Below are 64,056 nucleotides of genomic sequence, written 5' to 3'. Positions count from 1 at the left end.
TAAAAGCGCTTTTTAAAGCGCCCTTTTTTCTCCGCAGTCGTATTTGTCGCGCTGCTGATGATGTCAGGTACGCGCTTTAATCGGGCGCGCTTTAGTGGACCACGGTTTTGTCGTGCCACGGTAGTTTAAGGCATCAGACTAGAAACTGAGAGTCGTGAATTCTGGTCTTGCCTTAGGCAGGTAGCTAGCTGGGTAATCTTGGGCTAGTCAGTCTCGCTCAGTCCTAGGAAGCATGCAATGGTAAAAATTTCTGAAAGCTTGCATAAAACTGCAAAGACTAGTCTAAGCAGTTGCCAGAAGTCAACACTGAATACACATTTTTTTAAAAAAATATCTGTCTCTTTTGCTAAACTGTCTTTGGTTTTATATTTGGCGTCAATTCATCATTTTGGCACCAATTCACCATTTTCTACATAAAAATATAGTGTATTCAATAGAGGTCCATAGTACACAGTCAGCAACCCCAGGCATTCTAAGTCCTTGGAAGGTCCCTAAACCCTTCTCAAGTAATTTTCAGTAGAAAAGAGAAGGAAATTATTATCTACGTGGAAGTAATAATATAAACCGCACTTCATTTAAAATGTAATTTAAAATTGATATCAAACATTGTTTTGTCCTGGTCCTGTTTCATTTTAGGAGGGAAGGCCCTGGTTGAAAGATTGAAGGGTGTCTTCCTCCTGAAGATGATTGTGCAGTCATGATGTATGGTCATTTTCAACAGAGTAAGAGCACACTAAATGCTTCCTCCCCACGTCAGGGTTCCTGATGTGGCCTGAGGGAGTGGTCGAAGGCAAAGGGTGGCCCATGTCCAAGAGTTGGACCCCTCCTTCAAATAAAGTGAACTTTGACAGAGTTCAGAAAGATTAAGAAAGGGTAGTGCTGCATTGTTTTGCATCATGGGACTCCATGTGACTGTGTGTCTAAAATGGGATTTGGAGGGTCAACTTGAAGACAGCTCCTGCTTCTCCAGTTTCCAAGAGGACATTTGATATCAACAAGCAGCAAGTACTAAGTAAAACAACACCTCTTTCATTTCTTGAAGGCCAAGTAGTTAGGTTATAATCAGGACTGCAAGGAGGGAAGGAAAGAGGAAACAAGTACGGAAATAGGCATCTGGAAAGCCTTTCTATATCTTTATATTGAAAGATCTGTGGTGGCGCAGTGGTTAGAATGCAGTACTATTTCTGCTGACCGCCGGCTACCTGCAATTTGACAGTTCAAAATCTCACCAGGCTCAAGGTTGATTTCCAACCTTCCAAGGTCGGTAAAATGAGGACCCAGATTGTTGGGGGTCAATGTGTTGACTCTGTAAACCACTTAGAAAGCACTGTGAAGCAGCATATAAGTCTAAAGAGCCGAGGTGGCGCAGTGGTTAAATGCAGCACTGCAGGCTACTTCAGCTTACTGCAGTTCTGCAGTTTGGCTGTTCAAATCTCACCGGCTCAGGGTTGACTCAGCCTTCCATCCTTCCAAGGTCCGAGGACCCAGATTGTTGTTGGGGGCAATATGCTGACTCTGTAAACCGCTTAGAGAGGTCTGAAAGCCCTATGAAGCGGTATATAAGTCCAACTGCTATTGCTATAAGTCTAACTGCTAAATGCTATTGCTAGTGCTATTTACAGGGAAAGCAAATACTCATACTGTTCCACTAAGAGAAGGGAAAGGAAAACAGTTCTATGAAGTCTATTGACTCTTGTTATCTGCAGATAACATTTTCTGGATGTAAAAGAGAATCAAAACTTCAAATATTTTATAAATGTACATACATCTTTTATCTATAGGGTGCTTATTCAGAATTAAGTCCTCTTATTTCAGGGTAGTAAACTTCTTGGATTATTTTAAGATGCAGTGTTGATTTTAGTGTAGGGATCAGGAGAGTGAAGATGACTCATTTTTGTAGCCCACCCCTACAAAACCCTCAGTGTGCCTTGACCACATCATCAAAATGAAGCAGAAATCTGTCAATTTTTAGTAGCAAACCTCATCATTACCCCAAAAGGCCAGGAAATAAGTGAATAAATCACAGCTTCCGGATTGGAAAAAAAAAAGTGGCCTTCACATTTTCGTCAGACTACCTAAATTAAAAAGGAACTGCACACAGATATTACTGTGTATGAGTCAGCTTCTAGATGGTATGGTTGATGGTTAAATCGAGCACCTGAAAGCCTGCAGATTGTTCTCTGTCTTAAATGTGCATTTGTAAAGCTCTCAGCATTATGCCTCTGGTTTTAGGAACCAGTGTTTTTCCCCCCCAAAAGATAGCAAATTATTTTGTTGTTGGGAAATGATCATTTAGCTGTTTGATCTACTGTTTACATGAGAAAACACAACTTCTTTAGGTAACCTGCTGCTTAAATATCCTTCACATATTAAGAATTCTTTTTCTAATACCACGTCTACACACTTCAATCAACATTTTAATAGTTATACTCCTCCTCAACAGCATGGAAAATCTGGGTAGCGGAGACATGGCCAAAGCCCCCTTTTCGGTTTCCACAGTCATCCTGCAATAGAGACCTCATCCTCTTAAGAGTTCTGCAAAATGGAGCAGCAAGATAGTCCATCATAAGATAAATGCTGGCAGAACATTCCAGATAAGTAGCAGCACAATTGAAGTGCTTTTCATTAGCGGCTTGGGATGGACATAATGATGAGACTGGTTGGGATAACAGAAGCAAAAAGTTTGGTCTGTACAATGGCAGCAGAGGAAATATGCCTATATAGCCAAACCCTCATTGATACCTTTTAGTGCTGACATAAATAACTCCCCCACCCTGATTTTTCCTGAAAATCACCTATTGGGTCAGTACCGTTCCATTGAAAATAGCAACTCTGGGCTGTAGCCCATCATCCCAATAAGGACTCCCATGAATTGTGAAATTGACCAAAACAACTAAGTCCATTTGGAAATCTATTAGCAAAATGTGCTTCTTGTGGCACATCTGGTCATAACCATCGACATCATTTTGAGAGTATTCTTTCAGGAATATCTGCCTGTAACAATCTGGACATCCTTGAACAGCAGGCATTTCTGTCATTTTTAGTATAAATTTTTTTGTTACAGCAAGGAATTATCTACAATGGTCCCTGTCCTTTAATTACCTGAAAATGCCAGGTTCTGCTATATTGTTTCTCTATCAGTAGCTGGTTCAGGATGCTATCAAAGTAGAAGTCCAGGATCTCATTCAGCAGAATGAATAGAAAGTCCAGAAATATGGCCGACCTGACTGATCACAAATAGACGACCATTTAACATCATGAAGTTCAGAGTCTACAGCTTCCTATGTGCACTATAGCACTTATCTGATTGGTATCTTACAAATATAGTAACTGTGATGTGAATGGTATGCATAGGTGCAACTCTGGCATTTACCTGGACAATTTGTGAAGCTTTTCTGAGCTGCTAGGTTTGCCTAACTCTTTTCTCACGTTTAGACATCTAATTGAAATAAATATACTTCTCTCTTTACTTGTTTGTCCCTCAACACCAACAACCAGAAACATTTTTTTTTTTAATTATCAGTTTTGGCTTCTTTATAACCTAACAGTCAAAATATACTAAAAGTAGAAAATTAAATCGGGGGAAACACTTTTAAAGCTAAAAACACTATACTGAACTTCAAAAAGAAATTATGATGTGCCAAGATTTTAATATACAAGATTCCCAATTTAGGGCCACTGAAAAGAAAGATAAGTTTATCTGCATTTTCTAAAAAATTGCTGTCATATTAATTACAGAAACTGACAGATGCTAATATTAACTGTACAGCTTATCTAGTTCAGTGCTATATACCGCTTGAGTTTTATGGGCTTGGTGTAAGAATATCCATGTTCAGTTGGATATGTACAGGTGGCATCTACTCGGCAAATGTTCACATTCTTTTTAAAGTCTAAATTAATACAGACAAACTTCAGTTAGGAGTTACTTCCTTGCTTTTTTTTCTGCTAGGAACTACAAATTCTTGTTGAGAAGCCTCTTGACTGCTTCTCCTTGTACTCTTTCTCCACATTTGATTAGAAATTGTACTATACTGCAAGCCAAATTTGACAGAAAGCACATATTTGTAGTGAAGTCATTTCTTTAATATGGCATATACAAAGCAAGTCTCCCAATTACATGACATAATTCAATATTGCCTTCCCCCAAAACCATTCTTTAACCATAAATCTGATGAATGTCATTTGCAGTTCTTTGAATGATAGTGGAACACAATCTAAGGGAAAATTATGGTGAAAACAGAAAAGTCATGATAGTGAGTTCCATCAGATTCAACTTTTTTTTCACAAAAGTCTTTGCCTCCTGGACATTCTAGCTTTGCAAACTGAAAAAAGCCAGCCTTGGAAGAAATTGATACTGCTCAGAATTGTGCACTATGCAGCTGGTATCTGGACTGGAGAGAGAATGTGCTTGGCTTGAGAGCAGAATTCTTCATGCAGAAATATTGGTATGTAACTGAGTGTTTACGTGTGTTTGTGTGTGTGTGTGTGTGTGTGTGTGTGTGTGTGAAAAGACCACAAACAGTACTCTGTTTTTTTGTCACAGCAAACTGGATGTGTAGTTTCTTTAATGCTAGAGGAGAAGAAAAGTACAGAAAAGCTAGCTGATTGAAAGAAGCTGCTCAATTTGACCATTTTGTGCAACTTCCTGTGGTATTGGGAAAAACTGACAAATCCTATTACCCATTTTTAGCACGACCTTTAAGAGTCATCATCATTGGAGAAAGATATGCACAACAAAACAATGAAGAATACACCCAAGACTGCCTAGATCTCCCTGGAGAAATCCCCATCCATCTGGCAAATATATCTGACAGCTCTGCAACCTCTTCCTACTGCTTGCTTTGCTTTAGTGTCCCCTATTGCAGCAATGATTAACCTAACCCGAAGCAGTCTGGAAAGAAGGCAGGAAGAGGGAAAGGGGAAGATTCTTTTCTCCGATCTTGTCTCCTTTGGATTCCCCTCTCTTCCCCCAAGAAGTGCAGTGCAGAACACACAGGTCCTCTTGTCACCACGGCACACCAAGCGGCAGAACGGCTCATAAAGCGAACATTGCATCTTCCTCTTTGTCCTTCTTTCGCTGAGGACCAGAGTTAGTGGATGTTGATGTGGAAAGAGCCCCTGTGGGGGTGCTGGGAAGGGTAGGAAGTCGATCTGCCACCTTTGCACGCTCCTCAAGGAATCTGTCAAACTCTGGGGAAAAAGAATTAGGGATAATTTTAAAAGAGGAAGAATTAAGCCAGGGCTGGAAGAGCACTGGGAGGAATTACAATTGAAATATCTATGGGGGTTCTTGATGCTCTCTGAGCTTGGTTGATTTCTTGCAGCCTTTCATTACCCAAACGGGTAATGAAATACTTGCAAGAAAACAATCAAGTCCAGAGAGCACCAAGGATCCCCCATTTCAAGTCTGAGTTATAAATATTTTCTTTGTTGTGGAGTGCCAGTGACAAGCAGAGCTGGCAGCAGATTTGGATAGTGAGGAGATTGGAGAAGAACATGGGCCAGTCCTGGAGTCTGGGGAAAGGCTCCAATGAGTGCTCTGCGGAGGAGGCAGAGATGGGGGCCAGGGCCATCTGATAGTTATCAGCTGCCTTTGAAATCAGAGCTGGAGCCTCTTCCCAGTGTATGCATGCACAGAGTTGCCAGATGAAGGGAACAGCTAAGGAACAAGGGTCGACTTGGGAGTAAGGTCATGGGTGGATGGTGAATGGTCCCTCCCATAGGGAACCAAAGAGGAGTGAAAGGGGAGGGGTGTTTGCAGGAGACAATTACTTCATTCCTGCATTCTTGCCAAGTGTTACGGTGTCTGAAAGATCTCGGCCGGTCACTCTCCAAACCTGATAAGGTCAGTAATTGTGAACTATCTTGAAAGACTGTGGGCCAGGACTTTGCTGGGGAGGAATTCACTGTAAATTAAATAAAAGGAGTTTTATCAGGATGAGGACTCGGCTTTGTGCTGCTGGGGAAGTCTAGGTCAGAACACTCTTCTACTGGTGAAACACATATCTGGAGTTGCATAGATCATATGGCTGTGGTAATAATATGACAAACAGTTGTTTTCATCAGGGCATTTCTGAATGCATAGGTACAAGAGCTAACAGGTCTAACAAATTCTGGTAACCCTATTAGGGGGTTACAAAAATTACAGGTATGCTAAGAAATCATGTTTGTGTGTTGTTAATATAGGATGGTTTGATTTTAGACTTCGTACACAAGGGGTCAATAGATGAAGAACATTTCAGGCCGAATAGCTGGAGAATATCAGTCATAAAGGATAGAATATATGATTGGTATAACTTGCCTTCACTGGTGACACCCTTTGGATCCACTGTCTCGTTTCCCTGAGGAGAAAAAAAGGCAATATGGAAACCAAATAAGAGTAAATGGAAGCTCACAGGGCTCACGTGGAACAGAATTTTCCACACATACTAAGATCTGGTATATGTTCACCCATCATATCTACAGAGTAATGTGTTTCAAGGAGCAGTTGAATTTGGGACACTGATATCAAATTTCTGTTTTTAATGCTGATATGTCAGTGACAGACAGACCTGGCCACAAGAAAGGAAAAGTAAACATCTCCTTTTCATTGTCAGAAGAGGCTCAAGGAGAGTAATGCAAGAGAGGAAGTCAGGCTCAGGAGTTAATACTGATCACCTCTAAACTAGAGACAGAATCTAAGATTCCTCTCCCCGCCCTCCCAGGATATACCATCTTTTTATATATGTCCCTCCCCACAAGGGTGAGCAAGTAATTAACTCCTTCTTATACACGAGCATTTCATCTTTATTACATACCCCTTCAGCAGAGATCCACTGTTCAATATTCTCCATGAAAGCAGCCTGGGATACAGGAATCTGAGAAGGAAAGTGAGAAAAAAGAAAAAGACCAAATAGTCTTTGCATATCCATGTTTGTAAAAAAAAACCAAAAAACCCCTTCAACCCTCAGGGTTAAAAAGTCATGGTTTAAATCAGTGCAATTCTTGGTTCAATATTTCTTAGCGTCACTGAAAAATGGTTCAAAATCTTTCTCACACAGCTTAAGACTTAGGTTACGGGTACAGACTATGGATAACATCATAATGTATATGGAGAGACATCATTAATTAGAAGGCTTTGACAGATGTTTTAATTTTATTAAGCAAAGCACAGAAATCTTCTGTGTTTTTGTTTATTTTAGGTATTATCATTGTTTTTAACAAGCCTAAGGAATAACATTTTGCAAAACAAAAATTGGGTAATTTATGTCTAGCAAAAGTGCTTCCGTGCCTTCTGCTTTGCTCCCATCTTCTAATAGAAAGGCCATTTTAAGCTCTCATTACAGACACTCTGGCACAAAAATATACACTTAAGATATGACAAATAAGATCTCTCCAAGTTTCACTTCTTTCCTCTACACTTTCATCTCTTTTGACTAATTATGATGTCTTACACTAATCTTCTTCCTACTGTTATTTTTTGGGAGTGGGGTGGGTGGGAGGGACAAGTGGAGGAAAGAGTGATGTGTTAGTTGCCTGGAGTTCCTGAGTGAAAGGTGGTGAAAGGGATGTAAATCCAAGAAAAATATTTAAATAAGGATGTCATATTTTGCCTATTTCCTGTGGTTAGCAAAATACCTTTAAAGTATACTTAAAATTTAAAGGAAATAGGGTTTCTTATATAAACAATGTATTAGGTAGCCATTTTTACTTATTGCTAATAAGCATATAACCATGACCACTGTTCCCTCTAAGCTGCGTGGCCGCGCACGTGGCAACAAAACACCGCGCAGCAGTTTCCAACTGCCGCGCAGTGGTTTTTGTGAGACACCTTCCACCATAATAGGATAGGAGAGCCAGCCTGGAGACAGAAATCAGTTCTAGATCCACAAGGCAGAAAGTAAGTAGCTCAGAGAAGGGGTGTGGGGGTTGGGAGAAGGCATGGGGTGGGCTCCCAGCAGCGGCTGCTCAGATTTGCCAGAGAGGGAGGGAGGGAGGGAGGGAGGGAGGGAGGGAGGGAGAGAGAGAGAGAGAGAGAGAGAGAGAGAGAGAGAGAGAGAGAGTGAGAGTGTGAGTATCCCTCCTTCCTTCAGCCCAACACTCTCACTGGCATCCTGGCCAGATGAGAGGGACTGCAGAGGGTCTCCTTGAGTCTAGGGCAGCCTCTTGGAAGGAATGACCCGGATTGGCTCCCGCTTCATCTCTCCTGCTTCGTCTCTCCTGCCTCTTTGCTTCTCCGTTCGGTCTTTGGGTGGCAGATTGAAAGCGGAAGCCAATCCGGGTCATTCTTTCCAAGAGGCAACTTTCCCATCGAATGACTCACTGCCCTAGACTCTAGGAGACCCTCTGCAGTCCCTCTCATCTGGCCGGGATGCCAGCGAGAGTGTTGGGTTGAAGGAAGGAGGGATTCTCTCTCTCTCTCTCTCTCTCTCTCTCTCTCTCTCGTGAGTTAGTTGGTGGGCAGACTTAGCACTTTGTTAAGTTTGTTTCTCTGTGTGTTGTGCATAATATATACATGTCTCCATGGATGCAATTGTGCAAGCATTTTTTTTCCTCTTTAAAAGAATTTTTGGATTTCTCCTCACCAAACCTTTAACACTGAAAGAGTTAGAGTTGAAATATAAAGAGATTGTCAATTGCTATACTGTAAGATTGGTAGGCAATTATGGACTATCTTGATTATATTGTCCTTAGAAAGAATATGCTACTGTATGGTTGAGAAAAAGACAACTTCATTCCATGGAAACCAAACAAAGTTCATATGGAGCGTTTCTTTCTACAATGGGCTTCTTGGGTCAACAGTGAATATCAGTTATCAAAAATGTAGGTAAAAAGTTAAGCAGGCAATAGGCAATTACAAAAAGGGAAGCCAACTTTCTGAATTCTGTTTCTTTGACTTAGTGACTTATAAATAGTAGACTAATGTTCTGAAAATGTGACCTAAATTTCTATATATTTTAAATAGCTGTAAAGCTATGCTGAAAAAGTTGTTCTCAAGGTATTGTGATAAATTCAATAAAAAGAAGGAAATTCTTGATGAACTTAAGGAGGAATGAGAGTATTGGATAGTAAATGGACAAATAAAATTACCAATCAAAGAGAATATTTGCACCTCAGGGTTGAAATGAGATGTTCTCTCTTCCTCTTTCCTCTTCCTCTCTTCTCTCTCTCATCCTCTTTCTCTTTGTCTCTCTTCTCTTTCTTTCTTTTCCATTCTTCTGTCACTTTTTCTCTCCTTCTCCCTTCTTTCTCCTTTGTCTCTTCCTGTCTCATCCTTTCTCTTTGTCTCTTTCTCTCTCCTTCTTTCCCACTCTTCTGTCACTTTCTCGCTCCTTCTCTGTCTCTTTCTGTCTCTCTTCCCTCTTTTTTCTTCCTCTCTTCCTCTCTCCTACTCTTTTATCACTTTCTCTCTACCACTCAACCTGTCCCCATACTTATCTTCGACTGATCATGTTTGCAATAATTTACCTTCTTTTCTAAATAGGCACAGTTCCCTTACTGGATCCCTCGCTCACTCAAACACACACACACACACACACACACACAAAACCATTTTTCTCCATTCCAATTCAGACTTTATAAATCAATTGCTCTGTGAAACATCTGTGAAAAAAATTCAGGTGCTCAGACATGAAAATGTGCCGCTCAAACACTATACTTTTCCGCATACACTGAAAAAAAATTAGAGGAAACATTGCCCGTGACGGTGATACAAAGGGTTTTGTTTCCATTATAAACCAAAAATGAAAACTTGCCTGGGGAATTATATCGTAATTTCACAATGTAATGATAAAACTCCACTTCTTACTTCCTCACTTCTTCATTTTTAAGTTCATGTTCCTATCTTAAACCAAGTAAGCTTATCTTGATAAGCCAGAATGTGCAAAAGAAAGAATATATGTTTATTTTGGCTTTCACTATTCAAAAGCAAGCAGGTGTGATCTCAATAGACAGATTCATAAGTTAAGAAAGATTAAGTTAAAGTCAAAGTTAAAGCATAAATACTATTCAGGCAGAAAAAGTACTCAGCTTTTGTTTACAAAACCATTGGGAAACAAAGAGTAAAGAACCAAATGAATAGAAGCCAACTAGCCCAAGGGAAGAAATCATACAACCAGTTCCTTTAAAGCCACTACCAGAATCTGATCTATTTTTATCTCATTCTCTTCCCTCTGCCAAGATAAAGCTCTTTTTTCTTCTTCTGTTCAAATCAAACTGGGTAGAAAATTTGGGGAAGAGAAGCATTCTTAAGAAAAATGTGGTCAAAATTTATTTTATCCCCAGAAAAGCTTTCTGGAACAGATGGAAATGAGAGCTATTAAAGTAATCCAGAACAGTGTATGGGTTCAGCTTGGAAAAGCAGTACAATTCGAATTCTAGGTTGATGTTATTGATTAATTCAATGGCATCAATGGTATATTAACCATTAAGCAGACTAAGCATGTGCTTAGGGCACCAGGTCCAAGGGGGCATCAAGAAGGTGAGGAAAAAAAAACAATGAAGATTTGTACAGTGTGTGCAAAGGAGGGGGGAATCAAGATTTGTCCGTGCTTAGGACGCCAGTGAGCCTTAATCCGCCACTGAATGGCATGTATAATCTTGGAATCCCAGGATCAAAATGATAGGCAGCTGGATATTCCTAATGCTAGTGCGTATATTTCTCCTGAAAGTGAGTGCTACAGAAAAAAGTCAAAAGAAGAGGCAAAGCAGAACTTGTCACTAGATGACTGAATGAGCACTATGTGAAAAGTACAAATCCTTGCTTGATAGGGAACCTTTTAGGTTATGGTCACTTCATAATCCTTTCAGCCTTTCTCCTCATTCCCTCCTGAAATAAGGAGAACATTTCTAGTCTTTCATGAAAGAAATACTGGATTTTTTGTACATAACCTCAGGACTGCAATGCAATGCAAGTGCATTCAGAGTTATACACATCATGTTACAAAGATGGTGGGAATAAATTCAAAAGCTGTAGAAGATTCTATTTTGGCTATTGTAAAAAACTGTTCCTCTACCGGGTAGAATCTCGAATGTGGCATTTTGAAGAAGAGGTTTCTTGGCTTCAAACCTAATCCTATCACTTAGTCTGCTGTTGTCCCTACACAGTGTTCAATCTGTGCCACAATATGCTTAATATTCTTTAAGTGCTTTTTAAAATCTTCCCCAGCAGTGAAGATACATTCTCACCATTCCTTGGCGCATCATCCAGTTTGAAATCGGGGCCTCATCAGTAGTACCACCTGGCTCCAGCTAGTTAAGAGAAAATTTGTTTTCAAAGAAGATAGAAAATGTGGGTGATGAGGAAAGCAGGGAGCAATGTTCTTAGTAGGGGAAGTATCCCCTCTATCCAAAAGATCATGGGGGACTTCTCTCATGTCATTCTTTTTAACAAAATTGAAGGAACTTATGAACCAAGTCCATAAGAGAAGGTTGAATTATCTACAGAACAGAAAGAAACTGAATGGACAAACAGTGTCATTTGCTCTTAAGGACTGAAAAGGAGGATAGCTATTTAAGGGGTGTAACTCAGACTTCAAAAGAAGCTTGATTCAGATGGACTATATTTGAAAACTACGTTAGCATAAAGTGGATTCAACACAGGAAGGCAATATATTTAGAGAACTGCTCATCTTTTTGACTGTATTTACCCCAGCATGAATGCATAGGACTCATTCTCTTTTGCAGAAGGTTTTTTTTTTAGTATTGTATTTTTGGAGCTTGATGATTGTTAATTGAAGAATTTCAATGATACATATTGCATTTTTAATTAGCATCTTTTCTTATGGCTGAGGTATAATAATTCCAAGATACTGTATTGTGAAACCGAAGTATTGGGTTGATTAAAATGTTATATATTTCAGAATTTTGTGGAAATATCTTTTAAATATTTGGATTATGTTTTTCCAATTCAATTGAATTTTAATGAACTATTGAACATAATGCAGTGCATTACTATGGATCTTTAGTTTGCATTATTGCTGAACGTATATAAGTAGTCTATTGTGATTTATTATGAACTATTGTGGGAATTATACAGTATTGTGAAAAAATTGCTTGAAAATGAATTGAAATCTGAAATCATTTTGCCTCCTCCTTACAGTATTTATCCTCACTATGAGTAGATGCATGTTCTCTTACTTTGGAGTGGTATTATATTCATATACAAATTATACATGAAAACATAGAAATTATATGTTTATCTCATATTATCAAGAGAGATAATTACTATCATTTCTCCAAATTTAGCATCTTTCAGTTATTTTGAATTTCACTTCACATTGTCTCAGCAAAATAACTGATTGTGCTGGTTGGAGGTCAGTAGTACATATGGGGAGGCCTTGAATAGGCAGGATATGATGCCTTGAATAGGCATGATATGCCTCTTCAATTATATAGTTATGTAGTTATATATACACAGTTTGATAGATAGCTACTCACTGCTCCTGTATTCTGTTGTCTGGCATCCAAGGCTCCAGCTAGACCTTTTGTTGCTAAAGGATCTTCATACTTCACCCTGAAAGAGGAAATCAGGTTAGCCAATAGACATGGGTTTGGGCATTTTATCTAAAGCACAAATTATGTTTCATATTTCTGGGGTGAGGTTGGGAGTCCTTTACACACACACACACACACACACACACACACACACACACACACACACACACCACATAGACATACCAATAATCAGGCCCAATAGAAATATATTATATAAATTACATTACATGTCTAATTTGTCATTTTCTTTTAAACTTTCTTATTTATTTGATGCATAACAGATGAATATTCTTATATGTAAACTACATTTTCTTTGAAGAAAAAAAAATACTGTGATTGACATGATTCTACCTATCATCCATCCATCCATCCATCCCATAATTTGGTAAATACTGGCATATAGATGTACTTAGGTTGATCATAAAACAAAAGTTTAATAAAGAGATGTGAGAGAGAAAGAATTTGGAGAAAATTTTAATGTCAAAATTAAAAAACTCTCCTTCAATTGTCTTTTTTATCTGGCTCATACAATATTAAAGAATTTTCAAGGAATAGATGGTGAAATCAGATATTAGATTTAATTTATTATACTGATTAGCTGTGGTCAGGTGGCGCAGTGGTTAAATGCAGCACTGCAGGCTACTGCTAGATCAGCAGTTCAGCGGTTCAAATCTCACCGGCTCAGGGTTGACTCAGCCTTCCATCCTTCCGAGGTGGGTAAAATGAGGACCCAGATTGTTGGGGGCAATATGCTGACTCTCTGTAAACCGCTTAGAGAGGCCTGAAAGGCCTATGAAGCGGTATATAAGTCTACTGCTATTGCTATTGCTATTTGAGGATGAAATAAAACAGTAAATGCAACTGCATTGTAGATTGGAAAATAGATAGTTCAGATAGTTGCATACAAAGTTAGGATTCACATTTAGAAGTAAAATAACAATCAGGAAAACCCCTATTTCATTATTGGTAATCAGTAGATCTCTCAGATGAATTATTTACAATGAATGTTCAATGAAACTGCTGAGCATTCTCAGAATGGCTTCTAGCAAATGTGTGAACCTGCAGTCTCTTCTGTGTATTTCTGAGGGATTGAAAGATTATACCCAATCTCTATCCAAATTCCATGACAAAACTGCTTACTCCTAGAGGTTGTAAATAATTCCTTAAATGTAATTATCAGTAGTTGTTGAAATACATTTGGATAGCATTAATAAGATTGGTAAGACATTGGCAGCACAGAAATTCCTGCACATTCTTTATTCTATGGGTATATCCTTTAACCACCCATCAATCCAGGTTTGTAGAATCCTTCACACTTTAAAAAATGGCTTACTTTGTGTGTTGAGAAGGCCATGTGAAAACTGTAGAAAAGTCCTTGCTCCATATTTCATCTCTGTACTATTTCCACTGTAACTGTAGTACTGCAGATATGAAATCTCCTTCTCAGCTACTTAATCTCTTTTAAGGAGGCATGTGAAAATGTTTTGCCAGACTGTAGTTATAATTGGACGATGCTACTGGTGTGAATTATTTATTATATTTAGCGGACTTAGAATATTTTGTTTTTGTAGTTGATTAGAATAGCTGTAAATAATCTTAAGCACTGATGTACAAGAGTAAAGTGACCAAAGAGTTAAGATGCAACAAAGATTTTAAGTCCAAGTCTTTGATAGCTAGATATTTCTCTATTGCATATTGATTTGCATGTATATATATTAGAGGAAGCAATTGCAACTATTTCATTCTAAAATTTAATATTCAAATGTAGTTTCACTGAATATTTTCCAAATGTGATAAAGCACAGAAAGTCAGATTTCATACATACAGAATATGTTTTGTTTTTGACTAGAATTAAGGATTTCTGAGTTTGCACATCTGTCAAATACCAGAATTAAATGGGGTGCCTAGGCATTTTGCATAAAAATCCATTCCTAGTCAGCTTGAACTTCATTCTGGTATAGTAGTTTACAGATGATGGAGAACCAATTTGTTTGCTGCTAAACGGAGATTTAGAATAAGATTAATTATTTAAGAATAATTTTAGAAAAATTATTTAAGAATAATTTTAGAAAAAGTAATTTTATTGCAAGAGTATTGAAATGAGTTGGTTGAGAACAGATGAAAGGCTGTAAGTCATCCAATGATTCTGAATCTTCTCAGCCCGACATCTTAGGAACTAAACCTTAAAAACCCAGTTTGTTTGGAAATCTAACCTGATCCTCTAATCAAATCTACATCCCATTTTGAGAAAAATGTAGTTTTGCAGCCTGCATATACCGTATTTTCACGACTATAAGCCGCACTGAAAATCCTAAAATTTGATCCAAAACCGGCAGTGCGGCTTATAACCCAGTGCGCTTTATATGTGGAAAAAGATCTCCCAGCTGCTTTCGCGGTTTCCTGGAGCGCCAAGAACCTTCGCGCTCTTCTCCGCTCCTCGCGAGTGCAATAGATGTCCAGAAGCGGCTTTTGGGGCTAATGGGGATTGGATTTCCAGCTCGATAGCCCCTGCCGCTTCTGGACGTCTATTGCAGTTATGAGGAGCCGAGGAGAGTGCGGAGAAGAGCACGGAGGTTCTTGGCGCTCCAGGAAGCCGGGAAAGCAGCTGGGGGAGGCGCACGGCTTGGTTTCTCCTCCCTGGACGTCGCAGCAGCAGCCCCAAACTCACCGATCTCAGTGTTTTTCGCATCGGGGTGTGCTGCAAGAGCATGCCCCGATGCGAAAAACACAGAGTTCGGTGCGCTTGGGGCTGCTGCTGCGACGTCCAGGGAGGAGAAACCAAGCCGTGCGCCTCCCCCAGCTGCTTTCCCGGCTTCCTGGAGCGCCAAGAACCTCCGCGCTCTTCTCCGCACTCTCCTCGGCTCCTCACAACTGCAATAGACGTCCAGAAGCGGCAGGGGCTATCGAGCTGGAAATCCAATCCCCATTAGCCCCCAAAGCCGCTTCTGGACATCTATTGCAGTCGTGAGGAGCGGAGAAGAGCGCGGAGGTTCTTGCCGCTCCAGGAAGCCGGGAAAGCAGCTGGGGGAGGCGCACGGCTTGGTTTCTCCTCCCTGGACGTCGCAGCAGCAGCCCCAAGCGCACCGAACTCTGTGTTTTTCGCATCGGGGCATGCTCTTGCAGCACACCCCGATGCGAAAAACACTGAGATCGGTGAGTTTGGGGCTGCTGCTGCGACGTCCAGGGAGGAGAAACCAAGCCGTGCGCCTCTCCCAACTGCTTTCCCGGCTTCCTGGAGCGCCAAGAACCTCCGCGCTCTTCTCTGCTCCTCCTCGCGACTGCAACAGATGTCCAGAAGCGTCGGGAAATGTGCGGCTTATAACCCGGTGCGCTTTATATGTGGAAAAAGTTTGAAAAATTAACGTTAATTGATACTGCGGCTTATAATCCGGTGCGGCTTTTGGTCGTGAAAATACGGTACTAAGCAAATAAAACACTCTTCTATGCTATCTTTTAGTCTGAGATTTTACAGAAGGCATTCTGAAGTTGGTAGCTATGTAAAAGATGATAATAGGTACTAATCTGCTGTGCCCTGCCGCTAGCAATCTGTCTGTCTGCTTGCTTATTGAGATTTTTGCAAACATTATTTTAATTATAGCTCTACAGGAAGAGGCAATAAGGTACTTTCATTTAAATATGGTGTTATAGCCACTCAGTATAGAACTGTACATGCATATAGTTCTAAATCTCTATTTCACCTTAATGCATGAACTTAACACACATTACATGCTCTGTTTTGCAGGTAAAATTAGACAGGCATAACTTTTCCAGATTAATTAATGTACTCAGCTATTGCGCTGCTGAACATCATCTCATATAAACTGTTTCATACAGTTACACCCTTTTGAAAAAATAACTCAAGTTTTGTTATTTACTCTAAAGTATATCCAAATCTGCCTTCTGTCTACACTCTACCTAAATAAATTCTTTCTTACACAGGGCCAATGCAGCCTTGGATGGTGTTGCGCCAGAAATGAGCTCCCTCCAAACCATATTTCTGCCCTACCCATAATCACTGGGACGTGTTCCTTCTTGTAGCCAGGGGGTTGGGCCACCTCTTCTCGAACTTTTCAAAGAAATGCTTGTCAGTGAAGGGCCCACTGTGCACAATAGCATCGAGGATGAAGCAGAGTGCCACCACCATACCAGTGACAAGGCAGAAAGGCAGGAAAGGTTTAAGATGTTGCCAGAACTTGTTCATGATGTTTTGGAAAGATATCCAGACCAACTCCAGTAAAGTTATCTTGATCTGACCGTCAAAGCATAGAAAAAGAAAAGCACAAACATATGCGGAAGTAGAGGCATGCTGCAGAATAAATAATCCTGATCTGGTTTCTGCGTGAAAAAAATTAAAATAGGAGGCAACCAGTCCAACTTGAGATAGGTATCCCTTTATCGGAAAGATTATATTTGTCTTAATCATAAGAGGATCAAGTAGTGATGGAGAAAATATGCTGCCAATTCCTATGCAATTATCCAGAGTGGGAAAAGATCAGGCAGAGTGCATGTCAAGAGATTAAGTTTCAGCTGCTTCTAGTTCTCTGCTTTCTTTCCATATAGTTCCCAATTCTACTTCGTATTCCATTAAAAGCAAGCAGGCCAGGAGTAGTCTTCGTGCAGCCTGGTATATATGCGGGGCGTCCGTATTCTTCTTCTGCTATAATTTTCCTTCATCTTTGAACCAGGCAGAATCTCTGAAAAGGCGCGCTCTGCGGCAAGCATTATAAGCTCTTCAGTGGCTACAAGAGCTGAATCAGTGGTGCCGAGAAGCATACTGGCACGTAGCCTATTTTGCTAAGTGTTGGAGGGGGCATAAGTGCACATGGCCGTAAAAACATCTGTTTCTATTAGCACCGATGTCACTCAAAGACTTGCTTTAATCTTATGCCATCAAGTCTGAAAAATATATCAGGACACAGCTGTGTTTTTTTGGAACTACCGAATTGGGCAAGACCCTCAGAATTAGCCATATATCATTGCAAGACTAAAGTCAGATAAATTCATATCATACTTTTTTGCTATACAAAATGCCTCATGTAATTTTCATAGCCATTCTTCAGAGTGGATTAGCACTACCATTATTCCTATTAAACAAATCTTGGGAGAAAGTGAGGGAAATTATGATTATTTTAAAGCTATTTGGTGAATACATAGTTTTGTACCACCAGGAACGTGTCAGTAGGGTGTGTCAAAATAGCCAGTCCAGTTGTAGGAAATGTCTATTGCTTTATAGAGTGAAGAGCTGTGTCAATTTTTAAGATGTTTATCTCTCAAACCACTAGGTAATTAAGAATAGGTGAGAAAATTAAAATCAAAGAAGTTTCTGACAAACAGGCAGAACAGTTTCCTCAAAAAATGCTAACTCAGTCATTTGCTGTGCCAACAGCTCATGCTTTTAGTTTGCATAACAGCTTGCAGAAAGTCTGCATACCACCTCTAGATAAATAAATGAGCAGCTAGTCCTCAACTGCTGACTATCTGTTAAGCAACTGTTTTAAATCACAATGATGCTGAACGAAGGGACTTAAACATTGTACTTGACATTCTGACTGCTATAATGACCCTGTGCCCACATGATCACAATTCTGGAACTTGACAATCTGCTCACCCTTACAACCAATCTTGGGGATGCTACAATTCTCCTCCACCCAATCCTGTCCTACCTGGGCCCTACCTTCCACTTGGCACGGTCCCTACAGACCTTGGCCTGTTCCCTTTCCCACTGAGTCCCACGCCCTTGAGGCAGCCCCAATGGGCCTTGCTCCGCTTACCTCTTCCAAAGACTGCCTTTCTGAAAGAAAACCGGCCTGTGTGCTCTGCAGCTTTCTTATACAGAAACTACATGGTGCTATGCTGGAAGCATGTACTATTTTGGAAGCAGTCACAATTCTCACAATTCAAGAATAGCAGTCATTTCCAAAATGATGCCCGCTTCCAAGATGACACTAAGCAGCTTCTATATAGGAAGGCTGCTGCGTGGCACCCATCAGCTGACTTTCTTTTGGAAAGGAGATCTCCAAAGATCACTTTTCCAACAGAGTGTCCAGCTGATGTGCCACATAAGCTTTTACAGAAGCCGTCTCGCGCCATTCTGGAAGTGGCTGCCATTCTTGCAATCTCTCAGAAGGACATGATTTTCCAAATGGCATGATTTGGAAAATCACTCCACTCTGAGAGATTGTACAAATAGTGCCCACTCCGGAACATACAAGGCTGTTTCTGCAGGAAGACTGCAACATCGTATTGGCTGGGCACCCTTTTGGAGGTCAGAAAAAGTCAGTGGAGCAAAGGCATGACAGGGACAGAAGGCCCAGGAGTGTGGAACCCAATGCGGCAGGAAGCTGTGGAAAGAGTGCCTGTACGTTGGGAGAGGCAATGAAAACCCATTACAGCCAGAGTGAACAGGGAAGGTGCATAACAGTAACTAAAGCATTAGTCTTAATTGACAGTTACATTGCTAGACTGCTCTAATTCATAAATCTGTTCTTCATTTTGTCCATGCTATTAACAATAAACCTTCTAATGTATTGCAGCTGCAATTCACAGAAACTACTAGAGGTTTAGGAAATGCCAAGGGGGACAGGGAGTGGAGAAGAGGAATGCGCTAATTACAGCTCAGGTTTGTCCTAGTTCTTTGGAGTAGAACAACAGTCTTTTGAAAATCTCAACAATCTAATTCCCAAATTAACACTATTATTATTGTTGGGGCTTAATAAGACACAAAATATGTTTTGTTAGTATCACTGTATTAAAAATTTAAGGAATCAATACCTAAAATTCAGTAGTCTATTGTCAAAAAGGAAATCTAATTCTAATGGTAATACTCTGCTAAGGGAACCCATCATTCCCAAACTGACACCAAAACTAAGATTTTCAATTTCACATACAACATGGCAAGACTGATGCTACGTGAGTCACGTGACATCAGTTTCAAAACTTATTCTTCATAACATTGGCAGCCTTGATTTCAGTCACTTGTTTTTTTCCAACTTGAAGGACTTAAGAATTTTGGATTAACAACTTTCTTCTCTACATGAAAAATATGGAAGGGAAGCTAGTTGACAGCTTTTGAAATTATGTCTACATTTAAAAAATACAATCAACATTTTGTACAGTTTTAAATCAAAATGACACCAGTAAAATCTGAATATAAACATACATTAATTATCAATTCATCTCTTAGTTTCAAAAGTTTGCTTTATAGTATTCGTTATTTTTGCCCATATTAATATAGTGGGTATATTCACTTACTCTTTGCGTTGTTCAGCTAAGGAACTGCCACGGGTCAGTGCAAACATATCAAACTCTTCTTCCAGTTTGCTGGAATTATTGAGGGATTGTAAACCTGAACTGACACTGTTAGAACCGAGATCTATAAGGCAAAGGACAGCAAGGTATTATCTAGAATTTTGAAAATATATGAAGATGTAATGAATCTATCGATTTGAAAAAGAAGAATCAAGCTTTCTTGCATGGAGGGTGCAAATTTTCCAGATAAAGAAAATATTAATTTGGGCAAAGATGGCTATCAGTAATTTTATACAATTTTCAATAATTTCTCAATAAATCTGGCTATGACTGCGTGTGTTGGCCTACATTCAAACAATGTTTGGTTTTTTAAAAAAATATGAGGGAAATTGTATAAAAACTAGAGAGAGCTCACAAAATGACCAGATTTCTGAGTATGAATGGGGAAAAGAGCTACTTACCAATTCCTGCAAGTTGAGATGAAAGTGTATTGACAGTTTCTGGAACTTTTTGTGCTGGTGTGATACTAGGTCCCATGTCAAGCATACTGTTTTCATTCTCTGTGTCATTTTGTTGCTTGGAAGAAAAAAAAAAGAATATGCATTTTGTTAATCTTGGATTACTGTGAAGGATTACAGCATTTCTTCCAAAACATGCCTCCCAATTCACTGATCATGTGTTCTGATTTTTCGGGGAAATCCAACCAAGGATATGGAAGCCTCAGAAAAGGGTGATATGAATGAAAAGTTGCTACATAAGGTCCCCTCCAACTCTGTTATTGTTACATGAAACAGTCAGTTAAAAAGGGTGTTTACTGTTCTAACAAGGAAAAATAAATAAAGAAAAGGCCACCCAATGTTCAAAGGAACTCTCACACAAGCATTTCTTGGGGCATTTTAAGACTTCAATACATGACAGACTTCATGCTTCCAATATAGGTTCTACCATGGAATCAGTAAAAGTCTGTGGGGTCCCTAAAACAGAAGTTTATGCCATGCTATTAAAGGATGGTTATGAAAGCATATGACAAAAATGACAAGTCTAACGGACTTCAGTTCCAGGGAAGGAAAGTGTTTCTAGGATGAGATAAAAAATATTATTCATCATCTCAAACTATTCCTTACATTGACTGGCTGTTCTTGTACATTTCTATTCTGGAAAAGCCAGAACTGAATCTAGGATCTTTGGCACAGAGTACACAAACTCTTCCCCTGAACCACAGCTACTGCCCTAGTTTAGGATTAGTCCAAACAACCAGGAATACTAACGAACAATCCTCATAGAATCTTTCTCTAAAGCTAGTCAATGCAAAACTGACATGCTTCCTGAATCATAAACTGATATACATTCTGTATTGGAAACATTTTGGCCAACCAAATGGAGATAAATCCACCAGCAAAATGCAACTAGAGCTTTTAACATCTTTATCACTTTTAGATGGAAAAAAGCCCACCTACAAACATTTGAAGCCAGGAAGGACTATACAAAATAAATTCAAGTATGCTGCTGCATGCACTAGCTATTTTATCTCATTCTCTAGCAATATCAATAGTATGACCACATGAGCATGCTTTGAAGGAGCGACAGAGTGATTCAGTAAAAGAATTGCACTAGGACTCAGGATCCCAGGATCAAGTCCAACCTCAGCCAAGGAAATTTATAAATAATTTTAGGCCACACACTGTTTAAGCCCAAGCTACCTCTCTGGATGGCTTTGAGGGTACAGATTGGTTAAGGGAGCGTCATGTATCCTCCACTGAGTTTTTGGAGAAAAGGTGGGCTATAATTCAAACAATCTAAGTAAATGCTGAAATACCTTTGCAGGCTGGCCAGATCGGAGCCGTTCAAACCTATGAGAATCAAAGAGATAGTTTCAATGGAAAACAGCAAGGCTTTTATGTTTACATATAAAAGAGAAGGGAAAGAATAAGGGAAAAGGAAAGATGATCTCAGAAATACCGTTCGTGGCGCAGGAAAATATTGTTGAGGTTGTCATTGACGATGAGCAACTCTTCAGTTAACTGTTCATTAAGGATGCGGGGAATCAGCTCCAATATACGCTGCTGCATTGCTTTACACGTCCGATTCAGTTCCTACCCACAGTAGGAAGGTACAAGTTACGAGAACAGAATCAAACAAGCTAGGTTAAGAAGCAGCTGCTAATAACTAATCAATTAAAAATCTATGTTTCCTCATCCAGGTCATGAATCCCAAAAATAGTTTTTTGGGGGTGGATTAAGGCTCATCTCAGTGATTGCTAGGTTGAACTAAATGAAATCCTTATATACACAACAACAGTAGTAGATGTCACATTTCAGCACTTCCTACCTGGAGTAGTTCAAGGTCAGAAGGTTCAGTTTGTCCTGGCACTAATTCTGTTAACATCTCAGACATTACTTTTACATTTCCATTCACCACTTCCAGTTCACTGCGTAATTTTCCAATCTGAAAACAACAACAGAGGCATTTTCTAAGCATTCCATTACTGATGAACATGTTGCCTTAATTTGTCAAACCAACATTTTATCCAACGAGTATAGTCTGGTTGCTCTTGCCTATAAAATTTTCTCTGTTTTGTTAGATGTGGTAATTTAAGTATAAACAAACTGCTCCCTTCCTGGCTATTTTCAGGAAATTCCTTGAATTTATTTTAGATTTTGAGTTAACACCACTTACTCCTCTTTTGCCTTTAATTCTTCAACTCTATGGTTAGATGGTTGCAAATAGCCACAGCATCAGAGTTTGTCCTACCTGCTAGAATAAATAACTAGAATTTTGTCCCCAGTGTTATGTTCTTATAGTCGGTATAACCTAAAGACTAACAGCTAAAAGTGGAAGTTAAGAAGCATCACTTCAAATGTTGCAGATAAGTTATGAATAGATGACAAAGGGTGTGACATATGTACTAATGGATGTGGTCTTATTTGTGAATAATGCATGGGAGTCTGGCTATTCCTCTTCTCCCCTGGCTTTTGCTCAGACGTAATGTTTTTATAATGAACATCTGGAATGCAAAAAAAGACAAACTATCCTTTCTGTATGACAAATGGTAATAGGCTTGCAGAGAATTTACCATCAGCCCAGGAAAGAGAGGAATCCTTATATCCTGTCTAAATCACCTCCATAATATTGTTACATGCACTGCTTGCTCTTTCAGGCAAACATGCCCTTTGACACTGGTCCATAAGTGTGTGGATTCCTTTTTTCAGAAACTTGTCATAATGGAATAGAAAGGGGTGGCCTTCAACCAGAAAATCTCTTATATAGAGGGAAGGGAGTAGTTCATGTTGCTCTTACCTGGTCTGTCGTAGGTGTGATAGAGGCCTCAGCTGCAATTTCTGGAACTTGTGGTAAAGATACAGGGTGCAGGATTGAATCTATCGCTTGAGGAGAATCTGCTGATGAAATAACTCCTGACTGGCACTCTGGTGGCGTGTATACAGTCTAAAGAGAAATCCATAAAGAAGATAAGTTCAGTTATTTCTACGGTATTAAAAATCTGGCCAGTCTATTATATGGTGTTTTTCTTACCCACAATTATGGTGTTTTCTTTTTATCTAAATAATGAGCCAGTCCTGCAGCTCAAAGTGTTTCCCATTCCCCTTAATATTTCTCTGTGGCTTCCAAAGCAGTCATTGCAGCTTGGCTCTTTCCATTTCTCTGCATGAGCAGAGAGCAGAAGATAGGATGAAATATGTTGCTTTTCAAAGCAAAGCAGATTTTCAATTAGATTGTGTGATTTAGGAGAAATGTGCAAAACTGCATAGGCAGTTTGTGTTCAGAAATCTCAGCTATGTCTGATAGAGGTTACGAAGCCTGTTTCTTAAATTCTGTATAGTTCTTAGACTGATTATGATAGCAATAAATTCCCCGTTGAATCCAAGGGATCTGCTTACTTTCCCTACACTTGATGTATCTTGCCATAAAGCTCTTTCATTTTTTTTAATAACATGTATCAGGAAAAACATGGGAACAAATCAACATCACTGTTTCTAAATATCTCCAAGATATATTTCATATAATATTAATGTAATATTTTGCTCTAGTATTTGTAATTCAAATAAAGAATTATTTTGCATTAAACATTTACCCTCTGGGGTGTATGGATGGGTGATAACATATCTAGATCTGTCATGGGAAACTCCAGGCCTTTTCTCCTCAGGTCCTCATAAACAGTCACAACCCCAGTCAGGTCCGGTGTACTACGAAAAGCATCAGCCCAGGACTATAAAGACAGAAAAATCATTACAATTTTTCATTTTTAAATTCCTGTGTGATTTATTTTTTAAAAAGCATGAACTTTATGATTCTGTTAAACATGGAAGAAAAACAGACTATGCATCAAAAGCAGAGAACAGTTACCAGATTTGAATATTCTGTTGTACCCTGGACATTTCAGCTATTAAAAGGTTTTTGGATTCATGAGTCTAAATACTGGAATGATCTAATAAATACTAGATATACGATAACGCTAGCAGCATCTATGGCTGTTAGAAAGCCTGATTCTAACTTTTTAAAAATGTTTAATTTATTAAACTTGTTCGCCACCCATCTTACCACACTGTTATGTTTCTAGCCTGTGACTATAGGCTTGTAAGCTATTCTAGCTGAGCTCTAAAAGAAACAGCAGGTTTCATGAGTTAAAAAGGTAGCTTCAGACTGCTGCCTGTGTTTTGCCTCTTATCATGAACAGTAACATAATTATTTATACAAAATAAGTTCTGATATTATTTATAATAATTATTTTATACAAGATAAGGTCTGATACTATGCAAGTTGAATACATTTACAAGGTACATACATGTTTCAGATTTCACTTATCTTTAGGAAACCAAGCATGGATAGAAAGTTTACTTCTATTTAATAAGCATAGATTACATACTGGCATGAAAATAATCTGCGCTCGTGGTTTAGGCAAAGTAACGGTTCACGTACATGGAGGGCCTTCTGAAAGACAGAGAGATTGACAGTGATGCACTTACTTGGATGAGGGTCAGCACCTTATCATGTACAATGGCTGGAGGATTGTTTTTGGGAAGGATGGTTCGTACTAATACACCTTCTACAAAATCCTGGCTAGCAACCAGTATGTGAAAGCGATGGCCACAGTTTTTGACACATGTCTCAAGGACCTGCAAAGTCAAATAAGATGCATTAGAAATTACTTGCTTTTTCATTTCCTGATCACATTACAGTTGGTGTTTTAGAAATACTTATGCAACACCAATCCCAAATGATTCAGTTCGTTGGTTGCAAAAACTGCCCTTGGTGTTCACAGGCAAGTAGAAAGGTATGGTCGTTTCACATTTGGCCAATAAAATTATTCTTTTATTGCCAAATGTATTTGCATTGCCTTTCAATTAATTCAGACAATCTTCACAATATTTTTTTTTTAAAAACCCATGCTTATGAAAATTTAGTATTCTAGGTTAGAGATCACTCCTCTTTTCCAGGTATATCCTTGAGGTAAGGCACTTACCACAACAGCTTTCTCCCTTGCTAACACCCTCCTAATGGAACAGAACTTCCTGCCACTCAGTTTGTCAATAAAACTTAATTGGAAAGCTATCTCCACTGACAGATGGTAAAAAGCAAAGGTGAGAGAGAAAGTGAAGGCATAACTTTATGTATAGTGGAAGTAAAAATACCAAGTTTTTTTAATAAATATTTTTTTTTATTTTTCCATGCATCCCTTCCACAGTCATCACCTACAATTCATATCAAATCATATATTTTAAATCAACTATATTTATATATATTACTATCATCATACCTCAACCTTCATTTGACTACAATTGTTTTTACGTCCTTTTATATAAAATATTTCAGAAATAAAGCAAAACCACATAATGGCATTCCATTAGCTCTTCCCAATATCCTCCAGTAACATTACATCTTTATAACATGTTCTAAATAAAAATTGGTTATATTTAATAACAGAGTTTCTAAACCTCCTTTTGTAGTCACCATTTGCAATTTATATCAAATTTCCTCTTATCAAACCAATACATATATATGCATTATTATCATTATCAATCATTTAACATACATAATGCTCTAAATTTAACTAAATTTGACTTAATTTTTTATTATAAGCTTTCATTACATCAACGTGTGTCTTTCCAGTAATAGTGCAGTCTTATGTCTCTTGCCATTTGTGGCATTAATATTCTGGTTATTTCCTTAGTAAGTTTTGTATGGACTTCTCTTCGCAACTTATTGCTTATTGCATATCTTGTATAAGCTCGAAACCCTCCATCTGCTTCTTCGATCAGCTTATCTTTGGTTATCACTAGTGCTTCTGACAAAATTTCTCTCCTTGGTTCCATCAATTCTTTTCTCTTTTCTTCTTCTATACTTTGAAATCTGGGGTACAGTTTCAGTCCATCTATCTCCCCCTTTCCATATTCCATTCTTTCCATTTCCAACCACGCTCAGTTCACTGTCAGTATCAACAATTTTCTTGTCTCTTTGTTTATTTTTTCCTTCAGTTTTTAGAACTCTTGACTTCCATTTTCTTCATTTGATGAGCATCCTCAATTTTTCCATCAAATTTTACTGTTCTACGATCTATGTTCTCCAATCTCTTCTCAATTTTCTCTGTTACTTCTAATAATTTTTGAATTTCAAACATAATCTTTTGCAATGTTAAGGTTTCTTTTTCACGTTGCGTCATTCTTCCAACTTGTAAACACTGCCACTCTGGCATTCAAAACTTTTTTTTATTAAATTTAAAGCAAGTTCATTTATAATCTTTCAAGACAAGGCTTTGTTTTCACTCCACTCCAGCTGCCAATAAAGCTCCCGAAGAGCACCTGTATAAACAACCCATGCTCTTCTCACTATCACTCTCTGTAAACAAGCTGAGGAACCTTGAAATGCAAAGTCAAATGATCAAAGAGAAAGAAGAAAAGACAATATTTCCAAGTCTTCCAAACCTCCAGCCTCCAAGTGGCAGTGTTACTTCCTTTCCCTCTGTTATTAAAGCCCTCTTTGTATTGTTTTTATATCTTCTTTATATTCCAGGCTTAAAGAAAACAAAATTCTTAAATGGAGCCAAAAAAAAAAAAAACCCCATACAATCCAGCATTATAAAAATAAGGAAAAAGATTTTAATCCATAGGTATAAAAAAAGAATATAAAAAGTAGAAGAAAAACTAATCCGTTCAATTTAGAGAATAGGAAACATTTGCAAAAGTTCCATTCGTAAAAGAAAATTTTAAAAAAAGTATAACACACTGTCTAATGTAGCTTAATTTTGCCACTTGTTCTCTTCTGTTTTCAAATTAATTTAGCTTTAATTTTTTTGGGGGTAGTCTCTTTTATAATAATATTTCCTCACCAGATGGACACACTTTCTCTTTCCGTTTTCCTCCCATTCTGGAGCTGTCCCAACTTCAGCAGCTTCAATGGCTGCGCTTCTGTTTCCAGCAAAAAGAGATTCTCCTGGATCAATCAGGGACTTTGCAGTGTCCCTGAGATCAGCAGAACGTACTCTTTCCTGTCACCGTCTCTTCGGGACGGTTTAGGTCCAAAAGGACCGTCCAGCGGCAAAAGTATCAACTGCGATCTTGGCGCTCCAAGATTGCATGTCGTGTCGTTGCAATGTCAGCGCCTCCTTCCCAAAATACCAAGTTTTTGAAGTGTAAAAAAATCAGACCAAGATAGAACATAGAATACAGCTGGAAGGTCTTTTAGTTAATCCTTGCTCAAGCAAGAGACCTATACCATTTCAGATAGTGATGGAGTATCCAAAACTTCTGAAGGTAAGCTGTTCCATTGACTGATTATTCTCACTGTTAGGAATTTTCTCCTTAGTTCTAGGTTGCTCCTCTCCTTGGTTAGTTTCCATCCATTGTCTTGTCATTTGGTGTTTTGGAAAATAGTTTAACCTCTTCGTGTTTGTAGGAACCCCTCAAATATTGGAAAATCACTTCAGAATTTCCCCCCCTTTTAATTATTCTGGTTTCTTATTGCTATTTTCTCACTTTAAAAAGTCAGTTTGTTTTTCAATTGAATTGTATAGCTTATATGTTATATTAAAGTTGGGAAAAATTCTGAAATGATTTATCTTGATCTGATTTCTTTTACATTTCAAAAACTTGGCATTTTAACAGGGTGTGTAGGTTTTTTATATTCATTGAAACTAAGAAAACTGCACCATACTCACTGTCAAAGCCAGCATCACTTCATGGAAATTCTTATTTCCCACAATCCTTTTCTTTATGGCTCGAAAAGCATCTTTGGGCCTAACAATAGCAAAGGTCAGATAATAAAATACTAACATTACTTAAAAATAAAATAAAAGTACTAACATTGAAAAACGAACAAAATATATGCTTGCAATTTGCCAGACAATAAGAATCAGGTTTGTTCATCTTCAATTAGACCCTGGAATCTTCCAACCAAAGCACAAAAAGAGCAGCCTCTTCTTCACAATACATTAAACGACTCTCCTCCCTCCACAAGACACATATTTAAGACTAAACTTAACGAAGATATCTGAAAATGAGGCACTAAAAAGCAAAAGCAGATAATTTGAATTATTAAAAAAAAATTAACAATTAACATTAACAGATCTAAAGAAAAATACATTAACGAGATAGTTAAGAATATTTTTATTTTTTCAGATTTCAGGAAGATTGATTTTACCCTTGTGCAAAGAATTACAACTTAGTAATGGAATTTTGGGCACTGATAACAAAAACAGTGTTTGAGCATCACAAGACTCAGCGTTGAGCTATTATGTTTTATATCAATGCTCCCTGTTACACATATCACTTTTCCTGAGCTGGGTGTGTCTTTAAGGATCTCAGAAAATGTGCAGCCTAATGCAAAATCATCAGTGAACCTATCCAGAAAATGACTATTGACTTCAGCACTTGTTTCCTTACCCTTCTTCTGTCTCATTAATGATGTCACATATTTCCATGTTACGAGCCCAATCTTCATTCTGTAAGGAGCCATCAGTAGCTTTCTCTGCGGAAATGGAAAAAATAGCAATCTCTAGTACTCAATTTTCTAGGCTTATAGTAGCCATTGCTGACTCTGAGGTTTATATATCAAATACACATAAACTTGTTTGGAAAAAAAAATAGTATAACAAGTTCATTACAACTGGTAAGAATATTAACAGTGCACCAGGGAATAAATACAATTCAATTAAATGAATGCATTCTCAAAACAAATCTACTCCTGAGGTCTGCTGATAGAGCCAGATTTTGATAGGTTTCCTGAATCTTAGCAGTCAGAGTTTAAGAAAAATGTTTCAGAGAAGGGGAGGAGCAGTTGAGAAAGTACACTTTCTCAGTCCTTTCTGATGGTATTCCCTGAGAGAGAGAAACCACATGGACCCTACTTTTTCTGATGGCATTGTATGGACAAATACAAGTGGGAGACAGTCCTCATGACATTTATCTGTTATACAGAATCATACAGAGCTTTAAGGGTGACAACCATCATCTCAAATTGCACTCAAAAGTCAACTGGTCACCAGTGCAATTTTCAATGTACAGATACACCCATAACTATTTAAACTGCTCCATTCTGGACCAATTCCAACATTCTAATGGTCTTCAACAACAGCACCATGCACATGCAACAGAGCAAATGAACCAAAGTTTGAATGGCTATAAGACCTTCTGTTCCAGGAGAGTTTGCAGTTGGTGCATTAATTGGAGCTGCCCACCTAGACCAGAATGGGCCAACACACCCCAGCCAATTCAAAAATTCAATTTAATTATTTAAAATAATTAAAAATTATTTTAATTTTTGTCATTCACATTACATTTTGTTCCCCCTTTTGCATTTTTTTCTTTAATGATTCTATTCTACCATTTCTTTGATATTAGTGTAACTCTTGTCCTGCAGGAGTTGGCTGTGGCGAGTTTTCCTAGATGTCATAGACACAGCTTCACTTGCTCCTCAAATTGGAGCTTTGAGTCATAAAGGAGCTGTTCAGAATAATCATGATCTTGTCCAAAATTAAAGATGGAATATCTCTTGGAAAAAAATCTCTAAATATAGGGCCCATTTTCCTTAGGACGTACACCAGGGACAAAGCCAGTCAGTTACGGTGCCTAGTAATCACTTTGTTTACTCCCATCATACAGACACTATGTATTTTGCTACTAGTCTTTAGTCAAGTGGTATCTCTTTAAAAATGCTTTTTAATTATAACAAAAGAAAAATCCCAAATACTATAATAAAGTGATACTACAAAAATCAAAACAAAATAAGAAAATGAACAGAAAAGGTTTATGTATTAGAACAATTATATAAACAACAGAACATAAACACTTAAACAATAATTAAACCTTGACCACACACTAATAAGGCAACTGTGATCCTCCACCCCAGTCATTAGTCATGTGGCCTGATGCTGAAAGCCCTTTGATAGGTTTCTCCTTGTTCGCTTATCCAGCTTTTGGTTATAATAGTCTATTCAATAGCTGCCACCTCCAGAGATGTGCAGGCTCAGGAAAAAAATTGATTTCAGAGGTGTTGTAGAGGCAGTAAGGTAAGGGTGTCAAACTCAAGGCCCTCAGGCCAGATCCGGCCCTCAGGGTGCTTAGATCTGACCTGCGGGACAGCTCTGGAAACAGTTTCGGATTGGCCTCCAGTGCCAGTGAAAACGGAGCATGTGGCCCTCTTGAGCTCCGTTTTTGCTGGCAGAGGTTTTCAGGAATCTGTCCCAGCCGAAAATGGAGCTTGGGAGCCTGTTTTTGCTGGCAGAGTGCCCGGGCCAGCACAGGCACCCGCGGCACAAGTCACATCAAGCTGGCCACGCCCATCCTGGCCCGTCCACCCCAGAACCCCAAGCTCAAACACAACCCTGATATGGCCCTCAATGAAATAGAGTTTGACACCCCTGCCGTAAGGAGTTGACAACATGTAGCTGCACTCTGCCACTACTTCTGTAGTACGTCCTGAACTCAATATTTCCTGAGCCTGAATGACTAGATTCACACTGTAGAAAAAGACATGGTGCCTACTGAATCTAAATCATCTTTGCCTATTTTAATAAAATACTGCACAATTCTAATCTATGAATGATTCTTCAGAGAAATAATGTACAAAATAGTGTCTTGTACTGTAGGCAGTTCTTGTTCTCTCCACAATGTTGCTAATGCCAGGATGATGACCAACAAAGCTATTAGTGCTGTTTAACCCTGCAATCAGTGCCGTCTCAATTGCTTTTGGCAAACAGATAAATTTAAGTTCAGGGGAGAGTACTGTCGGTATTAAAAAAACAAAAACACTACCACCATCACCATCAAAAAGTGGATGTCTAGACTTAAACCAGTACTAGCTGGTAATTATAAGTAATTAGCTAATGGAAGAGGGTTAAAGTTATCCACAGTAATACAAGAAAGCAACAAACAGGACAAATGAAAGACAAAGAAATTTCACTCAGAAGAGCAGATTAAAAATGCCACCTATTTTTCCTGGGTGAATTTCTGTAATAAGGTGATAATAACAATCTAGCACCAGTTATTTAACAAACTGAAACAATTAGAAGGTGCCAGAGCTTCTTGGGATTTCCAAGGTATGGTTCAGTTTTTAAAACAATGAATACTCTTAACTGAAAGTTGTGAAACCAATGTTTAAAATATAATATCTATATAAGAGTGATACAGTGAAGATCTTTCTCCTGTCTGCTTCTGGGCAAATTACTAACATTCTGGTCCCAGGCCTTTTGAAGTCTAGAGGCCCTGAAGTCTACTTTTTAACTGATTGGCTAAGGTAATAAAACAATACTTGTAAGAAGCCACTGGTAGAAATTATTAAATTATTAGGGTGTTGAAACTGAGTGTCACAAATATGCTGTTACCAAGCAGCTCTGTCCCTCCATCATCACTCAGAAGGTTTAATTTATCAGATTTAGGTACCACTTGATTTCACAATACACATAATAGTGGGGTTAGTACCTGGATACATAGTGCTGTATAAAAATTATAAATTGAAACTGAATTTCAACACTCTGAAAATTCATGGTTAAGGAAATGAGTAGGTCTCTGATTCTAGATCATCTTTTCTCACTGGGATTCTTCCATGAAACCCCAGGGTTCTGGGACAGGTTGTTTGAAAAAACAAAAAGGTTTGTTTTTTTTAACTTCATGTTTTAAACAATACTAATTTTAGGTATACTTTTCACGTAGGCGTTCCCTGACATCTGCAAATCCTGAAGGATAAATAAGCTGAGGAAGACTGTTCTAGATGTGCTTTCTTTGAAAAAATAAGAATACAACATACTTGTGCTTCTGTTGCTCGCTGTCAGCAGTATAAGGTAGTCCAGACTAAGAAACAGATAACATGTGTATCTAAAGCTATTTTTTTAATTAAGACTGGTATCTTAAGATGGGTATTGAGACAGAATATTACAAATCTGAATGTGCTTCTCCATTTTTTCTATTAATGTGAATTAGGGAGACATCTGTGTGAGAAATTCTCTTAACACTTCCACATCATCAGGGCTTAAGTAATGTTTCTGGACTGGAATGGCCTGTCTCTAATGGTCTCTTCATTGCTAAACTCCAATCTAGATTACAGCATAGTGTTGTGAATCTGCCCTTGAAACAAAACAAGTAAATTGCAGTTAGTGCAAGAAGAGACAATAAAGCTATTATTAAACAATTTTCAGAGATTACATAACTCTCTATTGTTACCGATTAGATTATATGGCTTTAACAATGATGTTCAAGATCCTTGTTTAAAATATTTGAGCCATGATGTCATTATGCAACTATTTTATTTATTTATAGGTGAGCTGTAAATTTTTCAAACAATGTATGTATGTATGTATGTATGTATGTATGTATGTATGTATGTATGTCCTTGCCAAGCCAATATATCTTATTCTGTGTTCTTACATGCTTTATTGGAACAATAATTTATTGGCCAATTTTTATAAGACTTCTGTAAGTATAATACTGAAAATTGGTAATCACTGTATATTAAATTGTGAACCATTTTTCAGTCTTATGCTTATCAATAATACAAAAAACTGGAAATAAATTAATATGATAGGAAAAATTGAGCTATTAGATACAAAAATCTAGGCTGAACATCTTAAAAGATATTCCAGAAGATATTTATTTACAGGAAATGCAAAATGGGACAGAAATAATTAATCAAACAAAAATGGAAATACGATATCCACCTACATAATCTCTGGGAATAAACTAACACAAAATCTACTAGGTGAATTTAAATGATAGTGGCTATAAAATAATTGAGTAAAGCCTAATATATTTTTAGTTTATAAATAAAAATTAAAGTTTCCTACAAGTCAGGCTCAACTTAGAGTGACTATGAGACACACTTATAACCCCCCTTGATTTTTCTGTCTGGCTTATAGTTCTGGAATTTCCTGCTGATCTCCTATCAAATTACTAATTGGATCTGACCACAACTATAGTCAACTAGGAATTGCCATCTGCTGAAAGTTCTTTTTAATATACAGTTTTGATGAAAAATATATAAAAAAAACAGATAACATACTTCATTTCCAGGATATATCTCATCTTTAAAAATTGTCATTTCCACTGTTAACACATTAGTGTCCTTTCTGAAGAGAGAACTGCCACTTCTAGAAACAACCTCTTCCATACAAGTCATTGCCACCAAAATGGGGTTTTCTCAATTATCCCTAAAGACATGAGGGCCAATAGTTGCTGAGTTTGTATTTGGATATATTTTGAAAACAGCAATTTATAGAATAATAGGGTTGGAGGAATACAATGGAGTCCAATTCCATGCCCAAAGCAGGACTCCTCATACCATCTTGGATAAATGGTTCTACAATATTTTCTTGAAAACTTCTACCCCTATGTGGGTCCATGGAGCTCCCGTAACTCAGGAACCAAGCTTGTTTGCTCTCCAAAACTGAGAAATACAGAACATGAGATAGCAAGGCAGATTGCCCATGGCAAACTGATATCTTAGCAACTTCTTCCGTTTCCTTATGACTGTGCATTATGCTGCAAATGAAAACCACTGGTCTGATTCTATCTCATTCTATGGTTCTCATGTATGACTGTGTTGAACATTCTGTTGAATACTTCTTTTGATTGAGACCTCATAAAAGAGCCTCATCCTACCAAATAAACACTTTTCCCCTCTCATATATCAATGAAATCGATTTTGAGTTATAATATTTCATAGGTTTTTGCATTTGAAGTGGGGAAAAAACAAGGACAACTGAATTTTACTCCTTTTATGAAGCTTTTCTAAGACACAAGGCCCTCAATAGTGATGTGAATTATGTAGATGCTAAATTCAGCTTCAGAAGCTGTAATTAGAAGCATCAACTCAGAAGTCTAACCCAGGCCACACAATTTTTATATGGAATGAACAAAGCAGTTTAAATCTCACCTGACAACAGCAATTCTAGCTGGAAGACAGCAAAACTAATTGTGCCAGCAAATTCAATATTCAAACTAGCAATATGTGTGAGTATTGTCTGAGTTCTTACAGGCAAACTCAGTAAGATATATGTTACCCTGCTGCCAGGGTGTGGAGATTCGGCACATCATTAACGTGTTAAGAATTATCGGTTTTGAAGGTTTCAGATTCCAAGGACTCCGATATCATCAAAAACTATTATCTATTTTTTATCCACTAAAGACAGAAGGGGATTTATCAGTTAATGCTATTAACATTTATTACAGTCTAAGCACACTTCAAAATATGGAGTTTAAATTATATTTCCAACATACAATTATATTGGGTGAAAACCGAGTTGAATAAAATGAAGCAAAGCATGGAAAACAGTGGAACAGATTTATATCTTATTTGGTTTCAGTCGATTTTAATGTCACTAATCCACTCTAAGTCTAGATTTTACCCAGCATTATTAACAGCATATACGTGCATGTGAATTTAGGCAAAGAGCTTATTTGGAGAGTTTAGATTTCAATCAGAAATATTAGTTAAGTCACATGGGTTTTTTGTGAATGAAACAGATCCTGATGCCAGAGGGAAATATATATATATACCTGTAGAATAGTGAGATTTCTCTTCTGTGATATGCTTTTTACTTACAAAACTATATGCTTGCATGGTTACATAATACATATAATACACATCCACCAACCCTGGCAATGTCTCCTCTTTTCAAACAATCTGACATAAGAACCCCGAGATCAAGAAGTGAATCTTGTCATGCCTTAATTTTTAAAGAGTACCTACAGCATTTTCCCTCCAGATGAAGGAGGGGTTTAGGAAACAATGTCACTATTTTCTCACTCAATAGACATTCTTGACCATTGTATAGCATTCACTGCTGAAACCTGTCCTAAAATCCTTAAACTTAATTTAGAAGATGTTCATAAAAATAAGGGGGAAAAAATAAGGAAAAAACACCATTAAGTGTTCGGAGTTAAACATTAACAAAGATTAAACCCAGCTACCCAGGCCTAGCTAAGGACAAAGGATGCACAATAGTTTCATAAATGTTAACTTTGTGAACTCTTAAGTCAGTAACAGAAAATATGTAAATATGCAAACATTTGAGAACTACAGTTCCCAGGAGCCCCAAGCTTATATGATGAAAGATGAGCAAGGATTCAAGATGTGATTCAGCAACAGCAGCAAGGCCACAGGTTCCTTATTAGTGACTTAAATGCTATGTCTGCTAAGTACAGGGCAACCTTGGCAACTTTAAGACTTGTGGACTTCAACTCCCAGCTTGCTGGCTGAGGAATTCTGGGAGTTGAAGTCCACAAGTCTTAAAGTGGCCAAGGTTGGAGACCCCCCTGTGCTAAGAGATAGATTTTCCCTCTCCTTAGGACAGGACTTTAATTTGTTTAGTACTCCGAACAGCCAGTTAGTGTCCCCCACTCAATGCCATCCCCATGGGACAGACTAAAAAAATTCCATGCACCCAGGAGAGATGGAAGTTGTAGTCTACTTCATATGGACGGTCTCTGGTCACTGGGAAGAAAGCATTTAGACCTCCGCCTATTCAGTGTTTGCCAAATCGTGCTTTGCGACAATGAGCTATTTCCTCAAACTCGAAAGCAACTGAAGGACAGGCTTCCAAGATCTTTTCAAAATTATCTCAACCGTTCGCAGGCAGCCCACTCTAAGAGAGCGACCAGCCTTCCAGGGGGCGTGACGTTCGCAGCAGAGGCGCGTCCCCTTTAAATAAGCAAACTTTATCCCTTCTTCGAGACCCCCCTCCATACTCTTACCGCGACAGGATTGGCTTACAAGGCCTACCCCCAAGAACCCGCCTCCTCGATCGTACCTCATTGATCATCACGAACTGTCCGTCAGAAGCATATCCTATCCCCATCGGCCAGAAAAAAATAATACTAAAGCCCGCCTCCGTGGTTTATAACCGCCCCTCCCGCGGTTAGACACTGAACTTGAGGTAAAATCCAGAGTTTAAAGCTACAGTCACCCGAGCGATCGAAGTCGGGAAACACGCGGGGGGGGGGGTTGTTAGAGGAATAAGGAGGCCACTTACCAATGCGCTGTCCGACCTGAGAGCTAAAAGGGTTGCCGAGAAGAAACTCCATCACTGCCTAGAGTAGACGACCGCCACGGCTTAGCAGAGATCAGCTGACAGGGCCACGGGTGGGTCACGTGGCCGCTCTGAGCTGCAAGGGGCGTGCTTGGTTTTTCGCTCTTGCGACACACCCCGTAACGTAAGCGCCTCCTTTGCGAGCGGAGTTTAAGGCGGAAATCTGATGGAGGAAGCGGGTTGGCGGGATGTGGGCACAGCCCGCTCTTAAACATCTTCGCCGGCAATAAGGTTTTCTAATTCCGGGGGAGGCATTTCCGTGCAAGCACGCTTGGGAGTTGTAGTCTTTTCCCCATGGGTAGTCTTTTCCTTGCTGTAGGGAAAGGTTTGTTACCTTGTGACAGCGAGCGGCGACGATTGGGTGATGCCATAATTATAGGTCGCAAATGGGACCCAAGCCGCTCGCAGTCATCGCAGTATTGGTGGCTTCCGCGGAGGGCCTGCTCGGGAGAAAGCAGCTTGAACGGACTCCATTTCGCTCTGCCGCAATCAAAGCCGTATGAAACCTATCAGTAAAAAGGCGCTTTGCTGCCACTAGGGCCGAGCTGAGGTATCTTCCGTTCCTCGATGTCTTTCGGTACTTTTTCAATAGCAACGTTTAGATCATTATAGATGTCAAAGTGGTCGGACTGTTTTCCCCATCCAAACCCATATGTTCAGGGAGTTATTTGTAGCTTTCTACATACAATTAAATACTTGTATCAACTCAGTGCAGGAAAGAAACAACTGTTGAGTTGACTCAGTAAAGCATTGAGAAAATTTTTGGATTCTCATCCTGATTCAAGTGAATTTAAGATTATAAATTTTAAAAGTACATTTGCAACCTCCAACTATATGCAAAGCTATTACTCATATTCTAAATCTACTGGAATACTGGAGTAACATGTTTGTATTTATATCAGAAAAGTTATATGTACAGTATACATATGCAAAATGCACTCAACTGAAAAATAATTTTAAATTTGCAATATTGGATTATTGATGATTTCAAGGTATTTTGCATCTAGAGCATAGTGCTAATATTTCAGTATTATCTAGATGTCATTTAATGTGGAATAAAAATAATGCCTCAAAAACAAAGTATCTTTCTTGCTAATTTTAATAACAACAATTTGCTTGATATGCTGATGCATATGGGGACAAATGTATTCATTTTAAAACAATCAAGCTTGTGTCAAAAACAATGTAAGAATATATCTACATGTTGATCTGTTACAGGCTCAAGTTCTCATATGTTTCTGGCCATAGTTGTTAAGCAAATTACTCAAGTTGTTAAGTTAGTAATATGGTTGTGTTGTGGCCCAGCAGGAGCCATTGGCCACCAGGTGGCGGCACAGCATTGGATCAGAGGGAGTGTTCGGGGAAACACTTGGGAGTTGTTGCAGGATGCACCCTGTCGAAGGGTTACTTGAGGAAAGGAACAACTGAGTACTTACAGGAGATGATTGTGAGCAGCTGTTGCTCATTGGAATCCTCTCCTGAGTATAAAGAGACTGCTGGTGCCACCCCCTGGTTGCAGAAGTCAACTTTCCGTTCCTGTTCTAATGATTGTTCTTGTTCGCGTTCACAAACCGAGAGAAGCCAACTTGGATAAGTGGGTTGAGATAAGAGAAGCCGGGTTTGCATTGGGGTGTGAGTTATAGGACTTTCTGCCAGAGCTATTATCTTTGTTTATTTGGGCTTGCAGCCAACAAGAGCTTGGACTGATTAAAAGAAACCTTTTTAGTTATGTGGCTTTTGGCTTTCATTCCTGACGGAGAAGGGGGGTCAGAACAGGTTGTTAAGTGAATCTGGCTTCCCCATTGATTTTGCTTAGCAAAAGGTTGCAAAAGATAACCACATGATCTTGGGACACGGCAATAAGTATGAACCAGCTGCCAACCATCTGAATTTTGTTCACATGATCACAGGAATGCTTCAAAGGTCGTAAGTGAGAAACGATCAAATAATTTTTTCAGTGCCGTTTAACTTTGAACAGTCACTAAATGAACTGTTGTAAGTTGAGGATTACATGTACTATGCTTTTCCACTTCATGACCCACTTCATGACCCAGATTGTTATAAATGCCACAAACCTCACATGAAAATTATGACAAACTCATTTACAACTAAAAAGTTTATAACAATAGTTTCTGGTAGATACACTGAATTTCGAACTAATAACCTTGAGGCAAAATAAAAAAGGTATAGAATACAGAGTCCTACAGGACATATATATGTGATTATCATACAAGGATAGTGTCATATGGATGGCAGAGGGATAGAAAATTTTCTGATACTGAAAAACATGTACATGAATTAATAGGAGGAAATAGAAATGAATCAAAATGAAATTTCCAGGTATAAAAACATTTATGTACAATAGCAAGGACGTTAAATGCAGGAACTAACAGATATATAAAAAACAAAAGCATAAGTTTAAAACTTTTCACTATCAAATATGACAAGTTACATATTATACAAATGTGTACAGATATTAAATAAAGGTACATCAAGTACATTTGTATGTTTAAAAACATCAAGTCTACCACATTGCAAATGGTAATTGTGAAGCAGATCTTCTATTTAATCCTGGATGCTGAAAACTTAAGCTACATATAATGTTTGTTTATGAATCAAAACCTTTAATTGATAGATTATTTCAGCCACTGGAAGAAGGCAATTATTTCTGACTCCCCTGTGCTTATCTTCTGTGTTCTGATTTTTTCTAGCTTTTATGATATATCTGTGGGTGGGATAACACAGGAGAGAGGGACATAAATACAAATTGCCTTTCTTCATTTGTAGGAGAGCCATGTTAGTCTAGGCTGGCAAAAAAACAACAACAGGTGTTTGATAGCGCCAACTAACAAATTGTATTAAATGGAATAAGCTTTTGAAAGATGTAGCTCATTTGGTCAGACTGATTATGCCTTTTAATTACATTTCTTAGTTGGAAAAGGGGCTCAATTTAAAGACTTTCCACTCAATGCTGAAAACTCAAAGAACTTTCCAAAAGCAGTGATATAGTGTAAATGCAATTAAATGATTCTGCTAAATGTCCAGTTCTAAAGATTGAGATTCTTTATAGTTCATATGTTGCTTATGTATCTGCACAACTTTGAGTCAGTGATTCACAGCAAGTTTTTTAGAACTAGCTTGCCATTGCCTGTTTCCTAGGGCTGAGAGAAAAATGACTGGCCTAAAGTCACCAGCTGGCTTCCATGTTTTACTGGTTTCTAGGCTGATGCCTTAATCACTTAATCACTATCGCAATTGGTTCTTATATTGCTGGTAGCACTGGTCAAATAATATCAAATCTGAATAGGTTTTTAAAATCTCAAATCATTAGTTCTTAGCACATAGTACTTTAATCATCAGGTTTAAATAGGGGATAGGAATGGGGACAAACGCTTCATTATTTAGAGGAAGTTTAAAATGAAATGATGGAAAACCAGTCAATTGAATAGTTTACCAGTTAGAAAAATATCCACTCTAAGAGCCTAGGTAAGTGATGTATATTTTGGATTCAAAATGATTTCATTTCCTGTTGTTTTAAGATTTTTAAATCCTATGTGATAAGGTTATATGACATAGAATGTTAACATTAGTTTTATCCGTTTTTTAAATCACACTATAAGGACACATCGATTCACAATCACAGTTGGAACCAGAACGTCTATCACTAAGCAATATGGTGGTTACATGAGTCATCATGTGACCACATCTAATTTTATTATCTTTTTGTTGTGATCATTAAGCGATTCTGGCTTCCCCCATTGACTTTGCTTGTCAGAAGCCAGCTGGACATGTCACAAATGGCGATACATTATCCTGGAATGCTGCAATCCTCATAAATATATGAAGGTCAAAAAACATCCAATTGTGACAACTCTGTAATGGTCTTAAGAGTGAGGACTGGACATATGGCTTTTCACTTTTCACCTGGTAACTTTGAACATTTTCTAAATGAATGGTTGTAAGTCGTGGACTAACTATATTGCTATTTTCATATGGATACTTTTTTAAAAATTCAAAATGTCCTTTTAAAGAATACTTGTTATAACTTGAAGTTCAATTATGACAAGTGTGTTAGATTATAAAACCATTACAGGTTAGTCCTTGACTTACAACCATTTGTTTAATGACATTTGAAATTATAACCGCACTGAAAAAAGTGGCTTATGACCATTTTTCATGCTTATTGTCATTGTAGTAACCCTGTAGTCATGTGATCAAAATTTGAATGCTTGACAACTGGCTCATATTTATGATCGTTGCAGGATCTCAAATCATGTGATCACCTTTTGTGACCTTCTGACAAGCAAAGTCAATGGGGAAGCCAGATTCACTTAACAACTGCAATACTAACTTAAGAGTTACAGTGATTCACATAACTATGGTAGGAAAAGTCATAAAATGGGGCAAAAGTAACAACTCTCTCATTTAGCAACATAAATTTTGGTCTCAATTGTGGCCATAGATTGAGGACTACCTGTATATGTTTTCTGAACAATAGTAGTAGAAGGATTTTTTTGTGTTCTAATTAAAACTATATACAAAAATATGTACCCAAAAATATAAATTCCTATATTAAAAATGCCATACTTAATCCTATGGAAGTGCTTTCCCAGAGAAGAACAGATTCAGAGCGCTAAATCCTATGCTGAGACATTAGATTTCCTCTTATTATTAAGCCCTTCAATATCACCTTCCTAACTGCCTGTACATGAGCATTAGCACCTTAAGAGAAAAAAGACTATTTGTTGGTAATGAATGTAAATTGGAATTTGCGTACTTGGGGGAACACTCTTGCCTTCTATGACAATATTTTTAACTACTGTTTCAGAAGTCACTATCTAAATGTGAAGAATTTGGAGCTTGGAATTGTAGGCTAAAGATCTTCCTTTTGTCTCGTAATCTGAACACTGTGTGAAATATTACATTTCTATACTGTAATTACTACTGCTAAATATGTTTTGAAAATGATTTGGAAGAATTGCTTCAAAACTTGAATGAACATGAATTAGCACCTCACTGCTACTTATAAAAACTTTGGAGAAAAATATAGCTGCTTTAAGCAGTTGCATTAAAGAAGTAACCATTTTAATGATTTGATTTCATTCACTCCCAAATTTGTATGTAGCGCTGACAATGCAACATTTAACAAGAATTCCTAATGTCAGAACAGTTCTTTATGGATAGAAAATCTCCCACCCACCCCATCATTAATTTGAACATGTCCATTATTTTTTCTCCATTCCATTAGAGAAGTACTATTTTATAGCAATAGCAAAAACATTTAGACTTATATACAACCCCATAGCTCTTTATAGCACTGTCTGGATGGCTTACAATGTTGAAGCATTATTTGCATATTGCCCTAATAGTCTAGGCCCTCATTTTACCGTCCTTCGGAGGATGGAAGGATGAGTCAACCTTGAGCCCTGTCAGGATCAAACTCCATGCTGTGGACAGAGTAGTTTGCCTGCAGCACTGCACTTTAACTACTGCACCACAGGGCTCTGTTTTACATTTCTAATTAAAATAATTCAATGTATCTTTTCCTTTTACATTAAGGCTGATATATAAAAAAATTACTAAACTCTAGTTATATAGAAACAGAGTTAAGAAAACATCTTCCAACTTTTGCAAATTTAAGTTCTGGACTTTTTTTTCATAAAATCAAGTTAAACAGGTATTGACAAAAATCTTTAAAATTCTGTAGGTTGAGACTTGAAGAACGCAATATATATGTATACACACCAGTAGCATGGCAGTAGATTACTTTCCACAGTCGCTTTTTTTTGTCAAAGACCTGGCATTATGTAGGCAATATTATCCAATGTGTTTGACTGAAAAGACAGAAACATTAAATTAATTCAATATGTATGTTATAAAGTGAAACACTTTTTGCTTGAATGGAATATTTAAGGAAAGCCCCATCAAAGCCAACTTGTGGTTTCCCAGCCCCACTTCTGCATTGCCCAAATTGACAACAAATCTTTAATTTTTGGTTCAGTATAATTTTTTCTATTTGTTTACTGTGTTTTAAAACAACAATGGCTGAAATAGATGTGACAATTTCCCACTTCATATAATACTCACCTGCATATCTCTCCCACTGTCTCTACCCTTTGGGCTGCCTGCCTAATTCCTGCCACCTGCTATCCACATCACCCAGCCCTGTCCATTGCCACTGCATCTGCAGCACTGAATGCAACTACTGCACTGAATGGGGTCTCTGCGCCCTGCACAACTGAGTTTTAAGACATAATAAGACAAGAGCTTGGTAACTAAGTGTAACTTACCAAAACATGTTTGGGGCAGCCATTTAGCTCAGGTAACTGAGATGTTAGACAAGTCAAAGGGCCCAGAGCACAAATAATTGAATCCAGGAGTACTGATAAACTTCCTGATACGGCTACCATTCCCTGGGAGGCCACAAAGGAATGAGAAAAGTTGTTAATTTAATATTATCAGTATTAATGTATCCTTCCTATTTTAAGTCCACAATGATTTTCTCAAATACAACAGCCCTATTTTGGTCTGTGAAAGAATTTTATAGAGGAATCACATACAGAGAAATGAATGAACAAGAATTCTGCTGAAAGCAAGAAAGGCTACATTCTGTACCACACATGTATAAGATAGCATACACAAAATGTAGCACTTCATAAAATACAAAGTAGATTCTCAAGTATGCACTGGGTGTGCAGTTAGCAAATTGAGTGCACTGTACTTCAGCAGGCTAAAATTTTATTTTTAAATGGACAGTCTTTGTACTTCTTTCCTCTTTAGGCAGCTTCTTAGTATTCTACAGGGTAGTTCATAAATTAGGTTAGAATATCACAGTGAGTCAGAGGTTCTTTCCTCCAGCATTTTGTTTCTTAGACAATCAGGTGCTTCTGGGATGTTCTCAATAGGAAGTGGAGAAATAGCCTACTTCCAGTATTTTCCCTACCAATTCAATATTTGGAGGTTAGAGATTACTTTACTTCTCCAAGGTTACCAGTTTTTGCTATAATCTGTCCTTCATTAATTTTTGTTGGTATCCATTGGTATCCAGTGTCATATCTTGTCAATGCGAGAGTTTAATTAGATGCTCTATGACAAATATGTTCTAATTCACCCTCCAATTGCCTTTACCAGATAAGTTCAGATCTTTGGATGAGGTAATTTTTCATTCTATATAATGACAATTATTCCTTCTTTGTTTTCTTCTTTTTAAGATAATTTCAGTTTTAAACAATCAATGGCAACTCTGAAATATGTACTGTAGGTTAGAAACTTCATGATTTATAAGAAGCAGAAGTAGTGGGATATCAACCCTAATTCAATAATGCTGAATTTTGTAGATTACAGTACAATCTTCTACAATATAGCATAATCCAATTTTTTTTCAAGATTGCAACTGCCATTAACATTAACTATTCACTACAAGAGGTAGGGCTGGAATTTTCAACTCCAATTTTTGTAGGTGAGTTAGATTTATTTCAATGGTTTATTTTTTAAAATGAAAACTCATTACGAAAAGTTGACATCTGCAGTACAATCTTAGGATACTGAAAACTATAGCTGGAGGCCACATGTGATCTAGGGACTATCCATCCATGATCTGACTGAAGAACAATATTATCAGCTCTACTAGGTAGACTAGATGAAGAAATCAACTACAGAGGAAAGGTAATACTACTTTTATTGGCTATAATAATAGAATCATGCAAGTCTGATTGTGCTTCCTTGTTTAAGTCTGAATTAGGGAAATACCTATCTGAACTGCTTCCAAATGTCTGCGGTAGACTTAAAATGTATTTCAACTCACTATTGCCTGACAAAAGATCTTGTATATCTTTTCTTTATTTTCTACAAATATTAAAGAGGAATGAAACTGCATAATAGCTCTTGTACTTACTTCAGTCTCCTGCAGCCTGTGGCCAATAAGACTCAGAGACTCTCCCAGTAACTGCAGATGTGCAGCTACATCAATGGGATCTGTCTCAGGAACCTTCACTGGTGAAGAGGATAATACCATCGTGCTAGTTGGGGACTTTTTATGGGGTGAAGGCACGGTTGTTAGGGAAGCTGAAAACAGACAATAAAAGAGTTTTAAAATTGTACACCAATGGTGAACCTATGGCACATGTGCCAGAGGTGGCACACAGGGCCCTCTTTGTGGGCAAGCACACCGTCGTCAGCTGCTCTTCTGGTTTCCAGCGCACATATGCGTGCTGGACAGCTGGTCTTCACGGGCACCAGAGTGTGGGAAAATGGCCTCCAAAAGGCTGAAAAACGACCAGGCTGTTTTTCAGGCCATTTTTCGGTTGTTTTCAGGCAAAAAACGGCCCAAAATACAGGCTGAAAACGGGCCGAAAAATGGCCACAACCGGCCAAAAAACAGGCCTGTGTGCACCAGTCAGCTGGTCTTTGGGTTTCGGGCGCTCTGGCATGTGCACATGCACGTGCATGCACACTCGTTCCAGTTTGCGCACTCGGTGCCGAAAAGGATCACATCACTGCCTTATACAATATACAAAAAAGTTAAAACAGGGAAACTTCTCATATATATATATATGAGATATATCTGGGATATATATATCCCAGAAGACTGGGATAGCTCTCAAATCACTCCTCCACCAAAGTTCCCTCTCTTCATATTTGTACCTATTCCACATTGTGAATATTTTGTATTGATTGTTCAATTCATGCACTTAAAGGTTTTGACTGAATAAGAATCTTTTGTCCTTAGGTCAAACCATACTTAGATGATAAAAGCAAGAATAACACAGAGTTCTAGAAAGTATAGTTAAGTCTGGATTAAAAAAAAACTTGACAACAGCAAAAGTAAATTCTCAACTTTGGTTACAATGAATTAATTTAAGTGGAGTCTCCTTGAAATATACTGTTTGGACTGTGCTGCCTCTTCTCAAATAACTCAACTCCTCAACCACTGCTTTCCTAGATTTCTCATACCTTTCCATCCATTACTTTATTTTAAAAAGGCAACTGATAATTATCTAAAAGTCAAATCAGTTTAATACACAATTATCAAAAACCCAAACAAATGTACATTTTTGGTGTCTACTGTGTTTTGATATTTAATTCATTGTTCTAATCTATGCAGACTTATTCTAGATAGTCTAATAGTAAACTAACATATTTTTCAAAGAATAAGATGCACCTTTCCCCCCCAAAATAGAGAAACTCTGGATGCATCTTATACACTGAATACAGCATTTTTGGCCTACCGAAACCCCGCCCCCTTGCAAAAATGGATGTACAGAGGGTTTGGAAGGCTTGCAAAGTGCTCCTGGAGGCTGTGGAGGGCAAAAATGATAAAAAACCAGGCAGTTTTTGCTTGTTTTTGCCCCCCCCCCAGCCCCCAGGAACACTCTACAAGCCTCCCAAAGCCTCTGCATGTACCCCCCCCTTTTTTTTTTGCAAAAGTGGCCCGTTTATGTGAAAAAGAGGCCATTTTTTGCTCATTTTTGCCCCCTCCCCGCTCCCAGGAGCACTCTACAAGCCTCCCAATGCTCTGCATGCCCTTCTCCTCCCCCCACAAAAAATGAGGCATGCAGAGGATTTGGGAGGCCTGCGGAGTGCAATTTTTTTTTAAAAAAATTACCTCTTCAAAATCATGGTGCGTCTTATACTCCGGTGCGTCTCATAGTCCATAAAATATGGTAATAACAATCCTGTCCTAAAGCAGCTTTTATGATACTTCTCAGACCTTCATATTTGAATTCTGAGCTCTGGGAGTAAACCAAAGCTCTAATATCTGTCAATTTTTCATTAGCTGTTAATGATAAAATTCATTTCTGGAATCTTGGAACAGTTTGATGAAACAGACAAATATCTCAATATGTTTAGTTACAATAATAAGAATTATTTTGAGAGAAAAACATATGAAATGTGGAAGCTACCTTTCAATTTTGGGGAACCTTCTGATGACATTGCTTTCCTCTTCACTGTTGTTGCTTCTGCTTTATTCTGCTTATGTTGCAAATACTGAGCCTTCTGCTTCCAAACCTACAAAGAATAGAGAAAGCAAAACTGGTATGAAAACTGCATTGTTTAGGCAATTGATTAGCAAAATATGCAGACCACGTAGTTAAGAACACTTAGATCCCAAGCATTTCATAATTATTAAATGATTAGATTAGGTTAGATTACTTTATTTGTATGCCGCCCTTTTCCCTGAGGGGACTCAGGGCGGCTCACAATTCTAGGGAAGGGGGAAAAAACAAACAAAATACAGAACATAAAAATCATACACAGCTAAAAAACACAACAATCATACCATTCGGAGTGGGGCTGCAAGTCTTTAGCCCCAGGCCTGTCGGGACAGCCAGGTTTTAAGGGCTATGCGGAAGGCCTGGAGGGTGGTGAGGGTACGAATCTCCACGGGGAGTTCGTTCCACAGGGTCGGAGCAGCCACAGAGAAGGCTCTCCTCCGGGTAGTCGCCAGTCGACACTGGGCGGCTGATGGAATTCGGAGGAGGCCTAGTCTGTGGGATCTTATTGGTCTAGTGGAGGTAATTGGCAGCAGGCGGTCTCTCAAGTACCCAGATCCAATACCATGAAGGGCTTTGTAGGTGACAACTAGCACCTTGAAGTGAATCTGGCGATCAACAGGCAGTCAGTGCAGCTCGCGGAGGATAGATGTTACGTGGGTGAAACGAGGCGCACCCACGATCGCTCGCGCGGCTGCATTCTGGACAAGCTGAAGTAGCCGAATACTCTTCAAGGGCAGCCCCATGTAGAGCACATTGCAGTACTCCAGCCTAGAGGTCACAAGGGCACGAGTGACTGTTGTGAGAGCCTCCCGGTTCAGGTAGGGACGCAACTGGTGCACCAGGCGAACCTGGGCAAATGCCCCCCTGGTCACAGCTGACAAATGGTGTTCAAGAGTCAGCTGTGGATCCAGGAGGACTCCCAAGTTGCGGACCCTATCTGAGGGGCGTAAAATTTGACCCCCCAGCCTGAGAGATGGAACACTTGGCCAATTTGTAGGAGGGAAGCACAGCAGCCACTCGGTCTTATCTGGATTGAGAACAACCTTGTTAACCCCCATCCAGTCCCTAACAGCCTTCAGGCCCTGGCTCATCACGTCCATCGCTTCATTGAGTTGGCACGGGGCGGACAGATACAGTTGTGTATCTGCTCATATGCTCAATGTGAAGAGGACTGCTATACATAAGTTACTCTGGGGAGTAAATTAATGCAAGCACCATGATAGCAACATCTTAGGCACAAGACAACTCAAGATATTTTTAAAAATGTCTTCTCAAATATTTACCAGCTTATCTTTCTCTGGAAGCTGTTTCCAAACCTCTGCTAGCTTTTTGCTCAGCTCACCAAAATCTAGTAGGAAATCAGAGAAGGTGAACAGTTCAGAATAAAAGCAGGTAGTTTTTAATTTTAATGAGGAATGTGATTCATGAACATTTAGTTAACCACTGAATGCATAATAAGACACATTAACAACACATGTAACAAAAATTGTTTTTCAATAACTATGAAATATAAAGCTATCCATGTCAGATTTTATATTACATGTAGAAAGCAAAGGCATCCCATAATGAGTGACTTTATATATTTTGGCTATACAAATTACTACCATAAGATTGCAAGCAGTTCTAAAAAAATTCTGTGTGAAAGAAGCTGGTGCAATCTGGCTGCTAAAAGAACAAAATTAGAGATAGATATTTAATTATCCTGATTTTTATTAGGCAGTACCAGTCCACATTTAGCAAGGGGATCAGTGAAACGAATTCTTATTGATAGGTGTGAATGTACTATTATCTATATACTCAGCAAAATTTAGTATGTTTGTCTTGATACTGCAAATTTAATTACTAACATTTGATTATAGCTATGATGGCAACCATTTTTTAATGTATGATATAATAGTCATCAATACTTAACTGAGTTGAGAGGAAATCAATTTAAACTTGAACCAAACAATTTAGTTTTACTAAGAATTAAAAGAGCATCTGCTGAAGTAATTATTTTACAATGATAAGTAGTAATCCTAAAGTGTATACCCGTGATGGTGAATCTATGGCACGCGTGCTGGAAGTAGTACACAGAGCCATCTCTGGGCATGCAAGTTGTTGCCCGTTGCTCTTCTGGGTTCTGGCATGCTGGCCAGCTGGTTGTCATGTGCATGGGAGCGCTGGAAACCAGAAGAGCAACCGCCCGGTGCGCGTGGCAGGTGGCTGCTCTTCCGATTTCCGGCATGCGCATGTGCACCGTCCACCTGGTCTTTCAGTTTCTGGCACATATGTGCATGAAAAGACCAGCTGGATGGTGCGCATTCACACACCAGAAAACAGAAGATAATTTTCTCAGCGGGCACATGCACACCGGGTGGCTGCTCTTCTGGTTTCCAGCACACGTGTTGTCCCATTTCGGCACTCAGTGCCAAAAAAGTTCGCCAACACTGGTAAATATACTTACTTGAACTAAGTGGTAGTGAGTACTGAATTGTCTTGTATAAAACTTAATAATTACTGTTATTTTTTTCCTTATGCAAACAGTTCCCTACGCTGTAAAAATATTAAAGATGGTTTCAACATTTGCACCTAGCTACACTGTCTGATTACTTGCTGAATTCAAAAACTGTGTAACAAGACAAAGGGAAATTCAGAACCCGAATTACAATTGGCCATGTTGTCTTGAGAATTAAAACACTGTTTGCCCTGTTTTATGGTTTTGTTTTAAAATATGCCAAAATATAAATTATTGTAGTATGTTTTATGTGCCCCTGCCCTGATGAGAAACTGCAATTGTTTTAAACCACAAGCACTAGGATAGAACTGGGAAATACCTTTCTATTCTTTAAGATTAGTTCTTTATAGTTGTAACTTAAATATGTCCAGACAAGTTATTACAGTAAGTGTCAAATATTCTTCTCTGGGTTCTAATGTTATTAATAGTGAGGAAGAGACTAATTGGAAATTTAGAGGTGACATCTCGAATCTGGAATCTTTCTATCAGGATGATTCATGTAATGGTAAGTTTGTATTTTTCGGCAATCAGCTAAAATGTCTTTTTAAATTTGAATATGAAATGCAGATAGTATCACTAAGAAATGTACTTTCTCACCGTGACATTTATGAGAAAGTATCTCTTTCTGAAAGTGCAGATTTTAAAAATGTATGTTTCTATAAGCATGTGCGTAATCTCCTCACTTAGTGCTCAAATGAGTATTTTAAACTTTATGCAAATAATTTAAAGAAAATATAATAAAGTTGGATTTTAAGCAAACAAAAAAACTTCAACTCTTACAGGACTGTTATTTTACCTATTCCTGGATGCTCAGCCACAATGTTCACACGATATTCCTTACAGAATACTTGGTAGGCAGACATATTTTTCTTCTTTGGCTAATTAGAAAAAAGGAGGAAGGAGATAATATTTTAAGTATGTAAAAGTATCAATTTCTTTCTAATACCTACAGAAATATCTGAAAAACCATCTCATAGTCCACTTCTTTATACATTAGTACCTAAGATGAAGTTTTTGTTATGAAGTATGTATATAAATGCAGTATTTCTTAATGCCGTAAGTTCATGATGATAATGAAAGACAGAATCTAAAAAAATTTGCAATACAAAAACCTCTGGATTAAATACTGGTAGCAGATTATGACTTAAACTCTGGAGCTACAAAGAACATTTTGAATTTGCTATTACAAGAATCAATCATAACTTATAGTACTCACTTGCTATGCGGTTTTACCTTTTCTTTTTCTATTTTTTCAATCTTCTCTTTTTCTTCTTTCTTCTTCTTTTTCTCATTCAGGCTATCTGTACAGAAAACAGGTGGTAGTGGTGAGGGAGAAGGAGGAGGGGCAGGTAGAGCAAACTGGATGCTAGTTGGAGAAACAGGCAGTTGTGGTGTTATTTCCACTGCTGCTGGTGATGAAGAGAGTCCAGAACTCTTCTTCAATTTAGAGTGTTTTTTCTCCTTGTGTTTCTCCTTGTCTTTCTTCTTTTTACTCTTCTTTGATTTCTTTTTCTTTTTTATCTCCCGATATGAATCATCAATGACTAGTTCTCCAGCTTCCAACTCACCTCCAGATGAAGATCCAGATTCCATTTGTGGCTCCAAGTTTGAAAGCTCAAAATCACTGCTTTGGCCTTCAGGGAAGAGGGATGTGTCTGGGCTGAAGCCCTCAGCAGGAGAAAGAGGATGGGGATCTGTAGGTGGCTTGTGCTTCTTACGAGATTTCAAGAAGCTGTGTGTATCGTGGCTTGAGTGTTGCAAGTTTTGTTCATCCCGAATAGACTTCTTAGAGGTCTTTTTTGTAGCTCCAGAATGTGAAAAGGGATCTTCTGTTATGGTACCCCCCTTTTCTTTTGGTGAGAGGATTAGCTTCATTTTTAAGCCATCAGGCTCACGTAAGGTCAACATTTCAGAGTTTACATATGGTGGTTTTATTTTTTTAGACTTGTGGAAAGTACCATCATCCAAGGGTGGATCGTTGCTTCCACTCAGCTTCTTCTTGTGATGTTCTTTCTTGCCCTCTGAATAACTGGGAGCACTGAATGAAGAATGAGATGATTTTTCCAAAGTCCTTTTAGATGATTTGGAGCCGGTAGTTAAAGGAGTGTTGATGGCTTTAAGCAAATCCATGGCAGTGTTAGCGGAGAGTGATTTTTTCACCCCTATTCTTTGATGATGACTCCAAAGGCATGGAAAGTTCAAAAGGATAAAAGTCTAAAATAGAGTACAGAGAAAATAGGTAAAAATAAGTACATGCACAGGATGTCAAAATCAACTGTATCTCCAAAGCACCTGAGGGTAGAACAAGAGGCAATGGGTGGAAACTAATTAAGGAGAGAAGCAACTTAGAACGGAGGAGAAATTTTCTGACAGTTAGAACAATTAATCAGTGGAACGACTTGCCTCCAGAGGTTGTGAATGCCCCAACACTGGAAGTTTTTAAGAAGATGTTGGATAGCCATTTGTCTGAAATGGTACAGGGTTTCCTGCCTAGGCAGGGGATTGGACTAGAAGACCTCCAAGGACCCTTCCAACTCTGCTATTGTATTGTATTGTATTATCTTCATTTACAAACTTTCCTAACATCAGATTATTAAACTACCCAGCTGGAAAACGTCAGTTGTTGTTCTTAAAAAGGATTTTGCCCTAAGGCTTCTGGATTATTAATCTTATGTTCACAATATTATATTCTATTTTAGTGAATTCTATAAATAATGCAACAATTTATTGGACATCTTATACTTCATTTCCTGGATTTGCAAGAAAGGAAAACTGCAAAATACAATATATTATCAATATTCAAAATCATATTATGTAGGGAACAGAAAACAGTATTTAGAGTAAGAAATCCAAAGTCAGAGGAATAAAATACAGGGTTGGAGTAGCAAGAAACTAAAATATAAAATACCTAAACCAATTAAGAAGTTTTTGTCTAGGGCCAAAATATATATTAAACAGGTACCAGGCAGATTTTTCTGGTACAGGGATTTACACAACTAAATACTCTCAAGATGGGTAATATGAAGCCCTCCCCTGTTTTAGGTATACATTACACCAGGGTAGATTTCATTTAAATCATGATTTAAATCACTAGTAAAAAGGCTTGATTAAAATTTACTCAATTTACATCATAATTTTTAAAGAGCAACTGTAGACTCTGTCCCACAGCGGCTCCTCCTCTGATCTGCTGTTGATTCATGGACAGTCCCAATATTGCAGAATATACACCCTTATGCTACATAACTAAGTTCCATTTCATGCTGAATAAACTAAATTATTAATGTATCTTAAATACAAAACTATCTTTAGACAGATTTTTACTTCAAAACCATTTTATTAAAATAAATTTGATTTAAAAAATCCAATTTAAATTTTTTAAAAATCTGATTTTTAAAATTATTTTTAAAAAATCATCGATTTTTATCCATCCTGCATTACACTCATTAAAAAAGGGCAGGGCTTCACACCTGCCATCTTTACTTTTTTGACACTCCCTCCTCAGTGGAAATCCCCAAATAATGTTCAGCTGTGCTTTTGCCTTTCTCAGATAAATATCTTTGGATGATCATGATTAAGATGGCAGGGGGTGGAGGGGGAGGAGAAGCTATTTAAATATCAAGAATCAGAAAGTTTTGAGATCAAAAGCAATACTTTGATGTAGACTAAAAAATGTAATGGCACCTGGTGAACATGAGGGAATACTGCTTAATATACTCATGATGTCCAATACAAAATATTACACTAGTAGCAATATTTTGATCCCCCTGGTTACTTTTAAAGGCAGACATCATAAATTGTGATTAAATTAATGTAACATTAATCAGTTAGAAACTAATTTAGGTATTTTTAGAAGCCATTTGAGAGAAGAGATGAGAGGCAAGGAAGTTGAGAAGGTTGTTCAATGATTACGTTGCTTCCTGACATCTACTGATTGTCCGCTGAATTGTTGATTGCACTGCTGATTGAAGTTAATTACTGAATGTGACACTGGAGCATGGTTTTCACACACCTGGAAATGTGAGTAGTTCCTGGACAAGATAGATGAAACTCCTCAGGAGAGACACAGAAAGGTGAACACCAGAGAAGGGGAAGCAGAAAAATGTGACCCCCCCACCCCCGAAAAGCAAGAGAATCAGGAAATAGTGGAGTTTAGTGCTAGTGGAGTTTGGCAGCTGGTGCTACCGTTTTGTTCTAGAATACAATTCATGGCTACCATAATAAAGCATGCTGATTTCTCATAATAAGGTGGAAGAAGTTCAGAACCTAATGGGTCAGAAACCAAATAAGGAAAGAGAATATTGTGGCGGTTGGTGATTCTTTGCAGAACCAACATAGCAGTGAGAGATCTGATATAACATGTGGAAGGTGATTCAGGTAGGGATGAATTATATTACCTGAAACTTAATACAAGTTATCAAATATGTCATAGGCAATACTGAAACTTAGTGAGACATGATGGACACACAATTCTGGTTGTATCTTATTCAAAAAGAAGAGACTCAACAAAAATTGAGGGGGAATTGTACTGTACATAAAGGAATCATATACCTGTACAGAAATTCATAACAAAATATTGTTATAGATTGCCTGATAGGCAATATGGATATGGATGAGATTGTTGTGGTCAGATATCAAAGCTTACAAGAGCCATGTGATAGCAACAATAGATGCTTTTATCTATCCTGACACGGGCTGGAAACTCAAACTCTGCCCAGCATGAGAGATCTCACAACTTCCTTTCTTTTAACAGCTTTCCTGTTAACAACATTATTTGTCAGAACATGGAAGAGGGAATAAAAGAGCCTGCTATCATACAAGCAATTTTTACCAATAGCAAAGAATTGGCTGAAGGAAGGGAAACCTGGCTCAGGATTGGGGTTTACCTTATTCTGGATAGTAAAACACTACTTCAAAGAATAGGTGTACAGCAGGTAGGAGTGCTTTTGAGCTGTTTTTAATATTCAAACCGGTGAAAGATACATCTAGTTGGATCCAACATCATTTAACAATAAATAAATTTATACAGGTCTGGGCTACATCCCAAACTGGTCACAGCAATGTATTCTACATGAAGCTTCTGTATTCTAGAATTCTGGAATATCCTGGAAGTTTCAATTAGTAAAAAATGCAGCAGTGTGTGATGCTGGATTTATATTATACTTGTGTTAAAAAGTTCAGCACTTATTGCCAATTATTCTGTAAAACAGGTTAACACCTTTGTTTTAACATCCAAAGTCCTAGATCTATCCTATCTCATAGGACTTTTGCTACAAAATGCAAAAGAAACACTATTGAAATTGCCTTTACTTTCCAAGGTCTGTTTGTTGGGCCACAGCAGAGGGCTTTCTCTTCTCTTGCTCTCAAGCTATGGATACTCCCTCCAGAGCTACACTCGGCTCCCATTTTTGCCACTTTTCACAATGGAATTCCCCATGGGCAGAAAAATTGAATATAAAATGAAATAGAGAGTAATATTAGTAATAACGGTAATAACAATAATAAAAATTCATAATTAAACTTCTTTTAGATACTGGAACTTGTATTTCAGTTAATGAAATAATAACACTGAACAATAAACTCATTGTCAATTCACTCCTACTTCAATTATTACCCTTTTAACAAAATCAGGAAAAAAAAATTTCTCCTTCTCTCTCTGTTTTCTCACCTTCCGTCTATGTTCTGTATTCCTCCTGAGCAGTTGTCTCCTCCTTTTCTGGAAGCAGATCCTTATAGGAACGTTTCTTTTCTTATTGGGTTCTGCCAGCTGCTAGTCTCATATCATCTATCTAAGAAAGGAATACAATTAAGGGAAACTTTAATTATAAGATACTACATTATTGCCCCAAATAACTGATGATGCAGAAAAGGAAGCATACAAGACAAGCAGACACCCAGCCAAACTTAAACATCAGTGATTCTAAGTTGTAAGTGTGGTTTTTAAAAAAATAAAGTTTTATTCTTACTCAATTCCTTCCCTATGATAAGAATTGAAAAGGCTGCTCATACAAAGACATAGATACTACTATTCTGCCATGCAGAAGCTATGCATTTAGTCTCTAAATTGAATTATTATTCCTTGAAGCTGATAGAATTAAGAATTAAGACAGAATTCTACCCTGTCAACATTCTACACTATTCTTTGTGACACTCTTATTCCAGTCCTGATTCCTACAAATGTGAGAAAAAAGAGAGATGATATGAAAAACTTCAGACACCTAATCCATGCAAGGCACTGGATCCCCCCCCCCTCCCAATGGCTGGGCTAGTATACTCTTTGTAACATCTCTTAGATTATGAAATTATGTACCGTTTTTTCCCTTGGAGTCATCATAAGCCACAACTCTCCTGCAGGGATCTGGGATTGTGTTACCACGTCTAGCCTCCTTCTGTTTCCAACTACAGAATAAGGTATAAGAAACAGAATAAGAATAACCCTCCCATAAAGTGGGAATCATAATACAGAAAGGGACTAAATATTTCAAAGAATGAAAAGAAGGATGAAGAGATGCTACTATCTACAACTTATTATCTTTACCTTTCAAAGAGATTAAAGCATAGAGAAAGGACCTAATTTTAACAAGGAATTCATTTATCCAATACCCTTACCAATAGGCAGAGAAAATGATAGCTAATACTCTATTTCAAGTAGCTGGATGCTATGTTCCAGATTTTCTTGAAATGGCTTTTACAATGCCACAAGCCCTTTCAAACAGAAAGCTGTATTGAATTCCATGTATTTTAAGTAAAGGCTATATAGAATTAGAGTATCAGATAGAATTGCCATCAAGAGTAGTTTTTGATTATGTCAGGATATACATGGAATAATCTACTTGGAAACCGCTTTTGGACTTTGTTACTGAGAGGGGGGGGAAATGAAACATTGACTTTGGGTTTTGCTGATTAGGTAAGTTTGTTGCTATAGAAATGATTCGTGTATATACTACTACATAAAAATAAAAAGTTGAGACTATGTTAATCTACTATGCTAAAAAGTCAAGTCAATGTTTTTCTTCAGCCCCCCCCCCCTACATTTTCCTCTCTGCTCTTTCCCCTCCTCATTTCTTTCCCACTATTTTCATTTTCCTTTGTATTTTATATTCTAACAAATAAAAAGAAAAAAGATAGGAAAAAGGAAAGTGGTCCTTTCTTTGGGCCTCTGCAGCATTTCTAGCTTCTTGTGACCTCAGTTGTTCAGAGGTTCCTCATCCTGGTTCAAGAATGACAGTTCAGGTGAGAAGGAAGCCTTCCTTCGCTCCTCTCAGAATGACAACTGCCTACATGACAGTTTCTTCCAGAGCACACGGGAAGGGTTTTTTAAAAAATTGTTTTTGAGTCTTACAAGAAGATGAAAAAGAAAATAGCTCCAGGATTTTTTTTAAAAAAATTGTTATTTCTAAATGAACGTTTCAATCTCCATTTCTAAAGAACAGCCAGAACAAGCCAAATTACAACTGATGCGCTCTCAGCGACAGAAAAAACTTTCCCTCGTTTCCAAGTAACCCGGTATAGCTGGGAAATACAAAGCTCAACTGTCAAAGTACCTTCATTCATGACAAAGGCTATATAATGCTTTGGAAGACAAATCCCTAAGGAGGACACAATCATCCTCCATCAAGCAAATGCCATAACAGCAGCCCGTTGCTCATTCGGCGCCACCGGCCTTCAGCCACAAGCTTGTTTAACGAAGCGAAGGTGGAAACAGCATCCGAGCCAACACAACGCGCGCTTCTTTTTCTCCAGGTTGTGGTGCTTACAGTCGGGGGAGATCGGGCCTCACACAGCCAGGCACGATGCTGCAGGAAGCGTCTTCTCGATCCAACCGCGGCAAGAAGGCCGCCGAGAACAAGGAGGTCGGCGCCCGCCCGTCCGCAAAAGGCGACCCCACGATCCCGCAGCCTCCCGGAGGCCGCTCTGACAGTGGCCAGAGACCGCCCTTCGCGAGAAGGCGGGGAGGCGCGAGATCCCGCGGGGGTGGGGCGTCCTAGTAATCGCGCGAGATTTCAACGGGAGACGGTGCGGCTTTTGGAAGTTTGTCTCTCATAGCGGCAGGAATCGGGCGGGACGGGTGGCGGTTGTTCTCCGTAATGGGGCTTGCTGGAATTCAAGCTAAGATCGTGGAAGCAGGCTAGTTTTCCCTGCTAGGGATGGAAGTGGGCACTATTCGAGGGACGGCCTTCCTACCATTCTTCCACGTTCTTGAAGTCTGCTTCGGACGGCGCGAAGTCCGGCGCCTCTGGTTCTCCAAGCGTGAGGAGGTGGCCACCAGAAACGCTGCTACTTATTTAGTGCGAGCATCGAGTTGCTTGGCGCGCTTTTCGGGAGCTCTTAGTTCCGCTGAATGACAGACATGTCAAACGATAGTCCTATGTTTCACAAATCAAATTTAGACTTGCAATAATTTTTGCAATAACTTTATTGTCACTTTAAATGTACACAACGTTAAAATGAAAAGCTTTCAAAGGGCACCATATCTAAAATATACACTACATAACTATGACAAAATAAAAAAGTTATGCATATACCCACATTTATTATATGACACAAAGAAACAACACAGTCTAGTTCGGATATATACATGTACATGGTGAGAAAAACAAATCTTTTGAGTTTACCAGATAGCATAGGGCAGTGTTTCCCAATCTTGGAAACTTGAAGATGTCCGGACTTCAATTCTCAGAATTCCCCAGCCAGCGAATGCTGGCTGGGGAATTCTGGGAGTTGAAGTCCGGACATCTTCAAGTTGCCAAGGTTGGGAAACACCGGCATAGGGAACAAAGCTGCTGCAGAATCTGATAGTCCTACAACAAATACTTCGAAACCTCCTTCCAGAGGGGAGAAACACAAACAGACCATGAAATGGGTATGGGGTCTCTAACAATCCTTTGAACTCTAAGCACATAGCACTTATAAGCAGTATCCTGAATAAAAGGAAGTGAGTTTCCTATATTGTCCACTGCCCTTACTACACTCTATGGACTTTCTATGTGAGGCACTGACCACCAAACCAAACCGACACAGTTTGTTAAAACACTGTCAATTGTGCCTCTGTAAAAAGTAGCCAGGACAGAAGGCAACAGATGCGCTCGCCTCAACTCTCTTCATCTCTCTCCTTTGAGATCATTTGAGTTTTCCTAAAAAAAAAAAAAAAAAACCCTTAGCCCTTATATTTAAAGGTATGGTTTTATGATGAATTTGCTTAGGAGTTTCTCTTAGCCTGTTCATTGACCAACTGTGTAAACTGCTTCTTTTCAAGCTATTTGGTAAAATGGCAGGGTGAAATAATTGCATTAAAAAAGAGTGCACCTAAAATCTAATGAGGAGGTCTTTATTTTGTGGTGAGAGGAGGAATACACTGTTAGGTGTAGAAACATGTGAGACGTGCTTTATTTCAAATTTGAAATGTCTATTTTACAATCATTTATTTATTTATTACAACAGGCTATTATGGTAATGGACCAATACCCCAAACAAAAGCAATAAATAATAATAACAACAACAACAACAACAAACGGACAAAACACTGGCGCATAATACACCAGACATCACACTGGTTGAGAAAAATAAGGTCACAATCATAGACATCGCAATACCAGGTGATAGCTGGGTCGCCGAGAAGGAACATGAAAAAATCACGAAATACCAGGACTTAAAAATCGAAATTCAACGACTATGGCACAAACCAGCAGTGGTAATTCCAGTGGTAATTGGCACACTGGGTGCTATTCCAAAAGCACTGAAATTACATTTAAAACAGTTAAAAATTGACAAAATCACCATCAGTCAAATGCAAAAAGCCGCACTGCTTGGATCTGCACGCATATTACGAAAATACGTTACGACGTCCTAGGCCCCTGGGTGGGGCCTGACTAGTAACCAATGCCAAATCCGGCGAAACAACTGGCCGCTGTGATACAATAATAATAATAATAATATATAATATATAATATATATATGTATAATAATAATAATGATAATAATAACTCCGCCATTGCCGGTCCCAAGCCCGGATGAGAAAGGAGGAGGGTTGGGGTCAGGTTGGCATCTGGTCCCGTAAAAAAAAAAACCCGCCAACCCATACAATATGGTGAAAAAAACAAATAAGAATTCCATACCGCATCGGTCGTCGCGCGGGTTAAGAAGGGCCGCGGCGGATGTTGGGGTCTCTGGACATCCGTCGACAAGTGGGCTACAAGTGGACCAGCCAACAAAACGACAAAAATATAGTGCAGATGAAAACCGTGCCATAATGGCCTGTTACTACAACTCAGAGCCAGAAAAAAGAGGGTATTTAAAGCGAATGTATGAATTATGGAAACAACAATATCCAGATTCAAATGTTAGTGAACAACGACTAGCAGATCAAAGGCGATTTATTATACGGAATAAAGTGTTTAGTGAAGTTGAACATGAGGAAATTCAGGCAAATTGCAAAACCCAAAAAACAATATCACAAGCGGAAATAACTGATATTCAAGACACAACTAAAGACATTATAGTAGAACTCCCAGAAGAAGCTCTCGGGGAGGAAATAACATCACCACCACTAGAACCAGTTATCACTGAACCAACTGATGAACTAACTCAAAAACAAAAAATTGAAGGATAAGATCATGGAGCATTTTCTGCTTAATGAGGAAAGGCAACGTTTACCATCACTAAAAACTGTGCCTAAGAAAATTTTGGCCCCTATCATGAAAATGGTTAATGCAGTGTTTTCAACAATTGAACCGGGATCCATCTTGGAAACAAACCAGTTAATGTACAGCGCAGCTGTAATAGTCACTAATGAACTGGCATTAAAATTAAAGTACCTAGTCACATAACAGCAAAAGCATCAAAGCCAAAGTGGAAAATCCGTTTAGAACAAAAAATCAAAAAATTAAGGGCAGATGCTAGTAACTTAAAGAACATGCATGAGCAACGGCTTAAAAACAACAAAATCATAGATCGGCTAATCAGAAGATATAGATTGGATACAAGAAACATCAATGAAGCTGTAGAGATTGTAAAACAGCAGATAACAGCAACAGCTAGAAAAATTGAAAGATATGAGGCACGAATCATCCAATATAAACAAAATCAGCAATTTCAATCAGACCAACGGCGTTTTTATCAAAGTCTTAATGTGAATGGTGACACCAAAAGTGAAAAACCAGAAAAACAGGCCACAGTTGAATTCTGGAAAGAATTATGGGAAAATGCAAAGGACTACAACAAGGAAGCAAAGTGGATACATGACTTTGAGAAAAGCATTGGCAACAAACAAATGCAAGTATTAGAAATAACAACTGAGATGCTCAAAAATCGAGTTAAAAAGGTAAAGAATTGGACATCACCTGGAAAGAAACCAATTACATGGTTTCTGGCTCAAATATCTGACCAGTTTACATGCAATATTGGCCAGGCAACTGAATGAAATTTTACAAAAGGGCCAAATTGATGAATGGTTGACAACTGGAAAAACATACTTGATTCAGAAAGATGCAACTAAAGGAACAACACCTGAAAACTACAGACCAATAACATGCTTGCCAACAACCTTCAAATTACTCACAGGCATTATTGCAGATAACATGATGGATTATTTGGAAACAAACAACATCTTGCCAGTAGAGCAAAAAGGCAACAAAAGAAGGAGCAGGGGCACAAAAGATCATCTCCTAATTGATAAAATGATATTAGAAAATTGTAAGAACAGAAAAACGAACTTGAATATGGTCTGGATTGATTACAAAAAGGCATTTGACTCACTGCCACATAGTTGGATCATAAAATGCTTAGAAACAACTGGCATTAGGAAAAATATTACATCCTTTACTGAAAAGGCGATGAAACAATGGAGAACTGAGTTGGCAGTAGGGAATGAGAGCTACGGAATGGTTAATATCAAGCGAGGAATTTTCCAGGGTGATTCACTTTCACCTCTTCTCTTCATCATCGCAATGATCCCACTATCGGTAATCTTAAAAAAAATGAAATTAGGCTACCAAACAGCCAAAGAAGCTAAAAAAAATTCACATTTACTATATATGGATGATTTGAAACTCTATGGAAAGTCAGAAATAGAAATCCAATCATTGACAAACACAGTCCGAGTATTCAGCACCGATATTTCAATGCAGTTTGGCATGGAAAAATGGGCCACTGTATCCATAAAAAGGGGCAAAATCACTGCATGTGAGGGAATTGAAATGCCCAATGGCCAATTAATTAAATGCAAAGAAAATGAAGCCTACAAATACTTAGGCATTCTGCAGTTGGATAACATCAAGCATGGAGAAGTAAAAACTATTGTCAGGCGAGAGTACACCAACAGAGTTAGGAAAATTTTGAAATCTAAATTGAATGGTGGAAATACAATCAAGGCCATAAATACCTTGGCAATACCAGTTATAAGATACACAGCTGGTATAGTTAACTGGACACAAGCTGATTTGGACCTTTTGGACCGAAAAACCAGGAAACTAATGACAATGCACTACAGTTTACATCCACGTGGTGATACTGATAGACTCTACCTGCCCCGAAAATCAGGTAGCAGAGGATTATTACAGGTGAAGCAAACAGTTGAAGAAGAAAAACATGCACTGGCTGATTATTTAAAAGAAAGTCAAGAACGTCTATTAATCGAAGTAAAGAACAAAAATCTACTGAAGGCCCAACAGACGAAACAAGAATACAGAAAAGATGTGATAAAATCAAGAATGGAGAGTTGGCAGAACAAAGCACTGCATGGCCAATTTCTGGAAAAAATAAAAGATAAAGTGGACAGTGAACAAACTTGGTTATGGTTAACAACAGGTACATTAAAGAAAGAAACAGAGTCACTAATCCTGGCTGCGCAAGAACAAGCTATCCACACAAATGCCATTAAGGCCAAAATCGAAAAATCCTCTGATGATGCCAAATGCAGACTTTGCAAAGAAGCTGATGAAACTGTTGATCACATACTCAGCTGCTGTAAAAAAATCACGCAGACTGATTATAAATTGCGGCACAATTCAGTAGCACAAATGATCCATTGGAATTTGTGCAAAAATTATAATATTAAAACAGCAACAAACTGGTGGGAACATCAGCCTGAAAAAGTCACCGAAAATCAGATGGTCAAGATCTTGTGGGATTTCCGTATACAAACCGACAAAATACTGGCGCATAATACACCAGACATCACACTGGTTGAGAAAAATAAGGTCACAATCATAGACATCGCAATACCAGGGGATAGCAGGGTCGCCAAGAAGGAACATGAAAAAATCGCAAGATACCAGGACTTAAAAATCGAAATTCAACGACTATGGCACAAACCAGCAGTGATAATTCCAATGGTAATTGGCACACTGGGTGCTATACCAAAAGCACTGGAATTACATTTAAAACAGTTAAAAATTGACAAAATCACCATCAGTCAAATGCAAAAAGCCGCACTGCTTGGATCTGCACGCATATCACAAAAATATGTTACGACGTCCTAGGCCCCTGGATGGGGCCCGACTAGTAACCAATGCCAAATCCGGCGAAACAACTGGCCGCTGTGATACAATTGTACAATAATAATAATAATATAACAACAACAACAGTTCCTAGGTCCTTGGTTAGGACTTGAGCTGTTGAGCTACCAACCAGCCCCAAAGGCTGTGAATCTCACCAAAGATTAAATAATAAGAACAACAACAATAATAGTAATAATGCTTGAATGCTTGAAAAATGTGCTATATTGTCCATGCGGCGAGGAAAAATGGAAAAAACAGAAGGAATAGAGCTGGAAAATGGAAATATAGTGAAAGCATTAGCAAAGGCTGATGTTACAAGTACCTAGGCATATTTGAAGCAGATAACATCTTGAATGGAAAATTCAAAGAGTCAACACAAAAGGAATACATCAGAACGGTCCGCAAAATATTAAAATCAAAGCTGAATGCTGGAAACATAATTAAAGCCATTAATACATGGACAGTTCCAGTGATACTCTACTCAGCTGGAATCATCAACTGGACTCTGGCTGAACTGGAAAACTTGGACCGGAAAACACACAAACTTTTGAATATGTACCACGCTTTACATCCACGAAGTGACATTGACAGGTTGTACTTGCCAAGAAAAATAGGAGAAAGGGGGCTATTGCAAATCCATCAAACTGTAGAAGAAGAAAAACAAAGTTTGAATGATTATGTGAACCAAAGTACAGAAAAATTGCTGCAGGTTGTGAAAATGGAGAACAGCATAAAAACAACAGAAACAAAAGCAAAATAAAAGGAACAACATCTGAATGACAGATTAAATAGATGGAAAACCAAAGCTTTGCATGGACAGCACTTCAAAAACATTGAAGGAAAATGTGATGACTGTTAGTGCCTCAGTCCGTCCCTGGAGGAAACGGCTCCAGGGCGGCACCTGGGCACAACAATCAAGGGGGGTCACCCACGAAGCTAATCCTAGAAAGAACTTGAGGACACGAGATCTCTCTGGGTGAAATGACAACTTTATTATGTAGCAAAGCTGAATATATAAACTTTCATACGCAAATGAGGTTTTCAAACATTGCAAATGTCATTGGTTACAAATTATGCATCTGGACCAATAACAGAATTAATAACTGCGTGCTTCCTAAGTTTCACGTGTGTGTCCTTCTTAGCGTTTTCAAGCAAGTACAAAACAAGCGAATTCTACAGGTGTCAAGAACAATTTGTGGTCGGCTATATCCGTCCTGTGTAAACCATTTCCTATAGAAGGAGGCATGCAAAGAAAGGCATTCAAAGAAAGGCATTCTCAGAGAAATAGGATAGCAACATCTCCTCCTTTTCTTTTTATTATCTTTTTGTCAAAAAGACTCTTCCTCTTCATCTACCAGGGCTAATCACAGCATTCTACACATAAACCAATAAAAAATCACATCATGGCAAAGGGGGAATAGACAGTTACAGCACAGCATAGGGGAGAGAAAGGGCATGTGTGGGAGTTGCTGGCTCATATAATTCATGTTACATGAGGCTGCATAATGAGTCCTGGCCGTTTAGGCCGGAAGGATGCTTCTGGTGCGATGTTTTTGCATCCCTGTGTATGTGTGTTTCAGACAGCAGAAACTGCCCTGCACACACACACCCGGAATGAATTCCAACACTGTTTATGTTAAAAGGCAGCGTCTCCCTCTTCATCGCTGGGCATGCGGAAGGGATCTTTCCCCATGAAGGGGTTGACTGTTCATGTAACTCCATGTGGTTGACAATGTGAATATTCTTCTGTGGAGCCAAGCTAGAGAGTATATTCTTACACATAGTGAATAAAGAGGGTGCACATTGAATACAGCAACA

General features: G+C 38.4%; 2 protein-coding genes across 3 annotated transcripts; both read right to left on the bottom strand.

Moving 5' to 3' along the window:
* Positions 1–4,061: 4,061 nt before the first annotated feature.
* TOM1 (target of myb1 membrane trafficking protein) lies at positions 4,062–37,100 on the bottom strand. Its single transcript, XM_032221284.1, has 15 exons — positions 36,197–37,100; positions 28,617–28,701; positions 27,893–27,971; positions 24,705–24,854; positions 23,813–23,947; positions 23,020–23,166; positions 22,051–22,167; positions 21,682–21,815; positions 21,539–21,572; positions 20,184–20,298; positions 19,726–19,846; positions 12,418–12,493; positions 6,798–6,857; positions 6,302–6,341; positions 4,062–5,190 (listed from the first exon to the last, which is right to left on the bottom strand). Exons 1-15 carry the CDS (start codon positions 36,246–36,248, stop codon positions 5,036–5,038), a joined length of 1,500 nt encoding a protein of 499 aa, XP_032077175.1. The 5' UTR covers positions 36,249–37,100; the 3' UTR covers positions 4,062–5,035.
* A 4,277-nt stretch (positions 37,101–41,377) lies between these two features.
* Positions 41,378–56,690, bottom strand: HMGXB4 (HMG-box containing 4). 2 transcript variants are annotated; one of them, XM_032221759.1, is made up of 10 exons: positions 56,500–56,690; positions 55,053–55,141; positions 54,411–54,531; positions 49,979–50,959; positions 49,542–49,623; positions 47,532–47,596; positions 46,156–46,261; positions 44,148–44,317; positions 42,544–42,666; positions 41,378–42,087 (listed from the first exon to the last, which is right to left on the bottom strand). In XM_032221759.1, the coding sequence occupies exons 4-10, from the start codon at positions 50,873–50,875 to the stop codon at positions 42,043–42,045; spliced, it is 1,488 nt and encodes a 495-aa protein (XP_032077650.1). In that variant the 5' UTR covers positions 50,876–50,959; positions 54,411–54,531; positions 55,053–55,141; positions 56,500–56,690; the 3' UTR covers positions 41,378–42,042. The 2 variants fall into 2 exon arrangements, with proteins under 2 accessions (XP_032077650.1, XP_032077651.1); XM_032221760.1 differs by lacking the exon at positions 56,500–56,690 and adding an exon at positions 56,287–56,479.
* Positions 56,691–64,056: the final 7,366 nt, after the last annotated feature.

The sequence above is a fragment of the Thamnophis elegans genome, chromosome 7 (genome assembly GCF_009769535.1).
Source record: "Thamnophis elegans isolate rThaEle1 chromosome 7, rThaEle1.pri, whole genome shotgun sequence".
NCBI classification, from domain to species: domain Eukaryota; kingdom Metazoa; phylum Chordata; class Lepidosauria; order Squamata; family Colubridae; genus Thamnophis; species Thamnophis elegans.
This window is presented reverse-complemented; position numbering and strand designations above follow the sequence as displayed.

Coding starts and splice junctions, on each gene's coding strand:
- TOM1 (XM_032221284.1), bottom strand. CDS start 36,248: ATGGAGTTTCTTCTCGGCAACCCTTTTAGCTCTCAGGTCGGACAGCGC. Junction 27,972..28,616: donor ATTAATGAGACAGAAGAAGG/GTAAGGAAACAA, acceptor TGCTATTGTTAG/GCCCAAAGATGCTTTTCGAG. Junction 23,167..23,812: donor CCATCCATACACCCCAGAGG/GTAAATGTTTAA, acceptor ATTTCTCTTTAG/ACTGTATACACGCCACCAGA.
- HMGXB4 (XM_032221759.1), bottom strand. CDS start 50,875: ATGGATTTGCTTAAAGCCATCAACACTCCTTTAACTACCGGCTCCAAA. Junction 46,262..47,531: donor TTCCAGAGAAAGATAAGCTG/GTAAATATTTGA, acceptor TATTCTTTGTAG/GTTTGGAAGCAGAAGGCTCA. Junction 42,088..42,543: donor GCTGCCCCAAACATGTTTTG/GTAAGTTACACT, acceptor CTGTCTTTTCAG/TCAAACACATTGGATAATAT.